Source organism: Pan troglodytes, chromosome 1, assembly GCF_028858775.2.
Source record: "Pan troglodytes isolate AG18354 chromosome 1, NHGRI_mPanTro3-v2.0_pri, whole genome shotgun sequence".
Classification (NCBI taxonomy): Eukaryota; Metazoa; Chordata; class Mammalia; order Primates; family Hominidae; genus Pan; species Pan troglodytes.
In genome coordinates this window covers 89,865,778-89,937,866 of record NC_072398.2, presented here as the reverse complement: position 1 = coordinate 89,937,866, position 72,089 = coordinate 89,865,778, and the positions used below count along the sequence as shown (strand labels likewise).

Genomic DNA, 72,089 nt, shown 5'->3' with positions numbered 1-72,089 from the left:
ATCTATTCAGATTCTTTGCCCATTTTAAAATTGGATTTTTTTTTTTTGGCTAGTGAGTAGTGTGAGTTCCTTATATGTTTTGAATATTAGCCCTTATCAGATATATGGTTCACAAATATTTTCCCCCAATCCATAGGCTGCTTTTTGATTTCTTTGATTGTTTCCTTTGCTGTGCAGAAGCTTTTTTAATTTGTTGTAGTCCCACCTGTTTATTTTTGCTTTTGTTGCCTGTGCTTTTAGTGTGATATTCAAAAATATCATTGCCAAAGTCAGTATCAAGGACCTTTCCCCCTATGTTTTCTTCTAGGAGTCTTTTTTTTTTTTAAATACTTTAACTTTTAGAGTACATGTGCACAACGTGCAGGTTAGTTACATATGTATACATGTGCCATGTTGGTGTGCTGCATCCATTAACTTGTCATTTAACATTAGGTATATCTCCTAATGCTATCCCTCCCCCCTCCCCCTACCCCACAACAGGCCCCGGTGTGTGATGTTCCCCTTCCTGTGTCCATGTGTTCTCATTGTTCAATTCCCACCTATGAGTGAGAACATGCGGTGTTTGGTTTTTTGTCCTTGCAATAGTTTGCTGAGAATGATGGTTTCCAGCTTCATCCATGTCCCTACAAAAGACATGAACTCATCCTTTTTATGGCTGCATAGTATTCCATGGTGTATATGTGCCACATTTTCTTAATCCAGTCTATCATTGTTGCACATTTGGATTGGTTCCAAGTCTTTGCTATTGTGAATAGTGCCGCAATAAACATATGTGTGCATGTGTCTTTATAGCAGCATGATTTATAATCCTTTGGGTATATACCCAGTAATGGGATGGCTAGGTCAAATGGTATTTCTAGTTCTAGATCCCTGAGGAATCGCCACACTGACTTCCACAATGGTTGAACTAGTTTACAGTCCCACCAACAGTGTAAAAGTGTTCCTATTTCTCCACATCCTCTCCAGCACCTGTTGTTTCCTGACTTTTTAATGATTGCCATTCTAACTGGTGTGAGATGGTATCTCATTGTGGTTTTGATTTGCATTTCTCTGATGGCCAGTGATGATGAGCATTTTTTCATGTGTCTTTTAGGAGTTTTATGGTGTCCCATCTTACATTTAGGGCTTTAGTCCATTTTGTGTTGATTTTTGTATATGATGTAAGATAAGGGCCCAGTTTCATTCTTCTGCATATGGAGATCCCGTTTTCCTAAGACCATTTATAGCAAGATTCTGATGAATATTTTCCACATGAAGATGAAATCAGCTCTTCTTTCCTTATCTCCCGAAAGCAGATCATCATGAGTGGTATTTTCAGAACACTCTAATTATTTTTTATGTTACTAATTGTTTCCCTGGAAGAGTTTGTGCACTGGTCAGAGTTCCCATTTGAAGGAAAGCCAGAAATGGTAGCTGTTTTGGGAAACATACCATGTGGGAAAAGAGTAGCTCATTTCTGAGCAGATAGTACAGAAATATTAAAGCTTTTAAAACTACTAATATTTTATAACTTTTAAATATCTAATGTCATAATTAATCTCATTCAACATTTATAAAACTTTATGAGGTAGCTTTCTTTTTTTTAATAAAAAATCCCATTTTACAAATGAAGAAACTGAGGCTCATGGAAGTATATAACTTCCTGAAGTTCACACAGTTAGAAAGTGCCTAGCCAAGGCTGTTAGCTCTGCGGCATCATCTCTCCTTCTGGCAAATAGGCCTCGGACCTTTTCTCATTCTCATAAAGTAGGGATGATGGTGTTCCCTTTGTGCAGGTAAACCAGCTCTCCTTTCTCTGGCCCTAGGAATTTCTGGTATTTGAAAAATCATTTCTCCCATTTTCTACCACCCCTCACTCTTCCCACCCTAACTCTCTCTCCCCATAAAGAACCCTTTAGTCTATCTCTACCACTGTTTTTCTAGGTTGGGAGCATATACCTAACTGAACTCAGCAACTACTTGACTGTGCCATTCCTCCCAAGTAAACATGGAGAGCTGGGAGGACCCTTGGGGACTGCAAAAGTCCTAGAAAGGGAGAGACACCTACCACCTGGCTTCACACACTCTTCTTTGAAGGACAAAGTCTTTGTTCCGGCTGATAGGATTCAAGTTTATATATAAATGAATAGAAATGCTTTTTCCTCCTTGAGCACTTGTTTCAGGTGTTGTGACTGCACCACTTCCTGTAACTTCTCATTTCCTGTTTTCCTCTGAGAAAGCCTAACATGTTAGACAAGGAAACAGGCTCTATGTCTTCATGAGGGTACAGCCTCTCTAATACTTACTATCTGTGTTTCCAGATCTTGGGAAAAAGTGAATATGAAGGACTACTATCTTCTCAGAAAACTGACATAATTCCCTACATAAGGCCATTGTGGGCTTCGAAATGGAAGAGATAGATAAGGGCCTCCGTTTCTTGACCTTGCTCCTTTAATATGGAACCTAAAGACATCCAAGTGCATATCAGTTGAGCAAGTCTGTTAGTGGAGATCAGAAGCGCCAGCTCATGACTAAGCCACTTGGAGAGTTTACCACAGCAAGGTGGTTTTGACTGTTATACCACTTTACATGGTTTTTATTCTTATTCATACATTTGTTTCATATATGTCCATAATAGGTCATTGGTTAAGGCTATAGATCATAAAGAATATTCATGTTGAAATATAAGTTAATGAAGAGGGGCACACGTTCTCAGAACCTCCTGAGGGCTGTGTCATGGGCAAAAAAATATATATTTTAAAGAAAAAAGTTAATAAGGAACATAAAAATGATCACTTAGAAAATCCATGTGATGATTAAAATTAAAATTCAAAATAACAATTATAAACATTTTAAATTTTCAAAAAGTTATAAAACTATATATTAGATACTATGTATTCACCATGCCATATTTGTCATAATTGTTTCCTACCTCTTTTTTTATAAGTAGTAATATTTATAGATGTAGTCAGAAATTCACCTCCATCCTTTCCCCTTCCTTACTTCCTCCTTTCTCAGAGGTAACTACTATATTAAGTGTATATAGATTATTCCTTTGCATGTTTATACCTTAGTACATATGTCTATATCTATAAATATTCGATCTTATTTTAAGTTTATGTATGTATTCTATTTCTAAAATTTTTCCATATTGATTGTCAAAAATATCTTAATCTAAAAAATATTTTATAGTACATCAAGATGTTAACACTTAACTAAACCCTAGTAAATTAAGCACTTGAAAACTCAGCATGAATATTATTAAATAAAATTTTGTAGGCTCTAAATGCTAGAAACAAAAATCAAAATCCTCAAAGAAATTTGTGTACATTTCTGAGATAATGCAAAGTAGTTAAATTTCAATCTTCATTTTAATGCATATATTTTTATCCCCAAACTTCACAGATACCTTATTTGAGTCCTTGATTTCCTAGCTTATGGCCCAATTCTAGGTGAAGAGCACCACCTTAACTCCCAACAACCAGGAACTCCCTGTATTGAGAACTGGGCAACTTCATCTTCAAGAGCCCAAGAGCTAGATCTCCATTCTGTCATGAGCCAAGATGTCTCCATCTCACAACTATGTTGAACTCCACAACCATCTAAATCAGTTAATGTCCTTAGTCTACTGATGATACCCAAGCCCCTAAACACATGTTGGAAATTGATTCCTCCCATGGGTCCACAAGTATGCTTATCTTATAGTCCTAACATAAACTGCCATGATTTCCTTACACACATAAGGTAATAAAATGTCCTTCAGGAGAACCTAGGGCCTTTCTTTGAAGGGGAAGGGCAGTGGAGTAGGAAATAGAATAATTAAAAGAGAAAGGAAAGATCCAGTAATGAAAACAATAGATCAAAAGGTAAACAAATTAGTTTTTTAACCATATCCTGGTTCAGTTAATATTTACCATCTATAACTTTGTGTTTTGTTGCTAGAACAAAGACCTTGCCTGTAACAACACAGTATAAGAAGCCAAACAGTGAGTGTCTCTCCACTGTGATAACTGCTGCTATCTCCCTCAGTACTCCTGAAAACCCATGGAGAGTGTGATGGAGAGGCATCTTCTGGGTATCCTGCTCCTCACCACTCTCTTGAGAGGTGTGACAGTGAGGTAGGAACTGAGCTAATGAGCTAATTGGGAAGTTTCCTCCACGTCCCAAGAGAACTAGAATATAAGACCTATTGTTGGTTTTGTTGCTGCTGCTGCTACAGTTTCAGAAAGGTATGAATGAAGGTTGGCATATGAGTAACCTATTATTCCAAAACAATCTGCCACAAAATTTAACAGCTTGAAACAACAAATATTTATTAACTCTGGTTTTCTGTGGGTCAAGAAATATAGAGTAGCAGGGCTAATGATTCTGAATGAAGATCTTTCATGAAGTTGAAGTCAATAAATGAGAGCTGTAGTCTCATCTGAATGCTCGACTGGAGAAGAATCTGCTTCCAAGCTCACTTATGTGGTTGCTGTCAGGATTCAGCTCTTTATACGATGTTGGATTGAAGGCCTAATTTTATCACTTACTATTGGCCATAAGTCTCCCTTAGTTCCTGGCCACATGGGTCTTCCCATAGAGCAGCCTTCAACATGGCAGCTAGCTTCTGCAATGATGAGTGATTTGACATAGGGAGAGAAAGTGCCCAGCACAGAAGCCTCAGCCTTTTGATAATCTAATCTTAGAAATCACATACTTCACTCCTGCTGTATTCTATTCATTAGAAGTGAATCAGCCCAGCATCAGGCCAGTGCCACTCTGGAATGCAGCTTTCAGAGGAAGGAGCAGGCAGCAATCTTTGCTGTTCTGCAGCGTCTACTGGTGATACCCCGGCAAAGAGGTCTGGAGTGGACCTCCAGCAAACTGCAGCAGACAGACCTACAGAAGAGGGGTCTGATGGTTAGAAGAAAAACTAACAAACAAAGCCACAGCATCAACATCAACATTAACATCGAGGACCCCCACACAAAAACCCCATCCAAAAATCATCATCCTCAAAGATCAAAGGTAGATAAATCCATGAAGATGAGGAAAAACCAAGGCAAAAACACTGAAAATTCCAAAAACCAGAATGCCTCTACTCCTCCAAATGATCGCAAATCCTCTCCAGGAAGGGCACAAAACTGGATGGAGAATGAGATTGACGAATTGACAGAAGTAGGCTTTGGAAGGCGGGTAATAACAAACTCCTCTGAGCTAAAGGAGCATGTTCTAACCCAATGCAAGAAAGCCAAGAACCTTGATAAAAGATTACAGGAACTGTTAACTAGGATAACCAGTTTAGAGAGGAAAATAAATGACCTGATGGAGCTGAAAAACACAGCACGAGATCTTTGTAAAGCATACACAAGTATCAATAGCTGAATTGATCAAGTAGAAGAAAGGATATCAGAGACTGAAGATCAACTTACTGAAATAAGGTGTGAAGCCAAGATTAGAGAAAAAAAGAATGAAAAGGAATGAACAAAGCCTCCAAAAAATATGGAACTATGTGAAAAGACCAAACCTATAATTGATTGGTGTTCCTGAAAGTAACGGGGAGAATGGAACCCAGTCAGAAAACACACTTCAGGATATTATCCAGGGGAACTTCCCCAATCTAGCAAGATGGGCCAACGTTCAAATTCAGGAAATACAGAGAACACTACCAAGATACTCCTCAAGAAGAGCAACCCCAAGACACATAATTGTCAGATTCTCCAAGGTTGAAAGAAAGGAAAAAATATTAAGGGCAGCCAGAGAGAAAGGTAAGGTGACCTACAAAGGGAAGCCCATCAGACTAACAGCAGATCTCTCTACAGAAACCCTACAAGCCAGAAGAGAGTGGGGATCAATATTCAACATTCTTAAAGAAAAGAATTTTCAACCCAGAATTTTATATCCAGCCAAAAGCTTCATAAGTGAAGGAGAAATAAAATCCTTTCAAGACAAGCAAATGCTGAGGGATTTTGTCACCACCAGGCTTGCATTACAAGAGCTCCTGAAGGAAGCACTAAATATGGAAAGGAAAAACTGTACCAGCCACTGCAAAAACACCAAAATATAAAGACCGATGATACTGTGAAGAAACTACATCAATTAATGTTCAAAATAACCCGCTAGCATGATGATGACAGGATCAAATTCACACATAACAATATTAACCTTAAATGTAAATGGGCTAAATACCCCAATTAAAAGACACAGATTGGCAAATTGGATAAAAAGTCAAGACCCATTGGTCAGGAGACTGATCTCACCTGCAAAGACAAACATAGGCTCAAAATAAAGGGATGGAGGAATATTTACCAAGCAAATGGAAAGGAAAAAAAAAGCAGAGGTTGCAACGCTAGTTTCTGATAAAACAGACTTTAAACCAACAAAGATCAAAAGAGACAAAGAAGGGCATTGCATACTCATAAAGGGATCAATGCAACAAGAAGAGCTGACTATCCTAAATATATATGCACCCAATACAGGAGCACCCAGATTCATAAAGCAAGTTCTTAGAGACCTACAAAGAGATTTAGACTCTCACACAATAATAGTGGGAGACTTTAACACCCCACTGTCAATATTAGATCAACAAGACGAAAATTAACAAGGGTATTCAGGACTTGAACTCAGCTCTGGACCAAGCGGACCTAATAGACATCTACAGATCTCTCCACCCCAAATCAACAGAATATACATTCTTCTCAGCATCACATTGCACATATTCTAAATTTGACCACATAATTGGAAGTAACACACGCCTCAGCAAATACAAAAGAACAGAAATCATAACAAACAGTCTCTCAGACCACAGTGCAATCAAATTAGAACTCAGGATTAAAAAACGCTCTCACAATGGCGCAACTACATGGAAAATGAACTACCTGCTCCCGAGTGACTATTGGGCACATAACGAAATTAAGACGCAAATAAAGAAGTTCTTTGAAATCAACGAGAATAAAGAGACAATGTATTAGAATCTCTGGGACACAGCTAAAGCAGTGGGAAATTTATAGCACTAAATACCCACAACAGAAAGCTGGAAAGATCTAAAATCAACACCCTAACATCACAGTGAAAAGAACTAGAGAAGCAAGAGATAACAAATTCAAAAGCTAGCATAAGACAGGAAATAACTAAGATCAGAGCAGAAGTGAAGGAGATAGAGACACGAAAAGTCCTTCAAAAAATCAATGAATCCAGTAGCTGGTTCTTTGAAAAAATGAACAAAATAGATAGACTGCTAGCTAGACTAAAAAAGAAGAGAGAAGAATCAAACAGACAAATAAAAAATGATAAAGGCAATATCACCACTGATTCCACAGAAATACAAAATACCATCAGAGAATACTATAAACACCTCCAAGCAAATAAACTGGAAAACCTAGAAGAAATGCATAAATTCCTGGACACATACACCCTCCCAAGACTAAATCAGGAAGAAGTCGAATCCCTGAATAGAACAATAACAAGTTCTGAAATTGAGGCAGTAATTAATAGTCTACCAACCAAAAAAAGCCCAGGACCAGATGGATTTGCAGCCAAATCCTACCAAAGGTACAAATAGGAGCTGGTACAATTCCTTCTGAAACTATTCCAAACCACAGAAAAAGAGGGACTCTTCCCTAACTCATTTTATGAGGCCAGTGTTATCCTGATACCAAAACCTGGCAGAGACACAACAACAACAACAAAAAAGGAAATTTCAGGCCAATATCCCTGAAGAACATCGATGTGAAAATCTTCAATAAAATACTGGCAAACCAAATCCAACAGCACATCGAACAGTTTATCCACCACGAACAATTTGGCTTCATCCCTGGGATGCAAGGCTGGTTTAACATATGAATATCAATAAACGTAATCCATCACATAAATAGAACTAATGACAAAACCACATGATGATCTCAATAGATGCAGAAAAGGCCTTTGATAAAATTCAACGTCATTTATGCTAAAAATTCTCAATAAACTAGGTATTAATGGAACATATCTTAAAATAATAAGAGCGATTTATGAGAAACCCATAGCCAATATCATATCGAATGGACAAAAGCTGGAAGCATTCCCTTTGAAAATTGACACAAGTCAAGGATGCCCTCTCTCACCACTCCTATTCAACATACTACTGGAAATTCTAGCCAGGGCAATCAGGCAAGAGAAAGAAATAAAGCATATTCAAATAGGAAGACAGAAAGTCAAATCGTCTGTGTTTGCAGACGACATGATTGTATATTTAGAAAGTCTGATCATCTCAGTCCAAAAACTCCATAAGCTGATGAGCTACTTCAGCAAAGTCTCAGGATACAAAATCGATGTGCAAAAATCACAAGCATTCCTATACACCGACAATAGACAAGCAGAGAGCCAAATCATGAGTGAACTCCCATTCATAATTGCTACAAAAAGAATAAAATACCTAGGAATACAACTTACAAGGGACACAAAGGACCTCTTCAAAGAGAAGTACAAACCACTGCTAAAGGAAATAAGAGAGGACACTAACAAATGGAAAAGCATTTCTTGCTCATGGATAGGAAAAATCAATATCGTGAAAATGGCCATACTGCCCAAAGTAATTTATATATTCTATGCTACTCCCATCAATCTATCAGTGGACTTTCTTCACAGAATTAGAAAAAACTACTTTAAATTTCATATGGAACCAAAAAAGAGCTTGTATAGCCAAGACAATCCTAAGCAAAAAGAACAAAGCTGGCGGCATCACGCTACCTGTCTCCAAACCATACTACAAGGCTACAGTAACCAAAACAGCATAGTACTGGTACCAAAACAGACACATGGACCAATGGAACAGAACAGAGACCTCAGAAATAACACCACACATTTACAACCATCTGATCTTCAACAAACCTGACAAAAAAAGCAATAAGGAAGGGATTCTGTATTTAATAAATGGTGCTGGGAAAATTGGCTAGCCATATGCAGAAAATTGAAACTGGACCCCTTCCTTACACTTATACAAAAATTAACTCAAGATGGATTAAAGACTTAAATGTAAAACCCAAAACCATAAAAATCTTAGAAGAAAACGTAGGCAATACCATTCAGGACATAGGCATGGGCAAAGACTTCATGACTAAAACACCAAGAGCAATTGCAACAAAAGCCAGAATTGACAAATGGTACCTAATCAAATGAAAGAGCTTCTGCACAGCAAAAGGAACTATCATCAGAGTGAACAGACAACCTACAGAAGGGAGGAAAATTTTTACAAGCTACCCATCTGACAAAGGTCTAATATCAATAATCTACAAAGAACTTAAACAGATTTACAAGAAAAAAACCAACAACCCCATCAAAAAGTGGGCAAAGGATATGAACAGACACTTCTCAAAAGAAGGCATTAATATGGTCAACAAACATACGAAAAAAAGTTCATTACCACTCATCATCAGAGAAATGCAAATCAAAACCACAATGAGATACCATCTCTTGCCAGTTAGAATGGCAATTGTTAAATAGTCAGGAAACAAGAGATGCTGGTGAGGCTGTGGAGAAATAGGAACACTTTTATACTGTTGGTGGGAGTGTAAATTAGTTTAACCATTGTGGAAGACAGTGTAGTGATTCCTCAAGGATCTAGAACCAGAAATACCATTTGACCCAGCAATCCCATTACTGGGTATATACCCAAAGGATTATAAATCATTCTACTATAAAGGCACAAGCACATGTGTGTTATTGTGGCACTGTTCACAATAGCAAAGACTTGTAACCATCCCAGATGCCCATCAATGATAGACTGGATAAAGAAAATGTGGCACATATACACCATGGAATACTATGCAAGCATAAAAAAGAGTGAGTTCATGTCCTTTGTAGGGACATGGATGAAGCTGGAAGCCATCATTCTCAGCAAACTAACACAGGAACAGAAGGCCAAACACTGCACATTCTCACTCATAAGTGGGATTTGGACAATGAGAACACATGGACACAGAGAGGGTAACATCACACACTGGGGCCTATTCGGGGGTGTGGTGCAAGGGGACGGAGAGCATTAGGACAAATATCTAATGCATGCAGGGCTTAAAACCTAAATGATGGATTGATAGGTGCAGCTAAGCACCATGGCACATGTATACCTATGTAACAAACCTGCATGCTCTGCACATGTATTCCAGAACTTAAAGTAAAAAAAAAAAAAAAAAAAAAAAAGAAGTGAGTCAGACCACACCCAAGGGGAAGAAAATTATTTTTTGACTTATTTTTAGAACCACCACAGATGCTGTTGAATAAGGATATGCCTCACATAAGGAACTCTTACAGCTGGAGAAAGGAGAACTGGCTTTGCTTGTATGGAAATGTTATTACCTCTCAACTGAGAAAATAAGAAGAGGTATGCGGTATTGGCTGGAAAAGAGAACTTGTTACAGTGGTTAGGGCATTATCCTTCTGATCCTTCTCAAATGCTCAGTCAGGATAACGTGAGAGAAAATATGAAATCTAAAAAGTAGGTTGGAGTTTAAATCAGATAACCAGTTTCTACCAAACTGAATTGAATAATCTTTGTGAAATTGCTGAACTTTGATCCTCAGAGTCTTCATCTATACAGTGGGAATGAAAACAACATCCATTTAGCAAAGAGTTGTCATGAAGATTGGGTGAGATCAATTAAAGGCAATATGTACTTTGTGATACATACATGTTATAAAATTATTTTTTATTAGCCATAAAAAGCCTTAATGTTTCAGTACCATTTTTTTCCTTTTTATTACTGCCACTAAGGACAACCTCATCTTCTCAAGTTTGAGACAGCATTTCTTTATAGCATTACTATCAGTAATGAGTTTTTCAAAATCTCACTCTCTGGCTAAGCATGATATTTTGCTCTAGGTTTGTATACTGACAAGCTTACAAATCACAAGCAGGTAGATAATTAGATCACAGGGTACAAATGCATGGTTTACCTTTCCATCCTCGTAGTTCCTGTTGTACTGACTAAAGTTCTCCCTCTCTTTCTCTCTATCTTTATTAAAGTGTGTCATCTCTTCCTAGCTTCCTCTCCTTAAGTGCTCTGTTAACTATTTTTCATCCAGGATGAGCATTCTAAAAAAGGCCTGTATCTAAGGAAATAGAAATTCATGCTGTTTTTCCATTTCCTGCAATGAAGCAAAACTAACTCAATTCAAGACTCCATAGTGCTTCTAGGTTCTGTCTCCCTTAATTCAGTTAGTCATTTTTCTCTAGTTTATTTTCTAGACCGTAGTATTTGTTAAATTTGCTTTCCTAAGCAAGAAAAAAAAATAGTTGATTTTATAATGATTAAGCCCTTCTCTTCTCTTATGGATCTTAAGAGGAAATAAGTCAATGATAAGTAATTCCATGATCCTAGTGTTGCAGCTGCAGGTAAACAAGCAGTGGAAAACTGGTCCTGCCTTAATTGGCATACAAGAGCAAACAGGGATTGGAGAAGAAGGCAAGAATACTATAATGGTCTGGGCCATGTGGTTTGCACACTATTCTATTCCTCAGACTTGGCACTGACCACAAGTGTTGGTTCATCATTGCCAAGCCAGGAATCAAGATGAGCCATTAAAAGTCTATCTAACTTCAGCCACAACTGTGCCATGGGAGAATCTCAGAATCTGATCAGTGGTGGGAGAATGGAATACTATCCATTACACTCAATGAGTTAGCTGGGTTTCATTTTCTGTGACTGGTGTTTGCTATTTTATCTGGATAAAATCTTCAAGGAAGATGGAGCTGGGAGTTGATACAGAACATCTTTAACTTACCCTTCTAACAGGACAAGTGGACCAAAACATGGGTTTTTAACACTGGTATTTTGCTTATACGGTCATTGACATAATGCACTCACAGGCGCTTTGCAAACTCTAGCGTGCTAACTTCACTCTGTTAGGAGACAGCCTAGGGTCCACAGTGAGAGCAAATCCAAGTTCACTAAATTTTTTTACATTATCTTTTCTCCACAGACATGTGAGGGAAGGCATTTATTTTCCCTCAAGAATCAGCTACAGTCTATGTGTCCCTGATCCCCAAGGTGAAGAAGCCCCTGAAGAACTTCACGCTTTGCCTGAAAACCTTCACAGACTTCACCTGCCCTTATAGCCTCTTCTACAGCACTCGGTCCCAGGACAATGAGCTGCTTCTCCTTGTCAACAAAATGGGAATGTATCTGCTGCACATTGGAAATGCTGCGGTCACTTTCAATGGCCCCACCCCCTGCCCTCGATCTCCTTATGCTTCGACCTATGTCAATGTGAACTGGGAGTCTGCCTCTGGAATTGCTACATTCTGGGCAAATGGGAAGCTGGTGGGGAGGAAGGGTGTGTGGAAGGGGTACTCTGTGGGGGAAGAGGCTAAGATCATCCTGGGACAAGAGCAGGATTCCTTTGGGGGACATTTTGATGAAAATCAATCCTTTGTTGGGGTGATATGGGATGTGTTTTTGTGGGATCATGTGCTCCCTCCAAAGGAGATGTGTGACTCCTGTTACAGCGGCGGCCTCCTGAATCGGCATACCCTGACTTATGAAGATAATGGCTATGTGGTAACTAAGCCCAAGGTGTGCGCTTAAGTCTCATTCTCTTCGGTCATGATTTGTGTTTTGTGATAATCACATACTCTTTGAAATTAATGCCTTGATTTTGTTTTCTTTTTCTGGCTCTGTTACGATAGTGTAAACTATATTTTAAAAAGACAAGGGATAAGTAGGATTTCAATATACATTGTTTATTGTTGCAAAAATTATTTTGGGTGAATTGCACCATAATTTTCTGCAGTGCCAAACTACAGGAACTTAGGGGAACACACTACTTTCAGTACTGGTCACCAGTCTTACAAAGCCCTGTACCACTGTGGGAGGTCCTATGGGGGTTCTGCGCACTCACATTCAGCAATCTATAAAACTGATGTGACTACTGGGAGAGGCTTTCAGAAGTGGGCTAATATAGTGAGCAGGAACCCCAAAGAGGGAGTCTCAAAAGGGGTTTTCACAGGAGCAGGGTTGTGAGAGTATTTCCTTGGTACTCACTGCAAGCGGACTCAGAGGTCTCCCAGGAAAACACCTAGATAAAGGCAAAGATAAGCTGCCCTGGAGGTTTCTCATTATACCCACTCAGCTTGCTCTCCTGCAGGTAGTCCTCTGAAGGAGCAAATCTTTTACTGTTTCAGGCAATGTTTCATAAACATGAAGGTTTCCTTTCTTGGGCCTTCCACCTTTAGGGATTCCCAGATCCTTTATTTTACAGGCACTTTCAATACATTTTCAAAGGGGACACTTGGACAGTTTTGGTAGGTGACAGATACAGATTGATGTTTTTTAACCAGCCCTTTATGGACCGGAAGGCATATGGCAAGTTCTGTCTTTTTTTCTCCAGGCCGAATAAATCTAAAATCTTAATCCTTTCTCGCAAATCAAAATAACTTTCTCCTTTAGAAGACAATAAACTCCCAGACTCTTGTTTAGAACTGTATTTAAACTTAGAATTTAAACTAGGTACCCAACTATACACAGAAAATAAATTCATCCATGTAGAAATGAAAAGGGTAAAGGCAAGGCATGGATTGCCTTGTAGCATGGATTTCCATGAAAAGGGTAAAGGCAAGACATGGACTTCCATGTAGAAATGAAAAGGGTAAAGGCAAGGCATGGATCAGATTATGTTCTACACAGAGTAGAATGAAAATCATGGGCTAATTTCCAGATCTAAGTCAGCAAGCATTAGTTGGAAGGTGATAAAAATAAACTCAATTACAAAAAATCCTCAGATATCAGATATCCCTATATTTGTGAATTCAGTATAGCATGTGTTACTCCCACAGAAAGCATATATAAGCACAGTGAAATTCAGAGGTTGGATGTGACCATGTTGCTTACTAACACTGAACATACTGGTAACAGAGTCTCACCGAGGAAATAGTTCTAATGTGAGCCTCAACAAAATTGGAAAACAATTTCATGGGTCTCCAAGGCAGATGAGAATGTTTAAAGCTTATAATATTTTTTCCGGAATGTCAAGATCTGCTACTCTTGTCAATGCTTAAAGTAGAAAGTGATGATAAGTGGGAAGGTAGTTTTGACTGTTTTGAAGACACCCTGTACACCAACCATGTCCTCTTTAAAGTTTTAGAGCTCAATATCTATATGACATTTAGGTTGACCTGTCAACCTAGTACTTCCAATAGGTGTTATGCAACCCACTTTTCTGCTTTCAACAAACGATAACAATCAGCTACTCCTTGCTTACGATTCCCTACAGCTTTGCCCCTGTGTGAGCAGCAACTGACCACTCCCCTGGTGGTAACCTGTGTGGTTAGTAGAAGGTATAGGAGAATGATGGTAAAAACAAAGTCAAATCATGGAGACTCTTGGTTCCTTAATGTCGCATTACCACCAAATTTTGCAACTCTCTTTGGTTAGAGGATGAATGATAGGATTCAATTTTCTCGAGCTTAAAAAAAATACCCAGACTATGATTGACTATATGTCAAACTGATGAAGATTCTAGGCAAAAGGTTTTTTGCCAATAGCACGGTGAAGGGCATTCTTGACCTCCTTGTTCCTCAAAGTGTACACAACAGGATTAAGTAGTGGAGTAAAGACGGTGTATGTCACTGAAATTAGCTGGTCCTGATCCCTGGTGTTCTCTGACTTGGGCTTGAGGTAGGCAATGGAGGCACAGCCATAGTGGATGATAACCACAGTGAGGTGGGAGGCACAAGTTGCAAAAGCCTTTTTCCGGCCCTCAGGAGAGGTGACCTTGAGGATGGTAGAGATGATGAGGATGTAGGAGATTAAGACCAAACCCAGCGGCACTACAATAACCAGGGAACTAACAACAAAATTAATTAGGTCATGTAGAGTGGTATCAACACAGGAAAGTTTCATAACTGGGTGGATATCACAGAAATAATGGGCCACCTGTTTATCACAAAAAGGCAGCCTGAACACAGATGAAATCTGAACTATGGCCACAAGCAGCCCAACACTGCAGGACCCACATACCAGCTGGACACACACTTTCTTGTTCATGATGATCATGTACCTCAAAGGGTTACAGATGGCCACATAGCGATCATACCCCATTGCTGTGAGCAGAAAGCAGTTGTTGATGGCCAAGGTAATAAAAAAAAAACATCTGGGTGGCACAGCCAGCCAAAGAGATAGGTTGGCTTAGACTTAAGAGACTGGAGAGCATCCGTGGTACAATGACTAATGTGTAGACAGTCTCTGAAGTGGAAAGCATACTAACAAAGAAGTACATGGGGGTGTGAAGGTGACGATCAATGCTGATAATTGTCACAATTATGACATTGCCAGCCAGGGTTAAAAGACACAAGGTAAGAAATACCACAAAGAGGGTAAGCTTGTGTTCATGAAAGCTGGAGAAACCCTGGAAAACAAACTCCCTTATCACTGTGTGGTTCTCTCTCTTCATTGGATAAATAAACAGATTGAAAATACAGAGACTTAGGTCAATTAGTCAGAAGACATCAGTGCCCAATGCTTTGAGCAGGTGAATCATCTAAGAAGATAATAAGGATTCTGTTCGTGGATGGATGCCAAGTTATTGGGGACGACTGTTCACCTATAGATATAGACAGAAAAACACGATAAGAAAACAATTTCATGCATGACAATGTGTGTGTGTGTGTGTGTATATATATATGGGACTAAATAGGGATGAAAAAATGGAAGAAAAGACACCCGGGGTAAGTTTGAAAAAGATTTCTTGGTGACCTAGCACATAAGTGTTAGAGAAAAACTAGGCTAAAGAAATAGGAAATGCATAGTTAAATTTGAAAGGAATTTTCTTTTATATTACAGTTTCAGATTTTGTTTACCTAAAACAAATTTTTCAACCTCTTCCACTTTGTTTAGACCACAATTTCGATTGTCTCTTTAAAGATCTTTCTTTCTGGGTTGCCAAACAAGACAATGCTCTCTGCTCCAACATAACATAAGTGTTTACTTTCTCCCTGTTGCTCTTGTCTGCTTGTTTCACAAACTCTTTTCATAAGTCATCAAACAGCTTCAAACCTGACTGTCCCCCAAGATGTTTTAAAACAAGAGATGTTCCTCTCTTTTTTCAATGCTTGACTTGAGTCTCCTCCTCCTCAGAAAGTCTTCTCAGGACTAAATACAACCTGTCAATTCAATTCCCCGTAGTGTTGGTAAGTGTTTCCCAGTAGCTTGGTTCCGGGGACTGTGTTTATTTCTATGCATTTTCTAGCTTATACTTAGAGGAGAATTTTCACAGGTACTCTGCCTCACTAGTAGAGTAAACTGTCTTTTACAATTTCTTCAGAATTTTAAACTTTAGGGAACCGAGTTTACACATTTCTCCCTCTGTCCCCTATCTGGGGAGTTATTGGGCATCAAAAATCTCTCATTTTCAAAAAAAGTATAACAATAATAAATAGTTCCTATGGCACTTTTTAGTTTATAGAGTTTTTACGTGTATTATGTAGCATCATAACAATCCTGTGTTTTAGGTAATTATTATCCCTCTCTTGGTAAGACACCCAGGGTTAGATGATTGCACAAATTAACTCGATCTTTTAATTCTAAGACTAGTGTGATTTGCCCTATACCACAAGTGCCTAAGAAGCAACATAATCACAAAATAAATGAGAAAGAAGATACTTTTTGTTGCTTTTATCAAAAAGAATTAATGCATTTCTCCTTGCTCTTGAGAATGAGATTACATTGGGAAAAAAATGAAAAACTGGAGAATCTTAGAATGCTTTCTCTAGATAAATAAATATTATTACATTAGTGACAATCCACGTCCATTCTTCTTGGCTTGATATTTTCGCTTCCAATTATTTATTTTAAGGAAATAATCAGAGATACATATTAGGATGTATATCTAAAGACATTTTTATATTATTTATTGGTGAAGTCTAGAAACAATGTAAATGAATAAAGGAATAATTGAATTAATTATAAAATATCCATCTGATGGGAACTATGCAGCCATTAAGAATCTACAAAGTGCTGACATGAAAAAATACACTATATAAGTAGATTGATTGACTGATTGAGAAATAAATTACAGACCGCAAGTTTGTAAAAATAAAAAGAACCAGAAAAGAGACGAAAGGAAAAGAAAGGAAAAACATTCAATGACACATATGCCATTAAAAAAGTAAATATAACAAAATGCTAAAAATATGTCTTTCGAGTAGTGCATGGAGAATCTATCGTCTATCATCTATCTATCTATCTAATATCTTCTCTATTACAAATACTATCATAAATATTTTTAATACATACATACTAATATATTATGAATCTAATATTTAATGAAATATTTAAACATTAAATATTAATGCAAAAATTAATAATAAACCATATTGGAAGAAAGTATTAATGCTGACTGTTAATTACTACAGTGGGATGCAAGTACTTGAGTGAAGGCAAATTTCAGAATTTTCTTACTAAAGATTTTGAAGAACCAAAAAATATTAGTTTCAAAATGCTGAGAAAAATATGAAGCAAAATATGTGTTTATTTTCCTTGAAGATGTAGGAACGGGCCAGTTCTTAACCATTCCTATGTAACTGATATTCATGGTGTATTACTGAGCAAGATAAACCTCAAATGTCTATGTAACTAGAAAGTCAATCCTACCTACACTAAGCAGAATGAAAAAAATAAATAGGTGACAGAAGAGAAAAGATTGCACTAAGTTTGTGCATTCCTGCAATTGCAACTCCTTTCTCATCATCCCCTTAGGTAAACAACGACTCACCAAGATAGCAAAGGTCCTCATGAGTGATAACGCTAGATTAATAGGATCATGATAGCTGAAACAAAATGCCAACTTCCTTCTGTGGAATCCTTGTCACTGAGAAAAACAACATTTTGCAACACTTTCTGTTCCCTTGTATTTTGGATTGTTAGCTAAAAATATCTCTCTACCCCTAAAATTTTTTTTTAAATGTTCTTCTAGAGAAATCATTTTCTGCCTAGACCTGACAATGAATTCTGGGCCAGAGGTTAAAATTATTCATTTCATTGTTCAAGTCTTTCCAATTGGAAGCAAGCTAGAAAAGCCCAGGTGCTTCATAGTTTTCAGTCCTTTGAATATAACTGAATCATAGGACCTTAGCGTTAGGTGGTAATTTTAAAAGCACAGCATTTCTCATGAACAGTCCCTCAAATTCTGCTTCAGTGCTTCCAATGATTGGAAATTCATTACCTTGTAAATAAGCATTTCCTCTTTTTTTTTTTTAAAGATACAAACTCTTCTTGAAAAATAAAACCAGGCTTTTTAAATTATAAAAGTGCTCATAGGGGGAAAACCATGGGTACAGAAGGATATAAATGGAAAAGTTCATTTTCTCCTCTACATTTTCTTGGCCAGAGGTAAAGATGATTCATGGGTTTTTGTTGTTAGTATTGCTGTTTATTTCTGTCCAGAAATATTTTATGTACAATCATGCATATTTTCACATCATTTCAATTTTACGCAAATGGAATTAGGCAGTACATACCAATTCACAACTAGGTTTTCCCATATATTATATCCTGACTACTTTCCATAATAGTATTGCGATCTATCTCACTCTTTCTATTTCCAATGGTGCACATTATTTCATTATATAGATTAATATAGCTGTACTATCATCACTTCTATTTTGATTGACTTTAATTCTTAGAAAATATTAATTCCTATCAACTCGATATTTATCTCCTTGCAACTTACCACCTCCCACATCATTCCACTTTCTATTTTCTCTTCAATATGATTGCACTTCAAATATTTGAAGATCATTATTATGTCTCTGCTAAATTTCATGTCCTTCAATCCATTACCACAGCAAGACAAGCATGAAGAAATGTAATATTAATGGACATGAGATTCAATATAACCAATCAAATACTGAAAACCATACAGGGAAAATAGTAAGATTTTGAAAAATGCACATGGTGTTTCATTTTCATTTACTTCTGCCAAAAGCACTCGCTGCTTCTGACCTTGGCAATAGGAAGGAGAAGGAAGCACTTTCCAGATAGTGATCTTTAAAAGGCATGAAAGGACTGAGTCTACTCAGAGAAAGCAGGTGAAAAAACCTTGTATTCAAGAGGCATTTACAACGGAAGCAAAAACACACAAAATGAGAAAAATCCAGTTCTCTCTAATATCAAAGAGAGCCTCAAATTGTTGCTATGTTCCTGAGGCTTGGGACATTGGCTCATTTGGCTTGAGAAGTGGCCCAGGGAAAAAATACAGTCTCTTAAACTGCAGATTTCAAGAGCTGTGTATATTTATTTTCCCCAAGGAGAAGAGAATCCCTCTGCCCCAAGTCACCTGAGATCATCCTTTTGAGAATTCCTCCATGCTACTAAGAGGTAAGGAAGGTAGAACCTGAAGGCTGGTCTCAAGAGTTTCATTAGAAATGTGGGTCGCTGATGAAGGAGATGTTTTCATTTGCCTACTGACTGTTGGGGATTGTTGGAGTGTAGAAACTAATACTGCATTGAGTTTTAATAAAGTAAACCACGTGAATACTGGGTAAGCATACAAAGGGAGGACCTTAAATTTAAGTTTCTCAGTATTGGAGAGCAGCTAGCTTCCTGAAACTTATTTATATAAATAATATCAGGGTAATCAAAAGGTTATAGGGGCCAGGACATCTGTCATCCCACTTCAGCCTACAGCAAATTTCCTTGAGTCTCACTGACATACATCTTAGCCCTACTTTTCCATTTAGGGAGATCCATCACCCACACCACACTGGGAAAGGGGAGAAGACACTGTCAGAGCCCTTCCTTGTGCTCCCTTTGGTTCATTCTCTGATCCTGCTGGAGGGGGAATGAAACAGCCACGAACTTCCAATAAGTTTAATTTCTGGCTCAGCACATCCTTCTCCATTCATACAGTCTCTGCACCCATGTGAGATGTTTGAGTAACATTTCAGCCACTCTGTAAAAGGGGACAAGCCCACAAGGGCCTTCAACCCAAACTAAGAATTTTTAAATTCTGAGTTGGCCCTGTTTTCTCTCTGATTACAAACATAATGCTTGTTCATTATAGAAAAAACAGAAAAGGAAAAATAATGTAACGTAAATCACTTGTGATTTCCAATTTAGAAATCAACATCATTAACATTTTGATGAATAGGTTTCTAATCTTTTATGCATTCATATGTGTGCACCTGTCTATATACACATGTATTTATGTTTATGGTAAAAATGGGATGATTATTACTTTTGTAGCCTTTCTTCTTTTTAATAATATGAGATCATGCTATACAAACTTCCTTATATCCAGTTTACTTTTTCTCTTAGCAATGCATTTTGAAACTTTCGCATATCAATAAACATTTTCCTACATTATAATTTTTAAATAATTGCCTTGACTTTTATTACAGGAATGCTCTTTATAATAATATGGTTTGTTTGGATCAAGATTCAAATGAGCACTGCTTATTGCATTTGATTGTAACTCGTTAAAAGTTTTTTTGAGTCTAGACTAGGGTTTCTCAACAGTGGTGCTGTTGACACTTTGAACCTGCTAATTTTTGTTGTGTGTGTACGTGTGTGGGTGTGAGGTGAGTTAGGAGGGGAGATGGTCTTCTGTGTTACAAGATGTTTAGCAGGATCACTGGCCTCTACCCACCCAGAGGACAGATGCCAGTAGAATCGTTCTCTCTTTTCCCACTGTATTGGAAAAAATAAAAAATGTCTCTAAACATTACCAAATATTGCCTGGAGGGCAAGGGTATTTCAACATCCCATTGCCCCCATATTTTAAAAAGTCTCATTTACACATTAAAAAGCCAGGTCAAAATCTTACTTTCTAGATGGCATTTACTCATAGTATCATTAAATTTGTTATATCTTCTGTACTTTTTATAAATTGGAAATTAGTTTTAAAGGCTTAATTAGATTCAGGTTCAGCTTATTAAATTATATTAGATATATTAAACTGGATATACTATAACCTGTAATATAGTATATTAAACTATGGACTATATTAAACTATATATAAAAACACACATAAAATTTGGTGTATATATCAGTTTAATATATATATAAATTATAAATTTGATAATCAAGTAAAGTTGTCTGATTTAACAAAAATACAGGACATCCAGTTAAATTTTAATTTTAAATAAATAGCATAATTTTTAGGATAAGTATGTTACAAATATTGCATGGAATATACAAAATAAATTATTTATTGTTTTTTGAAATTCAAATTCAGTGCAGCATTCTGTATTTTATCTGGGAACTCTAATCAGGAGACACATACTGTTTTGTTGTCTTACTCTGAGCAAAGCTGATTTCAAAATACTACATTGTACCTCATAAATACAAACAATTATTATTTGTCTATTAAAAAATAAAATTTAATCCAGGCACTGTGGCTCATGCCTGTAATCCCAGCACTTTGGGAGGCCAAGGCAGCCGGATCACTTGAGATCAGGAGTGTAAGACCAGCCTGGACAAACCAACATGGTGAAACACAATCTCTACCAAAAATGCAAAAATTAGCAGGACGTGGTGGCGCGCCCCTGTAATTCCAGCTACTCAGGAGGCTGAGGCAGGAGAACTGCTTGAACCCGGGAGGCAGAGGTTGCAGTGACCCGAGATCATGCCACTGCACTCCAGCCTGAGTGACAGAGTGAGACCCAGCCACCAAAATAAATAAATAAATAAATAAAATTTAAATGCATGCACAAAAGCTAACTGATCAATATTTCAGGTGGCAACAGCTTGCTCCTCCATTCAAATGGATCCATCAACCTTTATCATTTAATTTATTGATAAATTTTGTCTAAATCATTTTTTTTTTTGAGACAGAGTCTCTCTCTGTCGCCCAGGCTGGAGTGCAGTGGCGCAGTCTCGGCTCACTGCAAGCTCCGCCTCCCGGGTTCATGCCATTCTCCTGCCTCAGCCTCCCGAGTAGCTGGGACTACAGGCGCCCGCCACCACGCCCGGCTAATTTTTTGTATTTTTAGTAGGGACAGGGTTTCACCATGTTAGCCAGCATGGTCTCGATCTCCTGACCTTGTGATCCGCCCGCCTTGGCCTCCCAAAGTGCTGGGATTACAGGCGTAAGCCATCGTGCCCGGCCTAAATCATTTAAAATTAGGAGTTGCAAAACGGTGCTTTCTTAATCATGCCATTTCTTTTACATTTAGTCAATGGAATTATTTTATATAGAAGAAGTTTCTTTCATCATTTAGCTTGGGGTGCAAGCTAAAAATGAGTAAAATTGGAATTTAAGCCTCAATCTTCTAATTCTGATCCAGTGTATATTCTATTACATCCAGTGAAAGAAACTATTCTGACTACAAATAGTCATAATCCAGCAAGCCTATGTCCTATAATTAGCAGATATATGAGATGTCAGGAACATATCATAGGGGGAGGAGGCAGTACCTGCAAACTGAAGCAAATTTATAAGTGATTTCCTAAGTAAAAAAGATTAATTCTCTAGAAATAAGGAGTAAACGATGGTGCCCAAAAGAGAAAAGAATGATGCACAATTGAAAAATCTAGGGCATTTTTTCATTTCCCTCCATGCTGGCCACAAATTCTGAATAACGCATGTCAAAATAACCCATGCTTCCAACTACATAGCCATGCATGTGCCATGTAAAACCAAATTGCTTGTGGCTTCTGAGAGGACAAGAATTTTGGTTCACAAACACACTGTAAAAGGCAGGGCAAAGAAGACTCTCTTTTCTTTAGCCATGTGACTAAGGTGGCACAAAGAATTTCAGCTTCCTTTTTACTCATTGACTTTATTATACTGTATTTCTAGTTAATTAAATTTACAGTCAAATATTCTGTGGTTAGAATTGTAGAAAGAGTATTAGAAGTCCATCTCTTTCCCATACTTTACATATTCTCAAGAGGACTGGCAGGCCATCGGTCATAAAAGAAAATATTCTGTGATACTAATTACCATAGAAATTAATTAAAGAATATGTCCTGGATGCTGGTTTTCCTAAGTACAGATGCAAAGACAAGATTGGTGGTTTCCACAAAGGATGAATAATTGGAGATAAGGAGTTGTCCAGCATTCTCTAGTGCTCTTTTAGAAATATGCATATATAAATATGTACATGTAGATAAACATATTTATAGATGTCTATATACACATAGTTATATATATTATTTCATATATTGTATATTATATATAACTATATAATGTATTATATATAAATATATAATGTATTATATATGTATATAGGCATATTTATATATGTATGTATATTTATATATAAATATAAAATTATATATTATATATGTGTGCAGATAGATAAAGACTTGCCTCTGAGGAAGGAAAGGATGATTTATTAGGTTGTAATATCTTGATATAATAATCAATGAATTAATTGCTCATTTGCCTCTCTAATAAATACATATTAAAAATCTAAGCATGCTCTCTGCTGTGCTGAGTATCAGATAAAGAGCAATGAACTAAACTAATATAGTCATTGACTTCAGTGAGGATGTGATAAGGAGCTAGACCAGGAAAGATGCAATTTTCATATATTGTGATACATGCTATGATAAGGTAAGAATGGAGTAATATGGGAGCAATAAGTAATCTTCTGGCATGCATTTTAATATATGAATTGCTTACATTCACCAGAAAGTGAAAGCCATATGGAAATGACTGGTCTGGTACACTTACTGTTAAAAATGAACACATTCACATTCTAAGTTATTTTGTAAGTTTGAGTAATGTCTCAGAGACTGGTCAGCTCCAGTGAGTTTACCATTGAGATCTAGGGCTTGCATGGTAGAGACACAGACCCTGGATCATGGGGGTTACACCAAGATTTTTCTAATTACCAAATTCATCGGACTATTCTTGGTTCTTTCCCTACTTCATAACTGAAACATTTAACACTATTAATCACTCTCCCTCTTGAAATGCTCTTCTGCCTTGGTTTTGTGACACTACTATCTCCTGGTGTTTCTGTTAGAGTTTACTAGATGTGGTCATTTAGCACGTAGTGTGCATCTGTCAGTCTGCGCTGCAGAAGCGATGGTGAATGTCATTTACTCTGGTAATTCAGTTAACCTGGGTTGTCAACAGAGCTCTACTGCACTCTTATCATTTCAGTATGTGATTAACCTAAATATTTTAACCATCCACTAACTCTATCTCATCATTCCAATTTAATTCTCTCTGTGTTACTACCTGGTATATTTTGTTCAATAATTTGTTCACTTTTTAATTGACTTTCTCCCCATGATGGACTATAATAATCCTTGAGGGCGTCTGTTCTCTCATCCTTTCTTTGGTCCTGTATCTTCAACTAAAGCAGCAGCAGAAACAACAACAGGAGCCTCATAATTTAGTACTGCATTTTCCACTAATTAATTGCTTAGATATATAATTCTCACAAAACATCCTGAGGCGTTCGGGCTTCTCAATCCCTAAAATGAAGAAATTTAAATTGGTTATGTCTATGGTCCTTTCCTTTTTAACATTTTTCCTATACTTTAAGACTTATGATAAAAACTGACTAGGAAACTGGAAATAACATGTCTTCCCCAAGTCACTTCTAACAAATATCCCATGGTTATCGTCAGTCCTGCCATCTTTCCACTATTCTGCTTCCAACTCCTTTCTTTCTTTGACTTCCACTTTCAAATCTATCACCACCTCCTGCTGCTCTTTCTTTTCTGCCAGCTCAGAGTCAGAGGCATAGAAGGCAAGGTTACTGTAGATCTTGAACTGTCAACCTGGCAGGCAAGATAGGAGAATGAAGGACTCATCAACTAGCCAGTAGCAGTCACTGCTCTTTAGAAGCCACCTTAGGACCAAATTGTTCAAGTAACTGAACTGTTATCTTCCTGAACTCCTGCAATTCTAATTGCCAGAAAACATCTAGATGTTGGGCCTGCAGAGGACCTTAGCACACTTGTAGTACAATCTTTCCATTTCATACACACAACTGTGTTGAAAGAAGTCTCAACTTGTGAGGTGTAAACATGAAATCATTATTTTTGAAATTACTACTACTGCTGTGGACCCATTCTTCTTGGGCAGTAGCCTCCCTTAATGACTTCTTAGACTAATTCCATAACCTTTTAATCACTTTATGGTACTAAAACAGTCTCATTGGAGTTATTAGGCACAATCAAATCTAATTAATTTTGATTTTATAAAATTAATCAATTTAATTTTATCTTCTGTTCAAAATTCTTTTCAGTCTCCAGCATCCTCCACCTGTCTACCACCGAGCATGGGGTAAGTTTATGGCTCCAGTGGCTTGTTATGTGTTGGGAGGTAAAGGGTGATGGCCACACTACTCACATCCCTCCCTCTTCCGGATATCAGCCCCTTCCTTGAGAGTAGGAAGAAGAAAGCAACTCTCCATGCTGTATTAGCTGTCGGCTCCTTGTTTTGTTTTAACTGCTATTCCTGTGTGAACACTACCTCATAAGTGGAGGTCAGATTGTGGTAGTGTAACCTTTTTGCTAGTTGTCACCATTTCTCTAGCATTATTCATTGTTCTTTCTCATTTGCAGTGATTCAAATATAGGTGCTCTCATGGGAATACCTTTGTAGGTTCTCCAGAAGAACCTATGTCCCATGCATCTGCACAGCAAAAAGAATGACCTATTAACTTATGGTTCAATCAATTCTACTTTCCTCTGCTCTCATTGCAGGCCGCCCACTCCAGAGCCTCTTGTTATTAGAGTTCCCCTCACCCAGAGAGTGTCCCCTTTGAGGGAGAGGGACAATATGGCTTAAGTTCTTGTCACTTTCCTTTATGCCCACCTAACTCAGGGGTACTTAAGTAGGTGCCACACAATGGAGGCTAACTCTAGCACCCTCTCTCTCAGGTCCATTACTTCTAACCTGCCTTTTCCTGCAAACCCTAGCAGTGTCAGATTCTCCATCAGTACCCTAGCAGTGTCAGATTCTCCATCAGTATCTTGCCTCATAAATTTTAAGTCAAAAGATGACCACAAACTCTCAACTTATTGGAGGGAATAATTAAGTTATCCCAAATGTTGTGGCCAAAGTGCTGGAGCACCTTGTTGAATGCCTTTCTTCCTCATGTTTAAGATCCCTACCATTCAGACCTCTAAGCTTCAAATCCTGGCTTTGCCATTCACTAGTTGTATAATCTAAACCTCTCTACCTCATTAAAAACAAGGATGCTGATAGTACCTGTTTCATAGGATTCCTGTGAGTATTAAATAGGATAAAGCACAATGCCTGAATACAGTCAGTGTTCAAAAAATATTAACAGTTACCTGTGCTCATATTTTTATTAGAACACATCCTAGTTTCTCCATTATTCTTCCTGCTTATGGAAATCAAGTTTTTAATAAAGTCATTGTGGTTTGGATGAACTCCCTTCTTCTGCATTTTTGTATTCTACGCAGTATTCCACATATTGCTATGCACATGGCAACTGCTTAACAAATCAAGAAATACATTGCAGTTTCTCTGATATAATGCATTTTTCTGAAATGCAAATTAGTCTATATGCTATAGGCAAGCCAAGGAATAATGTCAATATAACATTGAAGTTGGTTGAAACAAGATTTTTTCTAGCAAGTTAATATTTTGAACTACCAAGGAACAGCTAACACAAATCTTACTAGCACAGTAGAACATGGCAAGGAATAGAATATTCTGCACAGTAACTATTCACTTCAAGGTTTTCTCTTGGCTTAGTTTTACCGCAAGTGTATCTTGAGCATGTTTGTTCTCTGGTTTTCCCCTGCTTTTGTGTATTTTCTCTTTGTCATCTTCTTCCACCAACCTTTGAAAGTGATCAAGTCCTAGATTTACTGTTAATTTTATTTATTACAAATTTAACATATCTTTTTAACTGCATAGTTCATTTGGTAGAAATACTAATGTTTATGTTACTGCTCTGATGGTAGGTTTTCATGATCTGTAACAGTCTTTTTTTCCTCTCAAAGACTTGTTAGTTTTAGTTATTTTTGCAGAATGCAAAACAATTTAAAAAAATAAATGTGTGTTACATGTTATGGCAGAAACACCTGTGTTATGTTCAAGAAAGATTTAAATTGAATGAGTGAAAGCCACTTCTCTCTTCTTGATTATGCAAGGGCTTAACTTCTTCAATTATTTAACTTATACTTCCCTTATTCCCTCTCTGCTTACTGAATTATTCCTGTTAGCTAACAAATACAATCCAGCATCTTATATAAAACAAGAATCCTCCCTTAACCCCACATCTTCCTATAACACCATCCCACAGCAAAACTTCTCAGAACATTGTCTGCACATGTTGCCTATGCTTCCTCAATTCCTATTCACTTTTTTAGCCCACTTCAGTTTGCTTTTTACACATATTACTCCACTGCCATTGCTAAAGTCCCAAAAACTTCCATATTGCTAGATTCAGAGGATAATTGTATTCTCTATTTTACTTGACCTCTCAACAAGATTCAATGTAATTAACGATTTCCTCTAGAATTGTACTCTCTTCTTGGTTTTAGTGACATAATTCCCTGTGAGTTTTCTTACCTTACCAGTTGTTTTCTCTAGCCTCTGTTCTGGGTCTTCTGATACTCATCTTCAAGATATTGAAATTTCCTAGAGTTCTGCTCTGAGACTTTCTCTGTTGCTTAATTTCTTTTTCTCTCTCTTCAGCTGACCTCATCTTACTCAGTGGCTTTAAAGTATGCCAGTGATTCTCTACTTTCTCTACTTTATATCTCTAATATAGACATTTCTACTGGTCTCCCAACATTTTTTTTGTAACTGCCTATTTAGCACAGACTCTTAGATACAATAAAGATGCTTCAAACTAAAATACTTCCCAACCGGAACACTTGGTTGATTTCTCCCCCAATTCTAGTACTTCCCTTAAATCTAGTACTTCCCCAGTCTTCACCATGTAATTACTGTCTACCCAGTTATTACAGCCAGAAATTTAAGAATCATATTTTATACTGTCTGTGCCCTCCAATCTGTCAGTAAGTCCCATTAATATATATCTCAAACCCATCAACTTTTCTTTATCTATACTACCACTTCTCTAGACTATCTATCATCATATTTTGACCCTTAACCATTTCCCAATATCTGCTCAAAAAACCTACAGATTACATGACGACATACCTATCTATATATAGATAGATCGGTAGACGTTGAGAGAATGTGGGTGTATACACATATACTATACATATACATGTCTATGGTTTGAGTGTTTATCCCCTCCAAACTTCGTGATGAAACTTAATTTCCAGTATGGCAGTATTGAGAAGCAGGACCTGTAAGAGGTAATTGGTTCATACAGATTCTGCCCTCATGAATGGATTAACCTAATTATGAATTAATAGATTAATTGAATAATGGGTTATCATGGGAGTGAGACTGGTGGCTCTAAAAGAAGTGGAAGAGAGACTAGAGCTTACACGCTCAAGCCCCCCCTTGCCATGTGATGCCCGGTGCCACCTCGGGAATCTGCAGAGAGTCCCCACTAAGAAAGAATGTCCTCACCAGATAGACCCCTTGACCTTGAACTTCACAGTCTCCAGAACTTTAAGAAATAAAATTTATTTTCTTTATAAATTTCAGTCTCAGGTATTCAGTTATAACCACAGAAAACAGACTAAGACATACATGAAGAGCCATCAAACTGTATTAAGCAGGGGAATATATATACATACACACTGTGTGTGTGTGTGTGTGTGTCTGTGTATGTGCATTCTTTTGCTTCACACAGTCCGGTGGCTCTTTCTTAGCTTTCAAATAAAATCCCAACACTTTTTCATGTTCTGCCAGGCCCTCATGATCTGGCCCCTATGTGTATCTCCAATCTCGTTTTATGCCATTGGCCTTCTACTCGCTATGCTTCAGCCCTAATGTCCTTCTCTTAATTTCTTTTTTTTAAATTTTATTATTATTATACTTTAAGTTTTAGGGTACATGTGCCCAATGTGCAGGTTAGTTACATATGTATACATGTGACATGCTGGTGTGCCGCACCCATTAACTCGTCATTTAGCATTAGGTATATCTCCTAAAGCTATCCCTCCCCCCTCCCCCAACCCCACAACAGTCCCCAGAGTGTGATGTTCCCCTTCCTGTGTCCATGTGTTCTCATTGTTCAATTCCCACCTATGAGTGAGAATATGCGGTGTTTGGTTTTTTGTTCTTGTGATAGTTTACTGAGAATGATGATTTCCAATTTCATCCATGTTCCTAGAAAGGACATGAACTCATCACTTTTTATGGCTGCATAGTATTCCATGGTGTATATGTGCCACATTTTCTTAATCCAGTCTATCACTGTTGGACATTTGCAACCTACTCATCTGACAAAGGGCTAATATCCAGAATCTACAATGAACTCAAACAAATTTACAAGAAAAAAAACAAACAACCCCATCAAAAAGTGGGCGAAGGACATGAACAGACAATTCTCAAAAGAAGACGTTTATGCAGCCAAAAAACACATGAAAAAATGCTCACCATCACTGGCCATCAGAGAAATGCAAATCAAAACCACAATGAGATACCATCTCACACCAGTTAGAATGACAATCATTAAAAAGTCAGGAAAGAACAGGTGCTGGAGAGGATGTGGAGAAATAAGAACACTTTTACACTGTTGGTGGGATGGTAAACTAGTTCAACCCTTGTGGAAGTCAGTGTGGCCATTCCTCAGGGATCTAGAACTAGAAATACCATTTGACCCAGCCATCCCATTACTGGGTATATACCCAAAGGACTATAAATCATGCTGCTATAAAGACACATGCACACGTATGTTTATTGCGGCACTATTCATAATAGCAAAGACTTGGAACCTTCTCTTAATTTCTACAATTCTCCAAAGTCTTTCTTTTTATGGGGACTTTCAACTTCCCACTGCTTGAAAATTCTTGTTCCAGCCTTTGTCTTGTTTCATCCTATCTCATACTTTAAGTCTCTACTTAAAAGTCATTTTTCATCAAATGGCCTTTCTTAACCCTATTTAAAACAGATTGTCCTTGTACATCTATGGAGCAACATTATTTACTTTTTACAAACGTTAGTCACAAGCTGTCACTGTTCTGTTTACTTATTTATTTTCTGTTTTCTCCAATAGAAAGTCTTCTCCCCAAGGGAAAAGATCTTGTTTGCTTATTATCTCTCTTGTATCACCAGCAAATGACAGAGTGCTTGGAATATAAATACTTGTTGAACAAAGAAATGAAAATATATGATGAAGAATGTTCCTATGCTGAAACTAAATTTTTGTGTTAGGTTTAGTGACAGAAAGATCAAGTAACAGGTCTGTATCCATATTTAAGCCATTTCTTTATTTGTCCATAATAATTCAAGCTCAGAGATTGCCTGTTTGGAAAAGTATATTATAAAAAACACTATTAATAAACTTCAAGACATAGTTTGCTCATTCTGAAAAATTAGAAAATATAATTAGCCAAAATTCTACCAGCAAACTATGATCAAATGCTAACTTTAATGAGATAGCCCTTGATAATTCTGAAGTTATCTTTTTTCTCTTAAAGATAAATTGGCATCATGAGATTATTGAAATATATGGTTGATTAGTATAAATTCAATTTAGGAATTGAGAATATAAAAATTATTTATTTTACATTCTCTGCTATAGACTTCTAATTAACTGTTGCCCCTTGGGTCATGCAGAGAAGATTTTCTTCATATATCTTTCTGCAACGTGACTGTGCTATTACCTATGATAAAGAGGGTTGTTCTGCGTTTGGCAGCCCATTCTAGGGTGGGCCTTGTGTCAGTTCCTTCTTTTGTCCACCTGTCTCTGAACAACATAAAACCCTCATTCATAGGTGCAGCATGACTTAATTTGTCGGTCACTAGATGCAGTTGTAAATTGCAAACAAAAAAATGGAAATGCAGATGTTGAAATAAAGATGCAATTTTTGGTTATGAAATGGTCATCTGAATGATCCATATTTATATTCATTTATTTATTATCAATGAAAAATGTACAAATTTTCTAATTAAAAAACTTACAAATTCCTAATTATAATAAACACTATTCTATGGGAATGACCACCAAAATGTCCCAAATTTTATGTCACTGCATCTATTTCTAATATTCAGTCTAATATTCTAATCACAGACACTCAATATTCATTTGTTTTCTTGAACCTCTATGATAATCTGCAAGTGTTTCCTGTTTTGGAAGAGACAAAGGAAAAATTGTGATGAATATCACTGGAAACTGCGGATCAGGGCCCCTATTCCATGTTTCTCTGGCCCTTTTTTCTTCTTCAGAATTTAGCAGTGGTTTTCAATCCTATAAGATCACATTTGATAGCATGCATTTATTCCTGTGTTTGTAAGGCATAAACCTGTAACCATACTACAAATAGTGAGAATATTGCTGTGAAACTGCATACTCTATGCACTCCCAACAATCAATAATAGAAAATAAGTGGTGATCAATGATGCTAGAGAAAAGAATAAATTATATTTCTAGTTTGTCTATAAAAATGATATTACAATATCTCTGTCTGAGGAAGAGGAGATCAAATAACATGTAATAACAATATTTTGAAAAGGAAGAGGATGGTGGAATATCTGTTTACTTTTTGATGAATTTTATAATGTTTATGTCATTTGTCAGCTGGTATATTTTTAACCTTTTGTGATTAACTTTCTTGTCCTAAATAATAATTTTAATATCTAATATTGTATTCAAAAATTTCTACTGGATTTTTAAAGGAAGCCCCCTTAAACTGTTTAAGTTTCAGGGCCTCAAACTGGATCTACCTCTGCTACCTACACACACATATATTTTTTAATCAGTAAAATTCCCAGTTTTAATATAAAGAAGAAATAAAGGGAAATAACATTATAATAAGAAAATATGTCCTTCATGAATATGAGTGCTACAAAAACAGACTGATATGAGAATAAGGTATTGGTGACACAAATATCATGAACAGTGTAGCTACAGGTGATCTGATTTTCTGAAACAGTGAAAAATTCAAGGATGTTTTTCCAGTAAAAGCCAAGAATAATCTTTCCTCAATATACATGGTAGTTTCTTTTCTGTAAAATACAGTATGTATGAGAAATGCAAAAGATGCTTTTGTATTTTTCACAGTCGTGTTTAAGGCTCAGATAATTATAAAATATCTGGCTGCACATTGAAAAGATGTGCAGAATCAGGCCAATTATTTAGTATGCAAGGCTGCCTTCAGTATTGCAGGGCATTTGTTTGCCTGCTAATGCTACAAATGTCTCCTGTATACTCATCATTGAAACAAGCAACCCTCAATACACATACATACATTCTCATGCATAAACTTACATTTCCTAAAGGCCTTTTGTAGGTGGTAACACAGAGTATGATGAGAAAGTTTCAGAATGCGTCCTGCCCCTCCCACTGTTCCCATCCTCACGCATACCCTCTTTCACGCACTAGAAACACACGGGTCACAGAACTGTTTAGCCAGAGTCCTGAAAAATTAGGTCTTCAAAAGTTGCCTATTAAAATGCAAATGTCCTGGTCTGGGCTAAGATCTCTCATCCTTATCTGTTAACGGCCTAAAAGGATTCCTTTAAGAGATTTCTCTTTCCATTTTGAAACTGTGTAATTCTGTAAGGAAGCATAAAATAAACCTGGCCTACACTACATTTGGCTTGAGGGCTGACTCTGCACAATGGGGATTTCTCTGTCTAGTACCACACCTGAAAATGATCTTCAAACTTCCTAACTCCACTTCTGCAGGCATGCGTGTGTTGGAGGTGTGGGTGTGGTTATGTGTGTGATGATGTCTGTCTCATTGACATGACTACTGCTGTGTGATCCTGGTTGCATCCTGTGAGAACAAGGTTTTGCCTTCTGGACCCACCAGTGGCCTTCCAGGTTCTTCATCCTCAGGACAGACCTGGAGGATGGGAAAGGAGGCTCTCTCTCTGCTGCTCTCAAGTCTAACCAAAGGCTTCTTGCAAAATAATTATAATATTCATGAAAACTAGTATATGTTCTGTTCTAACCACCTCACCACATTAACTCATTTTATGCTGATAACCACCCTTAAGGTAGGTACTATTACTATCTCCATTTTACTGGTGAGAAGGCTGAGGCAAAAAGAGTTTGAGTGGTCACAGCCGAGACTCAAACTTTAGAGCTTGTTCCTAGCCTGAACTCTTAATTAATCTTGCACTTAATTTCTTTAAATTATCTATGGCTAAAGTTTTATTTTTATTCTTTTAATTTTTAAAAATTTAGTGTGATATTCTGGTATTTTTTTTAGCTGGGTATGGTGGCACATCCCCATAATCCCAGCTTCTTGGGAGGCTGAGGTGGGAGGATCACTTGAGCCTGGCAGTCCGAGACTAGCTTGGGCAGCAGAGTAAAACCCAGTCTCAAAAAAAATTTTTTTAAAGAAGGAAAACTTTTTTATACTACAACTTTCCTTAAGGATCTTCCTCAGTGGGCTTATAATATTGTTCTCCCCATTATGAAGAAAATGTCAGCTCACTTAACATCTGTATCTGTTGGAAGACATGAAGGTAAGTTTGAAGCCCTTTGGGCTTCTTGGCTGAAATATACTATTTATAAGGTAGAGGTCATGATCAATTTGTTTGAGTCCACCTTGTGGTTCAGATTGTACCCTTAACTACAAGACACCACAGAGATGCTTCATCGGCAAAGTGTGAGTGGCTGATTACATATCTTGAAGACAGGCAGCTTGATATCTAGATGCCCACACCTATGCACTATAAAAGAGTGTAGATTATGCTCAGTGATATGCCTTGGATGTTTTGTCCCCTCCAAATCTCATGTTGAAACGTGGTCCCCAATGTTGGAGGTGGGGCCTAGTTGGAAGTGTTTGGGTCATGGAGGCAGATCTCTTATAAATGGCTTGGTGCCTTCCCCATGGTAATGAGTTCACATGAGAGCTGGTTGTTTAAAGGAAACTAGAACCTCCCTTTTCACTCTCTTCTTTAGTAGTCCTGGGAGTTTCCATTTATTTCCTTTGGATTTATTACTTTTAGACCCATTCAGGTCAAGACAAGAAGTAAAAAATATGAAAGTCACTGACTTTCTTGTGAAAATCTAACAGGCAGTCAGCATCTGCTATTGATGCTCTTTCTTAAGCAGAAACTCCTGTTCAGGGTAGCAAAAGAAAGTAAATGCAGCTGATATCCTCCTGGCCCTAATAACATAGAGGAAAAAGGAAAGAATCCCTCTCTCCTTTCTTCTCTTTAGGCATGTCCATGAAATATACATAGCTAACATACCAACAGTACCAACATTGTGTGGCTGTGAGTTGAGATGTCATGGCCTGAATCAAGAAAGGGAACTTACAGAACAGAAAGTTGGTTTAGATCAGTGATTTCCTATTTGTGGGTTATGGAACCCTTGAATCCAAGGAATTTCTGCATGAGGACTATGAATCCATGCGCACTTAATCACAAAGTGTAGATTCAATGAATAAAGACATCTTTATCTATCTATCTGTCTATCTATCTGTCAATCAATCATCTATCTATCTGGTCATGAGCATGGGCTCTTAAGACATATTGCCAGGTTCAAATTCTAATTCCTTTACATAGCAACTGTGTGCCCTGGGACAAGTTACTTAACCTCTTCATGCTTTGATTTCCTTATTCTTAACTACATAGAGTTGGTGGTAGGAGGAAAATAGATAGGACATGTTGCATAGTTAGCCTTGTATTTGATCCTCAGGGAGAGATCAACATTTGTTAGGTACATAAATATCACGAGCAGACAGGCATTTTGCACTTTCATCATTTCATATTCAATTTTATATGGACCTCACCTTGTTTTAGAGAACTTTGAGAGAGAGAAGGAAGCCAGCAGATTGATTTGGTTTTTCTGCTTCCCAGTTTTGGAGAAGGACATAAAGGCTAACACACTGTATAGGCTGAGCCTTGATCCTCCCTCTGCCAGGCACGTCCCGAAACACAAAAGTTCCTGCCCAAAGCCTTTCACGTTGGATCCAGTTGCAGGGGCACCTCACAGTCCTCAGGCCCTGTAGCTCATGTACAGCCATTTGTTTCATTTTTCCACTGCTACAAAATGAAATATAGATTAAGGCTCCCAACATCAAATAACAGGTCCAAGTTTGGGCATAGTGTTACTCTTTATGTATTGAGCATGCCTGTACCCAGAATCAGAAGCAAGAACTGAAATTTAGACACGCCTTATTGATTTCAGTGAACGTGTGTTCCTGATGTGGACAGGCTGGGTATGAGAAATTAGTAGCAGCACACTCCACCCAGATAATGGATATGAAACTTGAAGGACTTTTTTTTTATATATAAGATAAAAAACCTGTGGAATTCAACGGTGTATCAGCCCGTTCTTCCAGGGAGGAATAGAGCTCTTGTTTAATGTTAGTGTTAATGTGTTCCTTCTGCGTTCTTGTTCTGTTCTTTTGGGTACCTGTAGTTATATGCTATGGAAATTAGGGTATGGCTTTTTCTTTCCGATGCTGTTAATGGTTTGCTTTTTTTGGGTGGGGGGTGGGCTGGGAAGATGGGTAGTTTGGTTGCTTTTTAGGCTTTAATGAGCTGCTTTTATTGGACTGCTACATTTTTGCTGTTACTGCTACCAAAGCACTTCCTTTATTTCAATACCGGACACTTAAGCAAAAGCTTTAGAATGATAAATCCAAAGTTTCAGAAAGCTTTCGAAATGAAAGTGGCCTCCCTAACTCCAAAGCTTATACTCTTCGAACTAGGAATAGTACCTCTCGATGAGCCCTGCTCCATCTCCCATCTAAGTAGGAGCTATTTAGATAACGACTTCAGAGGAAGCCTTTAAATAGACTATTTGAGTCATGGTAAAATGACTCTCTCTGAGGGACAATTTGATTGTAGGTTCACTGTCCTAGGAAAAAGGAACCCAAATTTCCCCTGGCAAAGTCTCAACAAAGTGGTAAAGTAGAATCTTTCCCTGTCTCTTCCAGGGCTTAGGGCTTCAAATATTGCCCTCTGACAGCACCTTAAAACTACATCTTCCCTATTTCCTCCTCCTTGTCTTCTCCAATCCTATCCAACAACTTTCTGCATTCTGTTCTTTCCTGATTATGCTCTCTTCTTCGTGACTGTGGAGAGGATTGAGATTGCGTAGATATATTAAACTAGCATAAGATGTTGTTTATCAAATTAAACATACTATGTAGGTTGACAATAACTTTAATCCAGTCAAAATTCATATTTCTCCTATAAGTCTTTAATAAATAATGATAATAAAGAAGGCAAAAAAATGTATTTATTGACCATATTTCACATGACAGATGCTGTGCAATGCATTTTACTTCTTTTTTATCTTATTAAATCTCATAATATAATCATGACCTGGATACCATTATTGTCCCTGTTATACAGGTAACCTTCAATCACATAAAAATTAGGAACATTTGAATTCAGAGCTTAAAACACAAATAACTTGTACTTTTCAAAATAACTTGCTGTTACCTTTAAGGTCTGTCATTAAAACATAGCATGTCCTGGGCTCAGTACCTAATCTTTCTTATCTGAAACTTAAATTCCTATTTATTAACCTTTTTAGCCTTATATTTTCTAATTCCATAGAAAACTAAAGGTTTTGGTTAGATCTTCATGTGGAATGACTGGTTTCATTCAATAGACTTAATTCAGCAGTCTGTGGGGAAGAGAAAAGTATGATAGAATGGTTCCTCAAGTGCTTCAGATGTGAAGTGGGTTTAAACATACTGTCCCTGTCTTCTTCAGAGTTTTGGTAAAGATAAAATAGAACACTCATTTAAAAGCAATCTTTGCAAATGACAAGCCACTATAGACGTTAATAGAGTTTTCATTTCCAGTATTATCATTAATATCAGATCCTGGAAGAAGGTTGAGCCTTGACCTAGAGCAAAAAAACAGAAGAATTAGTAAAGGAATCCTGGAGAAAGGCCCTGCTGTGTATTTAAAGAAGAAAGGGAGATCATGTTGGGAAATTATAATATTAAAAGTAAACAAAAGCTAGGAAGTAAAATAAAATAAATTATATGGCCTAGATCCCCATAAGTAGCTTTATGGTTTAACGTCTGCCTTCCTGTGTTCTGAGCCAGATTAGGGCACAGTAGAGAAAGAGGAGTCTCTGAAAATGTTTCCAATTTGGCTGGTCAGACAGCGGATCATCAGTGAATCAGATGAAAGTTTGTGGATTTATGCACTAACTGATCAGCAGGAAATTAAACAAGAAAAGTGTTGGTAGTTCTGGTGAATCCCAAAAGAATTTGGCAGTTGCTAGCCATGCTCCTGAATATGTATAAATGAATAGTACATCATATGACTAAGAGTTTGACTTAGGGGTTAGATTTTATGTGTTTGAATCCCAAATTAGTTATTTAATAGTTGGCACCCCAAGACAAGTTACTTAACCTCACTAAGATTCAGTTTTCCTGTTTATAAAATGTAGATAGTGATAGTATGTACTTTATAGGATTATTGTGAAAAATAAATGAAATATCAGATTTATTTAGGATAACACCTGGCATATGTTTGGTATTCAGTAATTAGTTGCTGCTGTTTTATTCTGCCCTCCCTTGCATCCCACTTTTCTAAGTTGTAAACTAAATAGTTGTACACTGATTGACAGATTAAGAAAGGCTTGTGATTGTGCTAGACCTATGCCTCTCTCTCACCAGATTCCAGGTGTATATGTGGAGGTGGGATAGGGAGTGGAGTAAGTGGGTAAATATTAAATTGCCCAGTTGGGCACCATCCTGAATATTATCTCTAAAGAAAGAAGCAAAACCAGGCACAGCTGATGGGTTAACAAGATATGATACAGAAAACATTTCCTTCTGCTTTTTGGTTTTAAGCCTATATTTGAAGCCTTAGATCTCTCCAGCACAGTAAGCACCAGGAGCCCATGAAGAATATGGCTCCTGCCATGGAATCCCCTACTCTGCTGTGTGTAGCCTTACTGTTCTTCGGTAAGTAGAGATTCGATTACCCCTCCCAGGGAGGCCCAAATGAATTTGGGGAGCAGCTGGGGTAGGAAGCTTTACTGTGGGTGGTGACTTTTTCTAGGACATGTGCGAACTATTGGGCATTTCCCAGGGACTCTGTAGTGGAGCCAAGCTGGAAAGCAGAGGCAAGTGGGCTGAGCAACACCTAAGGAGGAAGCCAGACTGAAAGCTTGGTTCCTTGCATTTGCTCTGGCATCTTCCAGAGTGCAAATTTCCTACCAAGGAAATGAGGGTAGAGGAGAGAAAGAAGCTCTTTCTTCCCCTGATTCTGATTCCTGAAAAGACGGTTGGTCCTTAAAATTCCATGGATGTAGATCATATCCCCACACCCAGATTCTAGTCCTCTGGCGATGAAGAAGACTGCTGGACACTAATGTATCCTCTCTGGACTTTTGCAGCTCCAGATGGCGTGTTAGCAGGTGAGTCCTCTGTTCTTGCTCCCTTGGTGTTTCAACATGTCTGGGCATTGCTTTCCTCTCACTATTTTCTTCGTCCCATCACTTCTGCTTTCTAATGAGTATGAATCTGTTCCTTGGCCAGCCTACTTTCCCTCTCCACCTTGCCTTGTCTTTCTCTTTTTCCCTGATTCATTGCATTCTCTCAAGTCATTCTCTCCTCTGTTTTAGTCAATAACCACGTCTGTTATCACCCTTTTGTTATCACCATGTATCTACTTCTTTTGTCTCTGTTCAAATTTGCACTACATCCCCTTGTTCCAGGAAGCCATTCAAGACTGACTTTCTTAGTGCCTCTCACTACTTTCTGGAACTGACATATGTTTTTCACTCTGTATATACTTACAATTAAATAGTCATAAATATTCAGAGCTTGGAGAAACCTTATATTTCATCCAGTCCACTAAATTTATCCATCTACAATTCACTCATTCATTCACATAATAAATATTTAATGTAACAATGGTTGAACATGGCAGATAGTGTTTCTACCTCAAAAGAGATTGCAGTCCTCATTTACAGATACTGAATTGAAATTAACAGAAGTAGAGTGAGTCAGCTCAAATCACATAGTGAATTGGTTTCTTTGTTTTTAAATCTCCTGCATATGTGTCCTGTCTTTCTCCCTGTGTTGGGCGTTCCCTGGGGCACCAATACTAATTTCTCCTTCCCCTAGAAATCAAAACAGGGTCTTATCACCAACAGAATAAGGACAGGTTGACCACTGATTGTCAGAATATTGCTTCGTTTGTACTTTTAAGCCTAGACAGTTTTCAATGACTTTTTTTCTCTCTGCATGTCTTTTCATATTTTTATCTTCTTGAAGTCCCTCAGAAACCTAAGGTCTCCTTGAACCCTCCATGGAATAGAATATTTAAAGGAGAGAATGTGACTCTTACATGTAATGGGAACAATTTCTTTGAAGTCAGTTCCACCAAATGGTTCCACAATGGCAGCCTTTCAGAAGAGACAAATTCAAGTTTGAATATTGTGAATGCCAAATTTGAGGACAGTGGAGAATACAAATGTCAGCACCAACAAGTTAATGAGAGTGAACCTGTGTACCTGGAAGTCTTCAGTGGTAAGTTCCAGGGATATGGAAATACAGATCTCTCATGTGAGGGATGGCTCATCTGAAGATGGGAAAAAACAGTTTATTCCAAGGGTTAGGACACCAGAGTGGGATTCAAGGCCTCTCATTTTTAAGACCCCTGCATTGGCTGGGCACAGTGGCTTACGCCTGTAATCCCAGCACTTTGGGAGGCTGAGGCAGGTGGATCACGAGGTCAGGAGATCGAGACCATCTGGCTAACATGGTGAAACACCATCTCTGCTAAAAATATATATATATAAAATTAGCCAGGCGTGGTGGTGGGCACCTGTAGTCCCAGGTACTCGGGAGGCTGAGGCAGGAGAATGGTGTGAACCCAGGAGGTGGAGGTTACAGTGAGCTGAGATCACGCCACTGCACTCCAGCCTGGGCTACAGAGCAAGACTCCATCTCAAAAAATAAATAAATAAATAAAAAAGACCCCTGCATCTCTTTTCTTCTACCCCCTTCCCTTTTGATTACTTGTATGCCTTCTTTCAATATTCTAGTCATCTCTCAATATTATTCCTCCACCCTATTTTCCTCTATCTTTTCTGCCTAGATTCAGGTATATATTATGTGGTCAAACAGCATGACATATATGTGAACATTTCAAAGAGCTGTGTATCTGGAATAGGATCAAAAGGTTTGACTTAAAGTTTTGCTCTGCATAATCCATATGCCATGACCTGAATATTAGGTTGTACTCTTCGTTATGAAACATATCTGGGTACATTTCCTTATGTCCTCTATTGTTACTTAAGAACACATATTTCATGCTTGTTTCATTTTTATCACTCCTACTGCCAACAATTAGCATAGCATGCTTAGGCACATGTGGCTTAATTAGCAAATGTTGAATAAACAAATTAATGATTTTGAATAGTGACCAATAGGTCTCTTTTATACTCTATATTTTTCTCTTGAGTGAAAAAAAATGTTTCAACCTCCATATGTAAATTCCAAACACAAACTAAAGCAGTGTAGAATAGCTTCTTTATTTTCCTGGAGTAGGTTCTAGAGAAGTCCTCAAGGATTGGTCCTAAATTAATTATGCTTATTATGCTAGCGATATTTCCTTTCAAAATTCTCCTTTAATTAATGCTTGTTAATTTTTACAAAAGCATTAACCATAGAATGTGATTCTTGTCTTTCACTGACTCATTAGTGACAAATATTTGTTGAGTACCTACCAACTCCTAAGTATTGCTACCAACTCCTAAATACTGTGTTGGGCATTCAGAATAGAATGTAGAACTAGACAGGGTCCCTGACTTCTTGGAGCACAGAGCTGTATGGGAAGAGGACATTAAATAAAGAATTACATAAGTAATTAATTTAAATTATACATGTTTTGAAGAAGTTTTTTTTGACAACTATAATTAACACTAGAACTGGGAAGTTTCTATAAGGTAAGAGAGGACAAAATAGACACTCTCCTAAGCTAAAATTCCCAAGAAAGACTGTTTATTTTCCCCTAACTAACTAGAACTAGCAACAGAAGATCTGAAAGGAATTCTGGCTTTCAAGTGTTCCATGTATGGACTCAGCAGGGAGGTCCGAGAGGCTTTGTGGCCCCAGACTGACTTTTCAGGAGGGGAAAGGATTTATCAATACATAAGACAGGCTCTAAGCATTATTTTGTGCCCTTTAAAAATCCACTTTATGAGCCAAAAAGTGAGTTAATGATAATTCATAGTTTCTGACACATGCTCTATGTGTGGCTCTCTTTTATCTATTCATTCTCTCTCTCTTCATTTATTGTTAAATAAATAATGTAATGAATGTTCTTCAGACTGGCTGCTCCTTCAGGCCTCTGCTGAGGTGGTGATGGAGGGTCAGCCCCTCTTCCTCAGGTGCCATGGTTGGAGGAACTGGGATGTGTACAAGGTGATCTATTATAAGGATGGTGAAGCTCTCAAGTACTGGTATGAGAACCACAACATCTCCATTACAAATGCCACAGTTGAAGACAGTGGAACCTACTACTGTACGGGCAAAGTGTGGCAGCTGGACTATGAGTCTGAGCCCCTCAACATTACTGTAATAAAAGGTGAGTTGGTAAAGGAAAGGAAAAGCATCCATAGCAGGGGAAGGAAGAGAGAACTTCTGAGCCTGAGCAATTGCAGCTTGTTGAAGGGAGGCACCTGTGATACACTGGAAAGCCTACTAGACTTGCAATGAGGAGACCTGGGTGATAGTATATATCTCAATCTCTGTTTCAAAGTCTTGACTTGTTAAATGGTGATAGTAATACCTGCTTACACTATGAAATTTTTATGAAGATTAATGTGGTAATATTTGTGAAATGACTTTGTAAACTGTTAAGCACTACCCAAGCATAACAGATTGTGATTACTATTTTGATCTCAAAGTCATCTGTTGCTCCTGGGGAAAACACTTATATTTATCAAATTGAAAAAAAGTTTCAAAGTTGAATGAAGAAAGGATATAAAGAGCTTGAGGAGCCCATTCCAGCTTAGGAGGGCTGGGAAAGGAAACCAGCATGTCAGTAAGCTGTGTGCCTGTGTATTGAGGGAGGAGGGAATGGACTTGATACGGAGAGGGTAGGGAGGTGGACTGCCTCTATGGCCTGTAAGAAAAACTGCTCTCTCCAAACTCTTTATAAGAGAGGGAGCCTGTGAAGTATTCACTTTTGAAGGAGAAAGTTAGACTTTTCCTTCACACATTTTGTACATAATAATGTTTAAAAAAGCATGAGGTCAAAATACATAATTAAGTCCTAGCAGTTCTCTGTTAACTAATTTGAGACCGAAGTGCTATGTACTTGTCTCTAGGCTTCCAGTATCTTCATCTGTAAAACAGAATATTTGGTCTAGACTCCATTAGAATCATTTGTTAACTTAAAAAATATATTGATGCTCATGTCTCATTTCTTGAGATTCTTATTTAATTGGTTTGGAGTGCAGCCTGGGTATACGTATTTTTCACAGGTCTTTCACATAATGGTAATGGGTAGCCAATATTGAGAATCACTTGTCTAGGTGATCTTTAAATGATTTCTGGATGTAATATTCTGAGGCTCTATAATTTGAGACTAATCACAAAAATCGGTACAGTGTATAAACAGACTAACAGAACCACAAAATAATAGAATTGGAAGGCAATTTAACTAGTGCAATTTCTTCATTTTGCCTAACAGGCATGTAAGAAATGATGATTGATTGATTGAGTAATAGACATTGAAGACCCCTGTCCTCACTTTGTCCCCTTTCCACCCCTTAATTATATGTGAATTCTGGTCTTGTCATTTCCAAGAAGGGGTTTATCTTTCCTGTTGTCTTCCCCACTGGGCACGGCACACTGGCTACTGGAGTTAAGAGGAAATGCTTAGGACTCCCTATGGCTCCAGGGAGCACCAACAGAGCAACTCAACCTAGTGTTAATCTGAGTGTTTTCTCTATGCTTCTGGATGCCACATCATGCTAAAAATGAAGGACAAAGCTTGGTCTTTCTCTTAGGGAGAATGAAACTCTGAACCTCATTCTTCAGTTCCCAAGATGAATTATGTTTCTCATTGCATCTGTGTTCCACTACAGCTCCGCGTGAGAAGTACTGGCTACAATTTTTTATCCCATTGTTGGTGGCGATTCTGTTTGCTGTGGACACAGGATTATTTATCTCGACTCAGCAGCAGGTCACATTTCTCTTGAAGATTAAGAGAACCAGGAAAGGCTTCAGACTTCTGACCCCACATCCTACGCCAAACCCCAAAAACAACTGATATAATTACTCAAGAAATATTTGCAACATTAGTTTTTTTCCAGCATCAGCAATTGCTACTCAATTGTCAAACACAGCTTCCAATATACATAGAAACATCTGTGCTCAAGGATTTATAGAAATGCTTCATTAAACTGAGTGAAACTGGTTAAGTGGCATGTAATAGTAAGTGCTCAATTAACATTGGTTGAATAAATGAGAGAATGAATAGATTCATTTATTAGCATTTGTAAAAGAGATGTTCAATTTCAATAAAATAAATATAAAACCATGTAACAGAATGCTTCTGAGTATTCAAGGCTTGCTAGTTTGTTTGTTTTCTACTAAAGGCAAGGACCATGAAGTTCTAGATTGGAAATGTCCTCTCTTGACTATTGCAAGTGCGATCTAGGAATGAAAAGACATAGGAGGATGCCAGTGAGGTGGATCATTTTTATGCTTATTCTTCAGCTTACTAAATATGAACTTTCAGTTCTTGGCAGAATCAGGGACAGTCTCAAGACATAGGACTCTCAGGATGAAGTACAGTCCAGGATTCCTCTGTAATTGTTTTGCCCCTCCCAAATTTATATCTTGAACTTATGTCTTGTATCTTTATACAGCACCTGAACCAAGCATTTTGGAGAAATTCCAGCTAATAATAATAACCAAAACCTTCAGCTCTGAAAACAGTCCAGGACTGAATAAGATCTTGGGCAAAAGAACTAGACAGTTTTGGTTTATTTTCCCTTTCATTTTATGTCTTCATCATATTCGTTGGAGGCTCATTCTCTGTCATGGAGTAAATGGGATTAAGTTTTTACCTATGATTTATTTTTTAATTTTTTGTAGAGATGGGGTCTTGCTATTTTGCCCAGGCTGATCTCAAACTCTTGGCCTCAAGCGATTCTCCCACCTCAGCCTCACAAAGTGTGGGATTATAGGTTTGAGCCACTGCGCCTGGCCAAGTTTCTGCCTATAATAAAGCCATCCATTAGAAAGAGACTAAACCATACAGAAAAAGACATCAATTCAAATCCTGACTCTTCTACTTTCTAGATTTGTGATCTGGGAAAATTTTCTTATACCTCCATGGGCTTTAGTATTTCATTTGTGAAAAAAAGAAAAGGATAATAGTCATCCTGTCTACCTCTTAGAGTTCTTCTGAGAATCAAATAAGAGGCTGTATTTGAAAGTTCTTTGTAAATTGTAAACATTTATACAAATTTAGGAACTTTTAGCACCTACATGAGATCCAGTCTTTGCCACCACTACCCTTTACCCCCATGACCCTGCCCATAAAAATATTTATACTCAGGGCTTAGAGAAAACACTAGGGAAGATGCGCAACATATTGCTGGTGCTGGCTGTGGATTCATGGAAATCAGTGAAAGATCAGGATGCCTATAGCTTACCCGTGCCTTAGAACAATTAATAGTATGAGGAAGTGTGGCTGGGGAGAAAACTTTTAAATATCCATGAGACCCACAAGTCCCATTTTTTCCAAGGAATGTTTTTGGGTCACAAAGAACAGTGAAATTACTGAAACATTTCTTTCCTCTTTTTTTAACTTTGGATAGGGATCTGGTATTACCTTTCTTCACACTCTCCTCCACTTAAAAAAAAATCATTTAAAAGAGGCAAGAAAAGGACAGAATCCCAGTGAACACCCTTGTTACTTAGCTTCATGTAGTGAATAAGTCTGGCCAATGGAGAAAAGATTTCTCTTGCAGCCACAGGCCAGGCAAAGTTTCCCTAGGAGACTCCCTGGTGTTGCTTCAGGATGCTTCCTCTGCCACCTCCCCAAGGTCTATCTTATGTTTTAGCCTTGGGACCAGGCTTTCCACCACATTAACCACACCTTTCTCCCCAGTGCTCTTCACAGCACATCAGCATTTCAGGCATCAGGCTAAACAGCAATTTACCCCTCTATTTCAGACAAGGGATCGAGGCCAGTGATTCAGAGTTCAAAACTGAGAGATTTGATATGGATAGAAAGTCCGGGCTTGATCAGCTTGAGATACATTTTCTGAGAAATTTTCTAGGTTTTTGAGTATCGCATTTCACTTTTATCTCCCCTTTACCCTCACTGCAAGATTGAGGGGACTACGGATAGAACACAGATCTGGATATTCAAGCTGCTAACTAGCTGTGATTGGGCCAAGTTACTTGCCAGCCTCTGAGATTCTATTGTTTCTTTGTTAAAACTGGGAGTCTGGTGGAGGTGATCTCTAAGGTCCCTTGGAGCCCAGATATTTTGTAATTTATTACTTTAAGTTCATATGCAGTAATTATCCAGGCACTAAGGCTCAGAATGCATTCCCCAAGAAGCTCCAGTGTAAAATTTTCCTTTATCCTCCACACATTGGTCTCTTCTTTCACTGTGCTCTTCCGTGTACAGTATCTAAATTCCACATTTGTGCCAGACCTGTCTGGGTGTCTGCCCATTTATTTCTACCCATTTTCTTCTTGATAGTCATACATCTCTTGGTCCAGAGAGAATGTGGAACATAGGGTCAGGGCTTGAGTATTTTGTGGACCCCTAAAATATGGCATTTATGAAGATGGCTTTACACATGAAACATTTTTTATTATGCCAGAGATGGAGTACATGTGTTATAAAGATGATTGGAATAGAAATAATTCACTCTAGATTCACCCTTCTCACCCCCTTTATCACCTCCTGTCTCTTACCAAATTGCTCAAGGCCAGTTCATAGAGAAAAATTTGCTCTCCCATGAATTGCTGTTCCAAATTGGCAGACAAAAAATCTTTATGAATTCACAATAGTTAGGGGCCGATTTCTGAAAAGCAAGTCAGTAGCTCCCCACCGGTGGCCAATGGAAGACATACTCCTGTGACCACCTTCAGAGTGGAGACTCAGACAAATGGTGCACCTTGTCAGTATGTTGAGGAGTTGAGTACTTGAAGAAAGACTCTGATCTTTCCCTCTTCTCATTAAGTGGGAAATGGTGACAACCTGGAGAGGGAAGTTTTATGCTGAGGATGGCAGAGGCACCTGCCAGCCTAGGACTCTAGATAATCTTAGAGAGTCGGGCTGTCTTCCTGCCATAGCTGATCTGCCCAGCTCTGGACAGCTACTTATCAAGTCCAAGTCTCTTTCTGGAACTTCATCAATCACTACAACATTCCCACCACAAACCTTTTACTCTATCAATGTGCTCACCACAAAAATTCACTTATATATTTCACTTATGACAATGACACTCTTCCCCTTCTTGAAAATTAAATGACATAAGTCCACTTTCAGTCTTTCCTGTTATTTCCAATTTTCAAATATCATTGACAATGGTCAGCAATCTCTCTGCAAGGTTGTAGCATCAGGCTGCGATGAAATGGAAACTGCTCACAGATAATTTTTTGAAAAGAAAAGAATGACTTCCTATGGATTCTGAGAAAAGTTCAGATTTTAATTTTTTAACCAGTTTCCAAGAAGATAATACTGCACTGCTGCCAACCAAATTGAATCATAGTAAATATAGTTGAATAAATGGAAAAAAATTATTTTAAATTAAAATATAAGAGCCACTGATTTGCATTTAGTAGAATATATCAGGGCTGAAAGTTTGATTTCTCCACTTATGTTAATGGCTATTTTAGAAATGAGATCCTAAAATGTTGCAGGTTGAGGTCCCCAGAAAACAGACACTGAGACAGAGATTTGAACACAGCAAGTTTATTAGCTCTCAGCATGTACGCTTGTGAAGAAGTGAAGAAAGCAATATTGGGCAAAAACAAATAAGTTGAAATGTGAGGTAGTCAAGCTCCTTCTGGAGCTGGGAGAGCCCTTCCTACTTATCTTAAGGTGAAGGAATACCCTAAATAGACAAACCACTGGAGGTAGTATATCCCTGGGAAGGGAGCATGATCTTGGAAGAAGCAACTATTTAACAAGGACAATTCTTGAAGAGGAACTCAACTGAGAGCCATTAGCCCAAGGCACTCCCAGCAGCTGGAGGAATGCTTGTGTGGGTCCTGAAGGAGTGCAATCCAGGTGATGTGCTGCAGCATTCACCAAATACAACTTCAGATAGAAGACAGTGTGACATTGGCCAGCAGACCTTTACCTGATGGCTTCTAATTAGATTAAGCAGAACTACTAAGCAAAATCTAATTGTCTCTTGACCAACCTCACAGAAACGAACTATATCATTTCTAGAAATCTGGACATTAAAACAAAGATATCTTTTATCTCCAGTCAGACTTCACATGACAATTTTTGGCAAAGAAAGACATGTTAACTTGACTTAAATAATTTATTTCCAATGAATTGTCCCATTTTCAGCATCCAGCAGACTTTACCACACTATCAGAAGTGATATCTTGCCTTTACAGGTTCACCCCATTGGATTGGATGGATTCTGGATACTGTAGGACTGTATTTGAAACTCACGGTATGCTTATTCCTCAGTATAGAAGGCCAGAGTGCAGTGGAAAGATGAGAGAGAGAATATCCTTCCTTGCACCAGAACACATATTTTCACCTTCTGTGATGCTCGGGCATAAAATGCTGTTTATAACTCAGGTTTAAAGTTGGAAGTATAGAAGAAGAAACTTCTGAAAATTCACCCCTGCAGGCTTAGGAGCTCACTGGAAAATTTTTAAGTCATGCATCAGATTTCTGTTCATTAATAATTCTTTTCAGAAGTTGTAGTTAAAGTGCTTATGTTTATAACACTATTTCAGAGAGTTTTATGTCAACCTGGCAAAAGGAACTATTCTTTTACTGATCCTTTCAACCTCCATCCTTTTTACTCTTGTGTTGAATGTATGAAAAGTGTTAGCCTTTTCAGCATGTTCGTCTTTTCAATCTGAGTTTTCTGATCCGGGCATCTCAGGAATATGGACAGTTCACGTCTGTGTTCTCTGTAGCTGATGCTGCTTTGCTCTTTCCCACATCTGCACTCTTTACTCCTAGGTCAGTTAGAGCAGTTCCATCAACTTGGAAGGTCTGCCTCTAGCTTTTTTTTTTTTTTTTTTACAAGAAAGCCTGCAACATCCACAGAAATGCATATGTGTGTGTGTATCTTCTAACTTATTTGCTTAAAATGTGGCACAAATTATTCTGACACCCTTAACAGTCAACTAGAAAATCTTTCTGGGATGGTTTCCAAACATTTTGCTCATTAGCTTTTTAGAACCCTGCTGGACTTTATGTTTCTTTTTTTTTGAGACCCCGTCTAGCTCTGCCACCCAGGCTGGAGTGCAGTGGCGCAATCTCGGCTCACTGCAACCTCCGCCTCCCAGGTTCATGAGATTCTCCTGCCTCAGCCTCCTGAGTAGCTACAATTAAAGGCATGTGCCACCATGCCCAGCTAATTTTTGCATTTTTAGTAGAGATGGAGTTTCACCACGTTGGTCAAGCTTATCTCGAACTCTTGACCTCATGATCTGCCCACTTCAGCCTCCCAAAGTGCTGGGATTACAGACGTGAGCCACTGCACCTGGCCAGACTTTATGTTTTAATGGAGTTGTATAACTCAAAATATTCTCAGGGTATGTGTAACTGTGTGCATGTGTATGTGAGTGCATAATCCAGGCATGCATTTTTTTTCCTACATTCATAAGTGTATGCTAAGCTATTTTCTAACTGTTCTGGAGCAGGGCGTAGAAGATCACAACAACCTCAAACAGAAACCTCCAGTTTTAGCACTCAGTTCAATTTAGTCTAGTCTTCTTGATCCCATACATAAGGGCATTATTGAAAGAGCATTACAAATTAGTACATATTTATAAACGCAAAGGAAAAGCCTTCACAACCTCTCTTCATTAAGGAGACAGAGTCTTTTGCCCCACGGCTCTGTGCAGAGCATCTTTGACCTCCTTGTTCTTCAGGCTGTACACAACAGGGTTCAGTAGGGGAGTGATGAGTGTAGGTCACTGAGATAAGTCTGTCCTGTCCCAGGGAACTCTGGGACTTAGGCTTCAGGTAGATGATGGAGGCACAGCCATAGTGGATGATGACCACTGTGAGGTGGGAGGCGCAGGTGGCAAAGGCCTTCTTCCAACCTTCAGCTGAGGCAATCTTAAGAATGGTGGAGATGATGAGGACATAGGAGATAAAGACCAGGCCCATAGGTAGAACAAGGACACAGACGCTGACAACAAAGTTGATTATCTCATTGGCAGTGGTGTCTGTGCAGGCCAGCTTCAGCAGGGGTCTCACATCACAGAAGAAGTGGGAGATGACAAAGACATCACAGAATGGCAGGCCAAACACAGATGTTACTTGGACAATGGCCATGCCAAGGCCAATCCCCAGTGATCCAGAGGCCAATTGGATACAGGCCCTCTTACCCATGATGACTGAATACCTTAGGGGGTTGCAGATGGCCACATAGCGGTCATATCCCATGACTGTGAGCAGGAAGCAGTTGTTGATGCCAAAGGTGAGATAGAAGAAGAGCTGAGTGGCACAGCTTTGGGTGGCAATGGGCTGATGAGGATTCAAGAGACCAGAAAGCATATGGGGAATGATGGCCACAGTGTAGCAGGTCTCAGAGATGGATAGCCTGCACAGGAAGAAGTACATGGGGGTGTGAAGATGATGGTCCAGGCGAATAATGGTCATGATAATCACATTGCCAGAGAGAGTCAGCAGGTACAAAGTTAGGAAGACAACAAAGAAGAAAGTTTGTGCTGCCGCCTGAAGCTGGAGAAACCTTCAAAGAGGAACTCAGTCACAAAAGTGGAATTTAGCTTTGGCATCAAGGTAGGTCTAGGTTTGAAAGAGCTGGGCAGAGGAAAGAAACATATGATGAGTTAATCATGAAACAGAGTAGGCTGGACCAAGGCTTTCAGTAAAAAGCATGTCCATCCTCTGAGAAATGCCCTAGACCTGTTGTCTACTTGCTCAGAATAATCACCTGTCCCAACCCTCTTCTTTGGAAGCATAGAAGGCTACCCTGGGACCCTGGGATTGAGAGCAGAGATAGTGATCAGAAGGTGGTAACAAACTGAAAGAGATCTGAAGAAACAACTCCCTGGTTCCTTTTTTAAAAATTATTATTATATACCTAGAGGTATATGATCCAGAGGTGTGCTTGCTGGATCATATGGAGGTCAGAGGAATATCCATACTGTTTTCCACAGTGGCTACATCATTTTACATTCCCACCTACAGTGCACAAGAGTTCCAATTTCTCAACATCCTCTCCAACACTTGTTATCTTTTGATTATAGATTAAAAATAAATAAATACTAGCCACCCTAACTGTTATGAGGTGATATCACATTGTGGTTATGATTTGCATTTCCCTGATGATTAGTGACACTGACCATATTTTCATATATCTGAATTAAAATCAAAATCTAGAAGAGATGTTTGCATTCCCATGTTCATTACAGCACCATTCACAATAGCCAAATTGTGGAAACAACCCAGGTGTCCACTGGTAGATGAATGAATAAAGAAAATGTGGTATTTACATAGAATGTAATGTTATTAAGCCTTAAAAAAAAAAGGAAATCCTGCCCTTTGCAACAACAGGGATGATCCTGGAGGACATTATTCTAAATGGTATGAGCCAGTCACAGGAGGACAAATACTGCTTGATTCCACTTATATGAGGTATTTAAAATAGTCAAAGTCATAGAAGCAGGAAATAGAATGGTGATTACTGGGGAACAAGAAAGGGGAAGTGGGGAGTTGTTGTTCAATTCATGTAAAGTTTCAATCATGCAAGATAATTAGTTATAGAGAGCTGCTGTACAGCATAATTCTTGTAGTAAACAATATTGTAATATGCACTTAAAATTTTTTAAGATGGTATATCTCATATTAAGTGCCTTACCACAAAACAAAACAAAAAGCAAAGGGACACAAAGAAATGTTTAAAGGTGATAGATATGTTTGTTACCTTAATTATGATGATGGTTTCACAGATGTATGTATATGGCCAAACTCATTAAATTGTACACATTAAATATATGTAGTGTATTATATATCCATTGTACTTCAATAAAGCTGTTTAAAGAAAGAAAGAAACAACTACCTGGCCATTGAAGGAGTGGGCCTAGGTCAAGGAAGAAGCAGGTGATACATCAAATGTGCCCAGCTCTAGAGTTCCTTCTCAATACACTCCTGAATTACTTCCCAAGGATCCAGTGAGGAATAGTGAAGAATAGAAGATGTGAGACTGATTGATATCCTTTTCACACTGTCATCAGTTTCCAATGCCAAATGCCCTGTGAGAGTCCTGAGAATGCTTCTCCTCCCCAGAACCCTAGGTCCTGGTCTTCACTTATCTAAGCCCTGAATCTACAATACTCAGTGACCATCAAAGAGTAGAAAAGGGAACACTTCTACTGATGACTTTTTCTAGAAACCTTGTAATAAATATCACCTAGGATCATAAAAAACGGTTTGATATGGCATTGCAATATTTAGATTGTCTCCTTGAATTCTAATCAAAGGTAGAAAAGACAGCAAAATGAATCTGAGGGTGACTCTTTAAGTAAGGAATAGGTTTTTCTAGTATGAGAGCAAAGATAATATTCATTTAATCAGAGAACGATGAATCGTCCTATTTTTTTTTTACTTCACTTATGCATATTCCAAGTTATGTTGGGGATACAAATAAGCTGATCCACCTTCCTTTTATCTTACCTCAAGTAGACCCAGCATGAGAGGTTGTACTGGCGCAGATTAACCTTGCTCCTTATACCCACATCTACTCCTGATAATACTCACCATGTTTAACCATCATCTCCATTCAGAAAGCTGAGGACTGTCCTAATCACCACCCTTCCCTTTTCCACACAAAGACAGTGTCTCCTGAAATTCTCTCTTCCTGTCCCCTCCATTTCATGCTTTCTACCAACGCCCAACTACTGACTGCCATTACCATCCTCTGTGATCACCACAAGGCCTCCTAACTAATCTGTCTCCTTTTGGTTGATCTTAGTCTAAGTCTCCCTCCTGGATGTTGCCATTACACTTTTTTCAAAAACCTTTTCATGGAGCTGTCCTGCATAAATTCCTCAATAGCTCCTCGGAATCTTAACCATAATATTTAACTCATTTGTAAGTTGAATATGTTAGTATTTCATAGAGTTGCCATGAAAATTAAATGGCTTACTTGTTTGAAGAGTTTGACGTAGCATTTGACAAATAGGAAACCCTCAGTAGATACTAGTGTTATTAGAAGTTACAGTTATTTCTTTTTCATTTTCCCCAAATTAGCAAGTTTAAATTTCTAAGAAGATCAGGGGCAGGGGTGGAGGGGCTTCAATCTAATATTTCTGGATTTGTAAACAAGTATGTGATTATCTTAACCTTAACTTTGTAAGTATTATAATTTCCCTTCCAGTTGCTCAAACGGAATTTTTTATGCTCTTTCAAAATCTTTCTTGAAGTGCATTGACCAAATCCATGCACTGCTGCACGTATTATACTAACACAGGTGTGGATTAAGTTGAATATAATTTTCAGTTCTGCCTCTAATCCTCTAATCCCTTTCCTGAAGATGCTCAATATTTTACTTCTCCCTCCGGTCATAGTAGCTCATCCAACTAATATATCTAGAAACAATCTGCAGTGACATCTAGATCCCTTGCCTGGGTTATAATTGAATTGATAGCGTGGAGCCCATCGTTGTAAAATCACAGTTTCCTTTACACTTGAATACATTAAAACTAATTCACATTATTTTCATAATGTAATTGTATTTTATTAACCAGAAGATCTTATTCAGGTCTGTGGCCTCGAACATTTGCCTCCTTCTCTTCCAGATAGTTATTTAAACTGCTAACACTCCCCCAAAAATGCTATCCCAGCTCCATCTAAGAGAATAATCAGTAAAGGGATGCAGAGTGGAATGCAGAAATTTAAAATGTAGGCAAGGATAGGATTACTCATCTAAAGTCTAGGAAATGTAGGTGAGGAGGAAAAACGAGAGATAAAAAAGTAGAGAGGGTACAGATAGACAGAAACCTCCAACTTCAGGTAATGTCTTTGACTTTGGAGTTTGTATTGCCTTTCCTTGCTTTCAAATAAATTACAAAAAATGAGAAACAGGCCTGTTCCTGGCCCAATCCTAGATGAGTGTACTGTTTACAATTTTTCCCTGGAGAAGAAAACTTACTTATCCTCTTGTTTCCTGAATTTTTAAAAATCTCCTGTGCATTTTCATTCTATGCATGTACCCAAACATCACATGTACCCTGTAAATATGTACAACTATTATGTATAATTTTTTAAAATGAAATAAGCCAGGCACAGAAATAAAAGTATCATATGTTCTCACTTATATGTGAGAGCTTAAAAAGTTGATCACATGGAGGTACAGAGGAGAATGGTGGTTACTAGAGGCTGGAAATGGTGAGGTTGTGGATGAAGAGAGGTTGGTTAAAAGGTACAAACATAGTTACAAGGAATCCATTGTGGTGCTTGATAGTACGGGAGGTAACTGGAATTTATTTTATATTTCGAAATTTCTAAAAGAGAAGATTTGAAGTGCTCCCAACACAAAGTAATAATAAATGTTTGAGGTGATGGATATTCCAATTACTTCTTTATCATTACACATTGTATTAATATATCAAAAAATCACATGCACCACATAAATATGCAGAATTATATATTAATAAAGCAAACTTTGAAATCTAAAACAAAAAGTCTCCTGTGCATTTCAATTTGCTTAAACTAAAATCGTGCTTGATTTTACCAAGCAAAACAACTTCTTCAAGAGTTCAGTGTGTTGGGAAGTCACAAAGTATAAGTACTATGCTAGTGCTAGGAAAATAAAGATGACCCAATTGGTCTTTTTTCTAATGGAGCTTAGATTCTTGGACAGCCTTTGGTATAGGATCCAATTACAGCCTTCCAAGTACTTTATGGCCCTCTTCTCTAGTCTATTCGTCTACGTTTCCAATATCTTAGAAATCACATTCTTTCTTATTAGAGCCCGTGTTCCCCCTTCTTCCATAGACTATCACTGGCTATGCAATAACAGTATACACTATCATAAACATTCCCCATCCCAGCCGTTAAGCTTCCTTAATGGTGAGCTTAACGTTAAGCTTCCTTCAGAGTTTCACTTCTGAAACTCTCCACATAGCCTGTTTCTTGAGTCTTCTAGAGAGTTGTGCTTATACCTGAATTATATCCTCCACTCTGGAAATTTGACTGCCTGCAATCATAGACTATGGATTTTGTTTATTACTGATAGTTACACAATGTTTCCCAGATTTTTGTCAATGCCTTTTCTAAGATTATTTAAAACACATCGGTTATTTAACTAACAATCACTTTATGGAACTATGCTATTTTACTGAAGAGTCTATGAATTTCCTTAACAGAGGGTCACTAATGTCATACTGAGCAGAGCTATAGTTTTTCCCCCTTTGCTGGCTAATCTTTAGATAGCACCAAGAATGTGATAACTAAAGGAACTATTTAGAGAGGAAGGAAATAATGCCTATCTCAGTCTTCCTGTGTCCAACACCAGAAGTGAAGTCACACTAAGTTCCCCTAGATTCTCACAAGCCCATCCACTGGAAGGATTTCATCTTTGGGTCACAAAGCATTAACTTTGGCTTAGGTGTTTTTTAATAAGGTACAAATTGTCTGTCCCCAGTGTTAGATGTTTCTGTCTCCAAAACAACACTTACTACTCCCAAGTGATAATGGCAGAAGACACAATCCAAACAGCAGAGCATCTGGAGACCTCATTACTAAGGCAGCACATTTTCTAATCCTGAAAATAACACTTTGGAGAACAGAGTTGGCTTGGCTATTAGGGACAATCTCTGGGATGAAAAGGCTTATTTCCCTTATTAGCGTGGGTAATAGTCCTGCTGAAATCCATGTCAGATTTTCTGTCCATTTCTTTGGAGGCCTTATGGAGTAACCCTTCATGCATGAGAGAATAGAAGCGACAATTATCAAGCAGGGTTTATGCATGGAGCCCTCATACAGAGGGCTGACCTTCAGATACTCTGACACTTGAAGCAGTTTAGAGTCTCTTGAAAGAAACATCAACACTGTTCCTGAATTCTATTGTCTGAGCTTTCATACTTTTTTTTTTTTTAACGTTTTAAGGAACTGCCAGACTGTTTCCTAAAGTGGCTGAGGATTTAGCCTTCCCACCAGCAATGTTATGAGTGTTCTAATTTCTCGACATACTTGCTAACCCTTATTTTCTGGTGTTTTTTTTTTTAAATTATAGCCATCCCAGTAGGTGTGAAGTGGTATCTCACTGTGGTTTTGATTTATTTCCCTAATGACTAATGATGTTGAGCATCCTTTTATGTTCTTATTGCCCATTTGTATATCTGCTTTGGAGAAATATCTGTTCAGATTCTTTGCCCATTTTTAAATGCAGTTGTCTTTTTATTCTTTTATGAGTTGTTTAAATATATTTTGGATACTAGATCCTGATCAGAGATAAGATTTACAAATATTTCATTCCCATTCTCTGAGTTGTCTTCTCACTTTTAAACTGATCTTTCTCATCTCTGCACTTCTTGCCACACACCCTATATTTATTTTGGAGCCCTCAGCTCAGTTTGTCCGAAGGCCTCAGCCTTGCCAGGGAACCTTCTGCATATTAAATCCATCTCATTATCCATAGCCCAAATAGATGGGAATAAGTGTCTTAGTTGAAAGATATGTAAAAGTTGGCACTCAATTGTCACAGATTTTTAACCAATTATTTCTTTGCATTGGTCTTAGATTGCTAATTGTCAGCTCCTTAGAAATAGAGACTCTTTGTCATCCATCTTTTTTTCTCAGCGAACCTAGAGCTGCTACTTCTAAAAAAATTCCTATTACATGCTCTTTATTATATGCTAGGTACTAAACTATGCAATGCAAACACATTAACTCATTTAATCCTAACAATGAGCCTACAAGATAGCACAATTGTACTGTTTTTTTTTTTTTTTAGGAGAAAACAGGCACAGAGTTGTTATATAATTTCCCGTAGGACACTGAGCTGATAAATGGGAAACTAGGACTTAAACAAAGGAAATCCAGCCTCATAAGCTGGCCTATATTGGTAATATTGAATTTAATTTGAATTTGTGTTCAGTGGTGGTACTGCTAATGGTAGCAACCTAAAAAGACATCTTGGTAATGGTGAATAAAGCATTAGATTAATGATTTGGTTTACCCAGGTTTTAGTTCCATAGTTTTGACTAACTTGTCGAGTATTTAGACTGACATGTATCTGGGCCTTGGTGTGTTCATCTATGAGTGATGACATAATAATGTGGTAGTGGTGATGCTGCTGCTGATGATTTTGCCTCCTATTCTGCATCCGTCACCTTGTTTTATGTTACCTCACAATAACATGATAAAGTGGACATATACATCCACACTATTATCCCTATTTTAAAAATGAAGAAACTGAAAACAAGCGACAGAACTGGAATAAGTGACTCCTTACCAGGATTCTTTTCACCCTGCTACTATTCATACACAAAATTGAAGGATAGAATTAGTTCTCCTACACCTCTAGAATGATGCTATAGTGACCATACTATATGGATATAGCTACTAAGTCAGTGAATAATTGAGGAGCCAAGATTCTAGAAAGAAAGAATATGCAGAAATGTTAGCTCGACCCTCACTTCTTTGCAGTTTCCTTGAGGAATTGTAATTTGTTGTTTGTAGTCTTTGGTCAAAAAAACTAATAAACTGAGCAGAGTATCTGGAAATTTCCATATGCTTAAGGGTTATATTCTCTGTGAAAGGGTAAAGTGGAAATAAATGAACCCTTCACAGAGACTAAAACTTCAAATTAATTTAATTTCTAGTTAGATTAATATGATCTTGCCCCTAGTCTAATTACCTGTCGAGAAGCAAAATAAAATATTCTCTAGAGGAAGATAATATAATCTAGAGTACCAATTTGTCTTTATAATTTTTTCATATAGTACTGGAGTAGGAAAACTACAGTCCATCAGCCCACTACATGTTTTTGCATAGCCTGCAAGGGGTATACTAGTTTTTACAATTTTAAATAATTGAAAACAAATTTAAAAAATACTTTGTGACATGTGAAAGCTATGTAAAATTCAAATATAGTAAGCACACACAAAAACCCCAAAATTTTTTGAACCACAACCCCACTCATTCACTTATGTATAATCTATGGCTTCTTTTGTGCTACTATAGCAGAATTTAATAGTTGGAACAGGGACTTAGGTATGATCCACAAACCCTAAATTATTAATTACTTGGCCCTTTTCAGGAAAGTGTGAGGATTTCTGATAGACAGTGTCCAAGATGTAATAAAAATGCACCAGACATACCAGGATAAAAAACCAAAGATCTAAGACGCAACAAATTAAAAAAAAAACTCAATACAAACAAACCCATAAAATAATCATATTAAAGTTACAAAATACAAATTTAAGATAAATATGACTGTGGCAGACACATTCTAAGGTGACCCATAATGAGTCACACCCATGTATTCCCTTCATTTGAGTGTGGACAGAACTGTGACTTGCCTCTGTTCAATAGAATATGCCAAAGACAATGATATGTCTCACTCCCATGCTTATATAACATTATATAAGAATTTATCATAACAGAATGGAGCAAGAATACTAACTTGCTGACTTTAAAGAATTAAGTGGCCATGTTTTAAGATAACTTGTAACAGGGTAGTGTAGCAAGGAATATATGCAACTTCTAAGAACTAACAGTTTCAGCTGAAAGCCAATTCTGCTAACAACTACATGAGTTTGGAAGTGGATGCCAAACTCCATGAAGGAATACAGCTCTGCTGATGCTGATTGCAGGTGTGTGAGATCCTGAGCAGAGAACCCAGCTAAGCCATGCCTAGAACACCTGTCCAATGGAAATGTTGTGGCATTTTAAGCTACTAAACATGTTAATTTGTTATGCAGCAATAAAAACTACTATAATGATTATTATGCTGAAAAAATAATGTATGACAAATTTTCAAATCACAGCAGAGAATGAGAAATATTATTTAAAAATAAAGTGAAAACACTAGAAGTATAAAATATAATAAGAGAAACTAAGAACTTAATAGATGTTATAACACCACATTAGAAATAACTGGAGATAAAATCAGTGAATTGGAAGATGTGTCAGTAAAAATTATCTAGATTGAAGCACAGAGAAAAAAAAGTAGTGCAATATGCATAAAAGAGTGTAAGAAGCATATAGAACCCCAGGAAAAGGTCTAGCATATGTGTAATTAGACTACCAGATTAATAGGAGAGATAGAATGTATCAGAAGCAACATACGAAGAAACAGTGGCCATGAATTTTTCAAACTTGAGGAAATCATTAAGACACAAATTCAAGAATCATCCTGAGTTGCCTACCAACAGGATAAATACATATTCAATGATACATAAAATTCATGTAGGCATATCAAATAAAACAACAGAAAAAAGAAAGATAGAAAGAAAAAGCCTTAAAAGGAGTTAGAGTAAAAAGACACGTTATTTTCAAGGACTAACAGTAAGGCCAATAATTGACCCGTTAACAGCAGGAAAACAGAAATTAATGGAATGATATTTTTAACATACTGAAAGAAAACAACTACCAAGCTAGAATTCTATAATCAGGGAAAATATCCTTTCAAAAGGGAGACAAAAACAATAAGAGTTTTAGATATGCAAAAAAAAAAAAAAAAAAAAGAAAGAGAGAATTTGTCACCAGCAAATCTGAATTAAAAGAAACATGAAGTTCACGAAAATCCACTGTTCTGCAGCCACTGCTGCTGATACCCAGGCAAACAGGGTCTGGAGTGGACTTCTAGCAAACTCCAACAGACCTGCAGCTGAGGGTCCTATCTGTTAGAAGGAAAACTAACAAACAGAAAGGACATCCACACCAAAAACCATCTGTATGGCACCATCATCAAAGACCAAAAGTAGATAAAACCACAAAGATGGGAAAAAACAGAGCGGAAAAACTGGAAACTCTAAAAAGCAGAGCACCTCTCCTCCTCCAAAGGAAAGCAGTTCCTCACCAGCAACGGAACAAAGCTGGATGGAGAATGACTTTGATGAGCTGAGAGAAGAAGGCTTCAGACAATCAAACTGCTCCGAGCTACAGGAGGAAATTCAAACCAATGGCAAAGAAGTTAAAAACTTTGAAAAAAAATTTAGACAAATGTATAACTAGAATAACCAATGTAGAGAAGTGCTTAAAGGAGCTGATGGAGCTGAAAGCCAAGGCTCGAGAACTATGTGAAGAATGCAGAAACCTCAGGAGCTGATGCGATCAACTGGAAGAAAGGATATCAGTGATAGAAGATGAAATGAATGAAATGAAGCGAGAAGGGAAGTTTAGAGAAAAAAGAATAAAAAGAAATGAACAGAGCCTCCAAGAAATACGGGACTATGTGAAAAGACCAAATCTACATCTGATTGGTGTACCTGAAAGTGACAGGGAGAATGGAACCAAGTTGGAAAACACTCTGCAGGATATTATCCAGGAGACCTTCCCCAATTTAGCAAGGCAGGCCAACATTCAGATTCAGGAAATACAGAGAATGCCACAAAGATACTCCTCGAGAAGAGCAACTCCAAGACACATAATTGTCAGATTCACCAAAGTTGAAATGAAGGAAAAAATGTTAAGGGCAGCCAGAGAGAAAGGTCGGGTTACCCACAAAGGGAAGCCCATCAGACTAAGAGCGGATCTCTCGGCAGAAACTCTACAAGCCAAAAGAGAGTGGGGGCCAATATTCAACATTCTTAAAGAAAAGAATTTTCAACCCAGAATTTCATATCCAGCCAAACTCAGCTTCATAAGTGAAGGAGAAATAAAATACTTTACAGACAAGCAAATGCTGAGAGATTTTGTCATCACCAGGCCTGGCCTAGAAGAGCTCCTGAAGGAAGCACTAAACATGGAAAGGAACAGCCAGTACCAGCCACTGCAAAAACATGCCAAATTGTAAAGACCATCGAGGCTAGGAAGAAACTGCATCAACTAACGAACAAAATAACCAGCTAACATCATAATGACAGGATCAAATTCACACATAACAATATTAACTTTAAATGTAAATGGGCTAAATGCTCCAATTAAAAGACACAGACTGGCAAATTGGATAAAGTGTCAAGACCCATCAGTGTGCTGTATTCAGGAAATCCATCTCACGTGCAGAGACACACATAGGCTCAAAATAAAGGGATGCAGGAAGATCTACTAAGCAAATGGAAAACAAAAAAAGACAGGGGTTGCAATCCTAGTCTCTGATAAAACAGATTTTAAACCAACAAAGATCAAAAGAGACAAAGAAGGCCATTACATAATGGTAAAGGGATCAATTCAACAAGAAGAGCTAACTATCCCAAATATATATGCACCCAATACAGGAGCACCCAGATTCATAAAGCAAGTCCTGAGTGACCTACAAAGAGACTTAGACTCCCACACAATAATAATGGGAGACTTTAACACCCCACTGTCAACATTAGACAGATCAACGAGACAGAAAGTTAACAAGGATACCCAGGAGTTGAACTCAGCTCTGCACCGAGTGGACCTAATAGACACCTACAGAACTCTCCACCCCAAATCAACAGAATATACATTTTTTTCAGCACCACACCACACCTATTCCAAAATTGACCACATAGTTGGAAGTAAAGCTCTCCTCAGCAAATGTAAAAGAAAGGAAATTATAACAAACTGTCTCTCAGACCACAGTGCAATCAAACTACAACTCAGGATTGAGAAACTCACTCAAAACTACTCAACTACATGGAAACTGAACAACCTGCTCCTGAATGACTACTGGGTACATAACAAAATGAAGGCAGAAATAAAGATGTTCTTTGAAACCAATGAGAACAAAGACACAACATACCAGAATCTCTGGGACACTTTTAAAGCAGTGTGTAGAGGGAAATTTATAGCACTAAATGCCCACAAGAGAAAGCAGGAAAGATCCAAAATTGACACCCTAACATCACAATTAAAAGAACTAGAAAAGCAAGAGCAAACACATTCAAAAGCTAGCAGAAGGCAAGAAATAACTAAAATCAGAGCAGAACTGAAGGAAATAGAGACACAAAAAACCCTTCAAAAATTAATGAGTCCAGGAGCTGGTTTTTTGAAATGATCAACAAAATCAATAGACCTCTAGCAAGACTAATGAAGAAGAAAAGAGAGAAGAATCAAATAGATGCAATAAAAAAATGATAAAGGGGATATCACCACCGATCCCACAGAAATACAAACTACCATCAGAGAATACTACAAACACCTCTATGCAAATAAACTAGAAAATCTAGAAGAAATGGATAAATTCCTCAATACATACACCATCCCAAGACTAAACCAGGAAGAAGTTGAATCTCTGAATAGACCAATAACAGGCTCTGAAATTGTGGCAATTATCAATAGCTTACCAACCATAAAGAGTCCAGGACCAGATGGATTCACAGCCGAATTCTACCAGAGGTACAAGGAGGAACTGGTACCATTCCTTCTGAAACTATTCCAATCAATAGAAAAAGAGGGAATCCTCCCTAACTCATTTTATGAGGCCAGCATCATCCTGATACCAAAGCCGGGCAGAGACACAACCAAAAAAGAGAATTTTAGACCAATATCCTTGATAAACATTGATGCAAAAATCCTCAATAAAATACTGGCAAACCAAATCCAGCAGCACATCAAAAAGCTTATCCACCATGATCAAGTGGGCTTCATCCCTGGGATGTAAGGCTGGTTCAACATACACAAATCAATAAATGTAATCCAGCATATAAACAGAACCAAAGACAAAAACCACATGATTATCTCAATAGATGCAGAAAAGGCCTTTGACAAAATTCAACAAGCCTTCATGCTAAAAACTCTCAATAAATTAGGTATTGATGGGATGTATCTCAAAATAATAAGAGCTATCTATGACAAACCCACAGCCAATATCATACTGAATGGGCAAAAACTTGAAGCATTACCTTTGAAAACGGGCACAAGACAGGGATTCCCTTTCTCACCACTCCTATTCAACATAGTGTTGGAAGTTCTGGCCAGGGCAATTAGGCAGAAGAAGGAAATAAAGGGTATTCGATTAGGAAAAGATGAAGTCAAATTGTCCCTGTTTGCAGATGACATGATTGTATATCTAGAAAACCCCATTGTCTCAGCCCAAAATCTCCTTAAGCTGATAAGCAACTTCAGCAAAGTCTCAGGATACAAAATCAATGTACAAAAATCACAAGCATTCTTATACAACAATAACAGACAAACAGAGAGCCAAATCATGAGTGAACTCCCATTCACAATTGCTTCAAAGAGAATAAATTACCTAGGAGTCCAACTTACAAGGGATGTGAAGGACCTCTTCAAGAAGAACTACAAACCACTGCTCAATGAAATAAAAGAGGATACAAATGGAAGAACATTCCATGCTCATGGGTTGGAAGAATCAATATCATGAAAATGGCCATACTTCCCAAGGTAATTTATAGATTCAATGCCATCCCCATCAAGCTACCAATGACTTTCTTCACAGAATTGGAAAAAACTACTTTCAAGTTCATATGGAACCAAAAAAGAGCCCGCATCGCCAAGTCAACCCTAAGCCAAAAGAACAAAGCTGGAGGCATCACACTACCTGACTTCAAACTATACTTCAAGGCTACAGTAACCAAAACAGCATGGTACTGGTACCAAAACAGAGATATAGATCAACGGAACAGAACAGAGCCCTCAGAAATAATACTGCATATCTACAACTATCTGATCTTTGACAAACCTGACAAAAACAAGCAATGGGGAAAGGATTCCCTGTTTAATAAATGGTGCTGGGAAAACTTGCTAGCCATATGTAGAAAGCTGAAACTGGATCCCTTCCTTACACCTTATACAAAAATTAATTCAAGATGGATTAAAGACTTAAATGTTAGACCTAAAACCATAAAAACCCCAGAAGAAAACCTAGGCAATACCATTGAGGACATACGCATTGGCAAAGACTTCATGTCTAAAACACCAAAAGCAATGGCAACAAAAGTCAAAATTGACAAATGGGATCTAATTAAACTAAAGAGTTTCTGCACAGCAAAAGAAACTACCGTCAGAGTGAACAGGCAGCCTACAAAATGCGAGAAAATTTTGCAACCTACTCATCTGACAAAGGGCTAATATCCAGGACCTACAATGAACTCAAACAAATTTACAGGAAAAAAACAAACAACCCCATCAAAAAGTGGGCAAAAGACATGAACAGACACTTCTCAGAAGAAGACATTTATGCAGCCAAAAAACACATGAAAAAATGCTCATCATCATTGGCCATCAGAGAAATGCAAATCAAAACCACAATGAGATACCATCTCACACCAGTTAGAATGGTGGTCATTAAAAAGTCAGGAAACAACAGGTGCTATAGAGCATGTGGAGAAATAGGAACATTTTTACACTGTTGGTGGGACTGTAAACTAGTTCAACCATTGTGGAAGTCAGTGTGGTGATTCCTCAGGGATCTAGAACCAGAAATACCATTTGACCCAGCCATCCCATTACTTTGAATTGAAAAGGAGGGACTCCCCTTGAACTCATTTTATGAGGCCAGGGTCATCCTGATACCAAAACCTGGCAGAAATACTACAAAAAAAAATAAAACTTCAGGCCAATATCCCTGATGAACATTGAGGCAAAAATCCTTAATAAAATACTGGAAAACTGAATCAGCAGCACATCAAAAAGCTTATTCAGCATGATAACGTTGCCCTCATCTCTAGGATGCCAGGCCTGTTCAGCATATGCAAATCAATAAATGTAATTTGATTATATGAAACAGGACTAAGGACAAAAACCACACAATTATCTCAATAGCTGCAGAAAAGGGCTTCAATAAAATTCAACATCCCTTCATGTTAAAAACTCTCAATAAACTAGGTATTGATGGAACATACCTCAAAATAATCAGACACATTTATGAAAAACCCACAGCCAATATCATACTGAAGGGGCACAAGCTGGAAGCATTCCCCTTGAAAGCCAGCACAAGACAAGGATGCCCTCTCCCATCCTTCCTATTTAACATAATATTGGAAGTTCTGGCCAGGATGAAGTGGAGGACCTCTTCAAGGAGAACTACAAACCACTGTTCAACGAAGTCAGAGAGGACACAAACAAATGGCAAAACATTCCATGCTCATGGATAGGAAGAATCAATATTGTAAAAATGGCCACACTTCCCAAGGTGATTTATAGATTCAGTCTTATTCCCATTAAATTACCATTGCAATTCTTCACAAAATTAAAAAAAAAAACTTTAAAATCCATATGAAACAAAAAAAGAGCCTGTATAGCCAAGACAATCCTAAGCAAGAACAAACCTGGAGGCATCACACTACCTGACTTCAAATCATACTACAAGGCTACAGTAACCAAAACAGCATGGTATTGGTACAAAAACAGACACATGGACCAATGGAACAGATAAGAGAACTCAGAAATTAGACTACACATCTACAACCATCTGATCTTCAACAAACCTGACAAAAACAAACAATGGGGAAAGGATTCCCTGTTTAATAAATCGGTCTGGGACAACTGGCTAGCCATATGCAGACAACTGAAACTGGACTCCTTCCTTACACCTTGTACAAAAATTAACTCAATATGTCTTAAAGACTTAAATTTAAATCCCAAAATTATAAAAACCCTAGAAGAAAAGCTAAGCAATACCATTCAGGACATAGGCATGGGCAATAATTTCATGATGAAAACATCAAAAGTAATTGCAATAAAAGCAAAAATTGACAAATGGGATCTGATTAAACTAAAGAGCTTCTGCACAACAAAAGAAACTATCATCAGAGTGAACAGACAACCTACAGAATGGGGGGAAAGTTTTTGCAATCTATCCACTGACAAAGTTCTAATATTCAGAATCTACAAGGAACTTAAACAAATTTACAAGAAAGAAACCAAACAACCCCATTAAAAAGTGGGCAAAGGACATGAACAGACACTTCTCAAAAGAAGACATTTATGTGGACTATAAACATATGAAAAAAAGCTCAACATCACTGATCATTAGAGAAATGCAAATCAAAACCACAATGAGATGCCATCTCACATCAGTCAGAATGGCGATTATTAAAAAGTTAAAACAGCCTGGGCATGGTGGCTCACGCCTGTAATCCCAGCACTTTGGGAGGCTGAGGCGGGTGGATCACCTTAGGTCAGGAGTTTGAGACCAGCTTGGCCAACATGGTGAAACCCTCTCTCTACTAAAACTACAAAAAAATTAGCCAGGCGTGGTGGTGGGTGCCTGTAATCCCAGCCACTTGGGAGGCTGAGGCAGGAGAATCGCTTGAACCCAGGAAGTGGAGGTTGCAGTGAGCCAAGACCATGCCATTGCACTCCAGCCTGGGCAACAAGAACGAAACTCCATCCCCCCAATCTCCCCCCCACCAAAAAAGTCAAGAAACAACAGATGCTGGCACGGGTGTGGAGAAATAAGAATGCTTTTATACTGCTGGTGGGAATGTAAATTAGTTCAAATATTGTGGAAGACAGTGTGGCAATTCTTCAAAGACCTAGAACCAGAAATACCATTTGACCCAGCAATCCCATTACTGAATATATACCCCAAAGAATATAAATCATTCTATTATATAATCAGTCATGCACACATATGTTTATTGCAGCACTATTCACAATAGCAAACACATGAAATTAACCCAAATGTCTATCAGTGATAGACTGGATAAAGAAAATGTGGTACATATACACCATGGAATACTCTGCAGGCATAAAAAGGAATGAGATCATGTCTTTTGCAGGGATATGGATGGAGCTGAAAGCCACTCTCCTTGCAAACTAACACAAGAACAGAAAACCAAACACTGCATGTTCTCACTTACTAGCTGAACAATGAGAATACATGGGCACAGGGAGGGGAAAAACACACACTGTGGCCTGTTGGGAGGTAGGGTGTCAGGCGAGGGAGAGCATCAGGAAGAATAGCTAATGCATGCTAGACTTAATACCTAGGTGATGGGTTGATAGTGCAGCAAATCACCATGGCACCTGTTTACCTATGTAACAGACCTGTACATCCTACACATGTATCCTGAAATTTAAATAAAATAAAATAAAATAAAATAAAATTTAAAAATACCAAAGAATGGAAAAATATATCATGTGAATACTAAGCAAAAGAAGACTGATGTTTTATGTTAAAATAAGGCAAAAAGATAAAAATGTATTTAGGCTTATTTTGTGGCCTGACATATGGTATTGCTTGGAGAATATTCAAAAAATACTTGAAAAGAGAATGTATTCTCTCTTTTCTTAATGGAATCTTTCATAAGTATCAGATCTGGATGGTTTGTAGTGTTTGTTCAAGTTTTCTATATCCTTACAGATTTTTCTTGTTCTATAAATTACTGAAATAGAATCACTGAAATCTTTCATTGTTGACTTGTCTATTTCTCCTTCCAAATCTATATTTTTTTTGCTTCAGGAATTTGAGGCTCTGTTCTCAGGTGTATATACACATATAATTGTGTATTTTTCTAACATATTGACTCTTTTATCACATAAAAATATATTTCTTTGTCTTTTTTTCAAAAAAACATAAATCTTTACTAAAATTATCAAGCATTGTCACAATGGTAATTGCCCTTGGCTAGTACTTAACCACACTTTTGTTTTTATTTCTTTTATTATTATTATTATATTTTAAGTTCTAGGGTATATGTGCACAACGTGCAGGTTTGTTACATATGTACACATGTGCCATGTTGTGCTGCACATCACACATGTACTGCACACTCGTCATGTACATTAGGTATATCTCCTAATGCTGTCCCTCCCCCCTCCCCTCACCCCATGACAGGCCCTGGTGTGTGGTGTTCCCCACCCTGGGTCCAAGTGTTCTCATTGTTCAATTCCCACCTGTAAGTGAGAACATGCGGTGTTTGGTTTTCTGTCCTTGCGATAGTTTGCTCAGAATGATGGTTTCCAGCTTCATCCATGTCCCTACAAAGGACATGAACTCATCCTTTTTTATGGCTGCCTAGTATTCCATGGTGTATATGTGTCACATTTTCTTTTTTTTTTTATATTAAAATACATAATTTTTATTAAAATAGAAAAACATTAGAAATATTAGACATATTTATTATAAATGCTATGTATAAAAATGTAATAAAAAATAAACCCCTGTAGGACCTCACCATTCAAAGATAATCGCTGTTCCCAATTATATATTTCTACTTAGTTTTCATTTCTATCACATATTATTTGTACATGGCCGAGACCATGTGTCTGAACCTTGTTTGCATCAAATGTCTCATTATGTTGTAAGTATTTTCCCCACATCATTAATTTTTTCATAGAATGTTTAATGTTATATAACATTTCTCAATATGGATTTAAAATATTTTGTTTAACCTTCCTTCTTTTGCAAGGTATATAATTTTTCTGTATTTTTTTTTTTTTATTATACTTTAAGTTTTAGGGTACATGTGCACATTGTGCAGGTTAGTTACATATGTATACATGTGCCATGCTGGTGCGCTGCACCTACTAACTCGTCATCTAGCATTAGGTATATCTCCCAATGCTATCCCTCCCCCCTCCCCCCTCCCCACCACAGTCCCCAGAGTATGGTATTCCCCTTCCTGTGTCCATGTGATCTCATTGTTCAATTCCCACCTATGAGTGAGAATATGCGGTGTTTGGTTTTTTGTTCTTGCGATAGTTTACTGAGAATGATGGTTTCCAATTTCATCCATGTCCCTACAAAGGATATGAACTCATCATTTTTTATGGCTGCATAGTATTCCATGGTGTATATGTGCCACATTTTCTTAATCCAGTCTATCATTGTTGGACATTTGGGTTGGTTCCAAGTCTTTGCTATTGTGAATAATGCCGCAATAAACATACGTGTGCATGTGTCTTTATAGCAGCATGATTTATAGTCATTTGGGTATATACCCAGTAATGGGATGGCTGGGTCAAATGGTATTTCTAGTTCTAGATCCCTGAGGAATCGCCACACTGACTTCCACAATGGTTGAACTAGTTTACAGTCCCACCAACAGTGTAAAAGTGTTCCTCACAATAGCAAAGACTTGGAACCAACCCAAATGTCCATCAATGATAGACTGGACATTTTCTTAATCCAGTCTATCATTGATGGACATTTGGGTTGGTTCCAAGTCTTTGCTATTGTGAATAGCGCCACAATAAACATACGTGTGCATGTGTCTTTATAGCAGCATGATTTATAATCCTTTGGGTATATACCCAGTAATGGGATGGCTGGGTCAAATGGTATTTCTAGTTCTAGATCCCTGAGGAATTGCCACACTGTCTTCCACAATGGTTGAGCTAGTTTACAGTCCCACCAGCAGTGTAAAAGTGTTCCTATTTCTCCACATCCTCTCCAGCACCTGTTGTTTCCTGACTTTTTAATGATCGCCATTCTAACTGGTGTGAGATGGTATCTCATTGTGGCTTTGATTTTTTTTTTTTTGAAATGGAGTGTCTCTCTGTTGCCCAGGCGGGAGTGCAGTGGCGTGATCTCTCCTCACTGCAACCTCTACCTCCTAGGTTCAAGGGGTTCTCCTGCCTCAGCCTCCTGAATAGCTGGGACTACAGGTGCCCACCACCACCCCCAGCTAATTTATATATTTTTAGCAGAGATTGGGTTTCACCATGTTGGCCAAGCTGGTCTCAAACTCCTGACCTCAAGTGATCCTCCCACCTCGGCCTCCCAAAGTGCTGGGATTATAGGCATGAGCCACTGCACCCGGCCTTATTTCTTTGTTTTGTAATATTCCATGTCTGAAAAATCTATTTTTGTTTGATGTTAATACAGTTGACCCTTGAACAATGCAAGGGGTAGGGGCATCAACCCCCGCACAGTCAAAAATTTGAGTATAACTTTTGACTTACCCAAAACTTAACTGCTAATAGCCTAGTGTGGACCGGAAGCTTTACCAATAGCATAAACAGTTGATTAACACATATTTTGGATGTTATATGTATTATATACTATATTTTCACAACAGAGTAAGCTAGAAAAAAGACAATATTAAGAAAATCATAAGGAAGAGAAAATATATTTATTATTTATTAAGTGGAAGTGGATTATCATTAAGGTCTTCACCTTTGTCTTCATGTTGATTAGGCTGAGGAAGAGAGGAGGGATTGGTCTTGCTGTCTCAGGAGTGGCAGAGGCAAAAGAGGTGCATGAAGTAGAAGGAAAGGCAAGAGAGACAGGCACACACTGTAACTTAACAGAAATACATTGTAATTTCCCTCTGAATCTTCCACTTTATTTCTGAAAAAATGTTTTTATACAGTATCAATTCTTCTTCCACCTTTGCTTTAATTTCAAGGCTCCTGTTATCCATGTTGCAAAAAAAAAAAAAAAAAGCAATCTTGAATCATCAGAACCCTTCTGCCAGATTGTCTAATGTCAATATGTTTTCTGGCACTAATTCCTCTACATCTTTTTCTACATCTTCTTCCTCACTGTCTGGCACTGGTTCGGAAACACTCATCTCCATTAAGTCATCTTCTTAATGGAAGACATTAATTCTGTTAAATCCTCTGATATAATGTCTATTATTTCTTGAATTTCTCCGAGATCCATATCTTGAAACCCTTCACCCTCTACCCTTTTAGTTTTTCCATATCCATAACCCCTTTCATGATTTTCTTGATTGGCTCTGTCATAAATCATGTGAAGTCATGCACATCATCTGGACACAATTTTCTCCTGCAGAAATTTATTGTTTCAGTCTTGATGTGCTTTCATGGCTTTTTCTATAACAATGATAGTATCTTCGATGGTATAAGTCTTCCAGACTTTCATGATGTACTCTATATTGTGGTTCTCTCCCACAGCATTGAAAATCTTTTTCATAGAGCACTGCATGCAGTGAGCCTTAAATGTTCTTATGATCCCCTGATCTAGAGGCTAGAGGCTGAATTAGAGATGTTGTATTTGGGTGCAAGTTGACCACTTCTATGCCTTTTGTGTTGAACTCATGGCATTCTGGGTGGCAATGGAACTTGTCCAATATCAAAGAATTTCAAAAGGCAGTTCTTTACTGGCAAGGTACTTACTGACTTCAGAGACAAAGCATCAATAGAACCAATCCAGAAAAAGGGTTCTCATCCAGACCTTCTTGTTATACAATCCAATGACTGGCAGCTGGTATTTATTTTTTCCCCAAGTCTCAGAAGCTAGCAAGCTTTATAGATAAAGGCAGTCTTGATTATAAACTCGACTGCATCTGCACAAAAAATTAGAGTATGCCCATTTCTTCCTGCCATAAAACCTGGTGTTCACTTCTCTTTCTTACTAATAAATATAATTTGTGACCTTTTTTCAGAATAGGGTACTTTTGTTTATATTAAAAACATCTTCAGGAAGATTTCCTTTCTACTCAATAATTTCCTTAACGGCATCTGGGAAATTGCTGCCTCTTTGTTGGCAGAAGGTGCTTTTCCTATTGTCTTGACATTTTTTAAGCAAAATGTCTTTTTTTCAGAAAGAGTCTCGCTCTGTCGCCAGGCCGGAGTACAGTGGCGTGATCTCGGCTCACTGTAACCTCCGCCTCCTGGGTTCAAGCGATTCTCGTGCCTCAGCCTCCCGAGTAGCTGGGATTACAGGCACTCACCACCACGCCCAGCTAATTTTTGTATTTTTAGTAGAGACGGGGTTTCAACATGTTGGCCAGGATGGTCTCGATTTCCTGGCCTTGTGATCCACCTGCCTCCTCCTCCCAAAGTGCTGGGATTATATGTGTGAGCCACTGCGCCTGGCCCCAAACTTCTTTCTAAAAGTATCATACCATCCTTTGCTGGCATTAAATTCTTCAGCTTTAGATCTTCACCTTCCTTTTACTTTAAGTTGTCATATAATGACTTTGCTTTTTCTCAAATCGTATTAGAGTTCATAGGTATGCCTTGATTATAATAGCAAATCCTGCCATTTCATAAAAGCTGCATTTTCAATATGAGATTAAAAAATATTTTATGAAATGTGCAAGATTTTCACACCTGCTGGTGCAGCTGTAGTGATGGTTTCACTAATTTCCTTTTCTTACAACGTTCCTTACACTGGATTCATTTATCTCAAAATGGTGGCCAACCACAGTTGCAGACCTCAATCTATGGTACACAGCATACAGTTCAATTTTTTCTTGTAATGCAGTGGCTTTTCTTTGTTTCTTAGAGCACACTTAGCGTTACTAGTGTCACTTGTCCCATGATTAACTATGTTACCCTAAATATGATGAAAAATACATAAGAACCATGAGAGTTTACTCTTTACTGTGTTACACAGTTTACTGGAGAAATGAACTGCTCACATGGAGATGATCAGTGTCACAGGGCAGTTTAAGCAGATACTTGGAACACTTGAGCTCACCACAAAAGCAACAGGAGGTGGCTGTGAAATTATTACAATAGTATGGTAGGTACTATGGTTAATTTTATACAGTTATGATTTAATACTGCCTATTTTCATTTGTTTATATTTCTTTCAACTGCAAATGGTAGTTTGTGTGCATAAGTTTTGATGCATTTTAACCTTTTATAATAGGTTCATGTATATTTTATGGTAGTAAATCATAAACTAGCATTTACATATGTTTTATGCATTGATGACATAATTAACTTTTTCTTAATTATTTTGATATTTGTAGGCCACATGGTTGGTCTGCTTTATCAGGTTGCCACAAATCTCCAAATAATTTTACAATAAAAATTTACAATATTTTTATTGGAATACAGAAAAAAATCCATGTATAAGTGGATCCACAGTGTTTAAACCCATTTTGTTCACATGTAAACTGAATAGCCACTTCAGCTCTCTTATGCTTACTGTTTGTATGATTTATTTATTTACAACCTTTCACTGTAAAAGTATTTATGTCGGCCGGGCGCGGTGTCTCACGC

At 37.8% G+C, this 72,089-nt stretch overlaps 2 protein-coding genes and 1 pseudogene across 2 annotated transcripts; 1 reads left to right on the top strand and 2 right to left on the bottom strand.

Moving 5' to 3' along the window:
* Window positions 1-14,449: 14,449 nt before the first annotated feature.
* On the bottom strand, window positions 14,450-15,383 carry LOC469537 (olfactory receptor 10J1-like; annotated as a pseudogene).
* Window positions 15,384-18,985: 3,602 nt separating this feature from the next.
* Window positions 18,986-43,457, top strand: FCER1A (Fc epsilon receptor Ia). Its single transcript, XM_009435259.4, has 7 exons — window positions 18,986-19,306; window positions 25,141-25,178; window positions 37,748-37,861; window positions 38,296-38,316; window positions 39,179-39,433; window positions 41,238-41,495; window positions 43,003-43,457. The coding sequence occupies exons 3-7, from the start codon at window positions 37,798-37,800 to the stop codon at window positions 43,185-43,187; spliced, it is 783 nt and encodes a 260-aa protein (XP_009433534.3). The 5' UTR covers window positions 18,986-19,306; window positions 25,141-25,178; window positions 37,748-37,797; the 3' UTR covers window positions 43,188-43,457.
* A 5,448-nt stretch (window positions 43,458-48,905) lies between these two features.
* LOC100613191 (olfactory receptor 10J3) lies at window positions 48,906-49,894 on the bottom strand. The gene is given in 2 exon segments (XM_009435265.1): window positions 48,906-49,816; window positions 49,819-49,894. Coding segments are annotated over 2 exon segments (987 nt in total).
* Between the last annotated feature and the right edge of the window lie 22,195 nt (window positions 49,895-72,089).

Bases quoted from the DNA above. Each gene is read 5' to 3' on its own strand.
- FCER1A (XM_009435259.4), top strand. From the start codon at position 37,798: ATGAAGAATATGGCTCCTGCCATGGAATCCCCTACTCTGCTGTGTGTA. The intron at 37,862-38,295 runs GTAAGTAGAGAT...GGACTTTTGCAG, and splicing joins TGTAGCCTTACTGTTCTTCG to CTCCAGATGGCGTGTTAGCA. The intron at 39,434-41,237 runs GTAAGTTCCAGG...AATGTTCTTCAG, and splicing joins GTACCTGGAAGTCTTCAGTG to ACTGGCTGCTCCTTCAGGCC.